This window comes from Myotis nattereri, assembly GCF_964212035.1.
Source record: "Myotis nattereri genome assembly, chromosome: 10".
In the NCBI taxonomy this organism is placed as follows: Eukaryota; Metazoa; Chordata; class Mammalia; order Chiroptera; family Vespertilionidae; genus Myotis; species Myotis nattereri.
The window spans coordinates 27,806,161-27,869,771 of NC_138085.1; the positions used below are offsets into that span (position 1 = coordinate 27,806,161).

At 45.5% G+C, this 63,611-nt stretch overlaps 2 protein-coding genes and 1 pseudogene across 3 annotated transcripts; all 3 read right to left on the reverse strand.

The window, feature by feature from the left end:
* Nucleotides 1-5,332: 5,332 nt before the first annotated feature.
* Nucleotides 5,333-6,093, reverse strand: LOC308526408 (MYG1 exonuclease-like; annotated as a pseudogene). The gene has a single exon. The product of its transcript is annotated as an MYG1 exonuclease-like (transcript).
* A 3,100-nt stretch (nucleotides 6,094-9,193) lies between these two features.
* Nucleotides 9,194-30,360, reverse strand: CKAP2L (cytoskeleton associated protein 2 like). Its single transcript, XM_081101450.1, has 9 exons — nucleotides 30,255-30,360; nucleotides 28,653-28,719; nucleotides 26,951-27,002; nucleotides 22,820-24,060; nucleotides 19,827-20,034; nucleotides 16,052-16,207; nucleotides 12,126-12,189; nucleotides 10,981-11,173; nucleotides 9,194-10,239 (listed from the first exon to the last, which is right to left on the reverse strand). The coding sequence occupies exons 1-9, from the start codon at nucleotides 30,283-30,285 to the stop codon at nucleotides 10,014-10,016; spliced, it is 2,238 nt and encodes a 745-aa protein (XP_080957576.1). The 5' UTR covers nucleotides 30,286-30,360; the 3' UTR covers nucleotides 9,194-10,013.
* Nucleotides 30,361-39,770: 9,410 nt separating this feature from the next.
* IL1A (interleukin 1 alpha) lies at nucleotides 39,771-48,622 on the reverse strand. The gene is made up of 7 exons (XM_081101451.1): nucleotides 48,561-48,622; nucleotides 47,916-47,970; nucleotides 46,860-46,908; nucleotides 45,821-46,043; nucleotides 44,126-44,299; nucleotides 42,658-42,776; nucleotides 39,771-40,139 (listed from the first exon to the last, which is right to left on the reverse strand). The coding sequence occupies exons 2-7, from the start codon at nucleotides 47,960-47,962 to the stop codon at nucleotides 39,942-39,944; spliced, it is 810 nt and encodes a 269-aa protein (XP_080957577.1). The 5' UTR covers nucleotides 47,963-47,970; nucleotides 48,561-48,622; the 3' UTR covers nucleotides 39,771-39,941.
* Between the last annotated feature and the right edge of the window lie 14,989 nt (nucleotides 48,623-63,611).

The window sequence follows — 63,611 nt, forward strand, 5'->3', positions numbered from 1 at the left end:
GGCTGAGGTGGCTGCGCCTCCTCAGGTCTGGGAGGGCCAGGATGCTGAGGGCCTCTCTCAGGCCCAGCCCCCCTGCCCCTGTCCCCTCAAAGAAGATCCAAGTATGGAGAGGGGTTGCGTCAGGATGGGCGGGAGCAGCGCTCGGCTGAGGACCTGTGGGCCGGGGCAGGTTTTCCTGACTGGGTGTCTGCATGTGCCCCCTGCCCGCCCGGCAGGCCGAGGCCCCAGCCAGGCCCTGAGGCCCTACTTTGACCTGCTTGTGGTGGACACACAGAAGCACTGCTTCCTCGTGGAAGGAGCTGTGCAGAGACGGGTCCACATGGGAACGACAGGAGCTGAGGCCCCTTCCACGTGATCTGTGGACCAGGCTGCGGGGAGGAGCCCACTCTCAGGCTTGGCCTGGGGCAGGAAAGCAGGGGGCTCTCTCAGGGCCCTCTGCCGCCCTTCCTCCCACGCCATGGTCACCCTTGCTGTCCCACTCCAGCCCTCCCAGACCAGGGCGCCCTCTGCCCCCTCTGGGGACACATTGACTGGGAGCCCATGTCCCCAGCCTGCTACCGGGACAGGGAAGGGCTGTGAGGAAGCCTGTCCTCCATGATGGGCAGGCTCGTCTAATGCCATGTGTGCAAGCTGCTTGGGTGCGGAGGAAGGACATCTGTACATTGGGGACCACATCTTTGGGAACATCCTCAAGTTTAAGAAGCGGCTGGGCTGGTGGACTTGCCTGGTGGTTCCTGAGCTGTCCCAGGAGCTGGGCATCTGGGCTGGAGAGAAGGGTGGGCCTTGGGGTTGGGAACAGGCAGGGGCGCTGGCCACCAGCCCAGAGGTTGCCGCATTGTCATCTTCCCCTTTCCTGTGCAGGCTTAGCTGTGACCGTGATAACACTGTCCTCTGGTTTACGAGAGCAAATCGACTTTATACAGGAGGGAACAGAGACCCAGAGAGGTTAAGCATCCTGCCCAAAGCCACACAGCCAGAAGGGGCAGAACTGAGACTCAGAAATGACTTCAAAGCCGATGATGTTTCTGTGGCCTGGGGCTTCCTTCCTCACCTGACCCCACCTCCCTACCTGGTCTGAAGATGGGTAGTGAGTGGAAGGCACACTCCCCACTGGGAATGACCTGAAGTGTCCTGGGGGTCAGGAGCTGCTGTGAGCCCAGACAGCTGGGCTTTGAGTCACTGTGTGTGACCTGACCGCCCTTGTCCACAGGACTTATGCTGCCCCTGGGCAGTGTCACTGATGTGAGAACATGATGCACACAGTAGGTGCCTGGGCCCCTGGTGACCTCTCCACTCTCACCACATGGCTCAGCTGGGCCCCAGGCAGGCGAAGAGGGCCAGGGCTGTCACTCATTCCTCTGTCCCACATCCATTTTCAGAGCGGATGGAGGAGCTGAAGAGGCTGGACCTGGAAGAGCTGTACCAGGGGGAGCCTGTGGGCCCCAGGGAGCAGAGAGGATGAGGGTGGTGGTCCAGTGCAGGCCTGACAGCAAGGTCCTGCCAAGATTGTCAAGGAGCCGAGATCTGTTTCATGCTGGGCTTCCCTACTGAACTGGACCTTGGAACCCCTCTGATCCCCTTAGGGCCACCCACACTGTGCCCTCTGAGCCCTTCCTCCAAGCCACCTAGCACAGGCTCAGGGCACCTACATCTCACACACGTGCACAGGTCCAGCCCAGTGTCCCCACTGGGTGCCCTTCACCCCCTGCGGGGCCAGAGAAGTTTGCTGGGAGCCTGGAAGTCTGCCTCCTCCCCTCCTCCTGGGTCACATGGCCACTTGTGCACCAGCCACAAGGATGGGTGCATCATGGGCTGCAAGTCATCACCTCCACCAAGAGGGAGATTCGGGTGCCCAGGGAGGAGGGCACAGCCCAGTGGGCGGAGGTGGGGGCATGGGCCTCACAGATTCCTGTCCCAGGTCCCTGAGCCCAGTCATCTGACACTCCCAGCCTCTGGGCATTTCCTTGTCCTTGTCAGGCAGCGTCCTCTGCTGGCCCAGCTTCCCAGCGACAGCGGTGTGCTCTGCTGTGGGGTGATTTGTGGAGCACAGCCCTGTCCTCCAGTTCCACCACTGCCGCTCCTCGAGAAGCACCTGTCTGCTGGGTTGGATCCTTCTGTGAGCGACAGGCAGCTCTGATCAGTCTGGGTCAGGCAGTCAAGGGGCCTGAGGTGATGGGTCCTGGGAAAAGGAGGCAGGAAACCATCCCCGGTGGCTTCCTGACCAGCCACCAAGGGATCCAGGGCACAGGCAGTTCTCCCAGCCGAGTCTCACTGTTCCCATCTTCAAGGTGCGGAGTCTGAGGTCGGGGCCTGGGCATGAAGCCCGATCCCCGGGGCTCCCGCCTGCTTTGCTTGCTTCTCTCCGCTGCCCACGCGGCTGAGGAAGGTGTGTCGGAGCCTCTCCTGTGCTTCCTGCCCTGGGCTCGGTGCTTTATTCTGCTTGGTGCTCAGCACGACCCTGCAAAGTGGTCCCCGGCCCTCGCTTACCACTGGCGCAGAGGACCTACGGCACTCACTGTCACCTGCTGGAGACTAGTGCCAGGAGTGGGCCCCGTGCTCTGTGCCCCATCACACTGCCACATGCTGGGGACGGAGTGGTCACTGAGCAGCTTCGTCCGTCTCTGGGCTTTCAGATGAGCAGGGCTGGAGAATTCCCGAGGGCAAAGCCCAGCGTCGGCATAGTTATCTGTTCTGCCAGACACGGCTGCTGCAGTAAAGACCAGGCAGGTGAAGAAAGGCACCGATGCCTGGCCGGTGTGGCTCAGTGGTTGAGCATCGACCTATGAACCAGGAGGTCATGCACAGTTCGATTCCCAGCCAGGGCACAAGCCTGGGTGCCGGAGACAGCCGATCAATGATTCTCTCTCATCATTGATGTTTTTATCTCTCTCTCCCTCTCCCTTTCTCTCTGAAATCAATAAAAATATTTTAGAAAAAAGAAAGGCACCCGAGGGAGTGGGTGAAACATGTAAAGAAACTGGCTCTTATGACACTCTGCCTCCATCTGCCTCCTTCCCTGGACCACCCCCTCCCCGCCGGTTCCGTCTGCCGCCTGCTGGGCTGGGAGCTGCAGCTGTGGGAAGGGCTGGGTGGGACCTCAGAAGGCCTGGCTGATGGACCTTCTCCATCTTCATCTGTCCCTGCAGATGTCCCACAAGGTGGTCACAGAGCAAGAACTGGCCCATGTGGGCCCCACCTCCTGCCTCCTTCCCTGCCCCCAGAGGGTGAGTGGCTGGGAGCAGCAGGTGGCTTCTTGCAGAGCAGAGCTGGGAGTAGCCCCCTGGCTGTGGCTGAGCTCCACCACCTGGGGCTACAGCGGGCTAGAATGGGCCCTCCCAGGGGAGGACTGCCAGCCCTAGGGGGCGTTTTGGAGAATTGTGGGACCTTTTTTGTCTTCAAGTGGAGTCATTCCTAGGTAGGTATTTACATAGAAACATATCATTTTATTATAAACTAGAGGCCCAGTGCACGAAATTCATGCACGAGGGGGGGGGGTTGTCCCTCAGCCCAGCCTGCACCCTTTCCAATCTGGGACCCCTCGGGGTATGTCTGACTGCCAGTTTAGGGTTCTGGCCTAAACCGGCAGTTGGATATCCCTTTCAAATTCGGGACTGCTGGCTCCCAACCGCTCATCTGCCTGACTGCCTGATCACCCCTAACCACTCCACTGCCAGCCTGATCACCCCTAACCACTCCCTTGCCAGCCTGATTGGCGCCTAACTGCTTCCCTGCAGGCCCGATTGCCCCCAACTGTCCTGCTTGCCCCTAACTGCCTCCCCTACAGGCTTGGTCCTCCCCAACAGGCTTGGTCCCCCCCCAACTGCCCTCCCCTACAGGCTTGGTCCCCTCCCAACTGCCCTCCCCTACAGGCTTGGTCCCCCCCCCCAACTGCCCTCCTCTGCAGGCCTGGCCCCCCTTCCAACTGCCCTCCTCTGCAGGCCTGGCCCCCCTTCCAACTGCCCTCCTCTGCAGGCCTGGTCCCCCCCAACTGCCCTCCCCTGCAGGCCTGGTCCCCCCAACTGCCCTCCCTTGTCAGGCCATCTTGTGTGAGGGCCTGATGGTCAATTTGCATATTACCTCTTTACTATATAGGATTGCTTTTCTTTTTATTTCTTCTATGTTATAGTGAGGCTATTATATTTATTTTTTAAATTATAGAGGCAATAATTATATTATCTATGACTTTCAATTTAGGATAGAAATTCATAGATCCATGCATCCACCTCCTCCACAATTTCAATGTAGGAAATTAAAATACTCTTAATTGGGCATTGGGCCCGATAGGGCCCAGAACCAAGGCTCTAATCCCAGAGCAGAACCCAGTTCTGCTCAGCTGGGCCCAGCTGACTGTTGGTGCCTGGCCCCCCTCCAGCCTCCTTTTGGATGATCATCTGACAAACCCACCCCTGCTCTGGGAGAGGGCTCCTGCTTTCACCCCCTCGTCCCTTGTGCTGCCTGAGCCCCTAAGCTGAGATCCCCGCTGTCATGACTGCAGGCTGGCTCAGTGGCTACCCTGGCATTCCTGGGGCTGCTTAAAGTGTCCCTCTCATAGGTTCCCTTTAGCTGGTGGTTCCAGGTGGTTTGTGGAGCTACTTCCCCATCCCAACCAGCAGAGGGCCGCACACACTACGAGTGGCAGCTGTGGCTTCTCTGGGGATGTGTGGCTTGGCCTCTCTGCCCCTCATCTCCATCCCAGCCCAGAGAAGGGCATTGGGCACCTTTCCTAGCCCTAGCTGGAGTCACTGGGTGAGCTTGGGCGGAAAGGTTCCAGGACCACTTTTCTTGGCTCCTGAGGACCAGCAGAGCTGCACCAAGGCTGCCCAAGTGCTGGACCTGGGCCGGTACCAGGGGCTGTCTTCCACTTGAGGTATTTTTCAGGTAACAGGACAAGTGTGGACGGGAGAAGCACCGTGTTGACCTCTCTTAAATGGGACGGATTTGCAGCCAAGAACACTTCTTTCCGGGAGGAAGCACTGCTTATCCGAGGCATCCCCCCAGCCTCTTAGCCAGGGAAATGTGTGTAACAAGTTCCCTGAGCTGCACATGCAATTTTATTTCTGCACATTTCTTTCTTTCTTTTTTTAAATGGAAGAAATTTTATTGGATGAGGGGATTTGTGGGGGGCATAGGCGCTGGGCCAAGGTGGCACCCTGTTGGGTGTGGTGACCACCAGTGAAGCCACTGGCATGGACATAGATGCAGCCAGGAGCAGCACTGACCTGGCCTTGGGCCTCGCCCGGAAGACCTCAGCATGGCTTTGGCAGGGGTCTTCTGGACGGAGACCAGACGTGGACCGGATGGAGCTCCTTGGGCACACTGTACCCTACTGTGTCTACTGTCCAGCCTGGTCACTGTAGATAACAAAGGCGATGGTCACCAGGGGTGACAGCACAGATTCCAGGTGATAGAGAGGCTCCTATCAGGGAAGGGCCGCCTTTTTCCAGTTCTATTGGGTCCACCTGGAATCTCTGGGCCAGGGCCTCTTCCACCCAGATCTGTGCTGGCCGCCAGCTGTGCTGGTAGAAGACTAGTCTCTGCAGAAACTCCTCTGAACCAGATGCCCTGCCCCCCTGAGCCCGGCCTCGGCGTGCTGGTTGGGCTGGCTCCAGGTGGGATTAAGCCGGGCAACCCTGGTACAACACAGTGGTCAGTGCACATCGAGGCTGTCCCACTGCATCCACCTCCTCCCCAAAGTTCTCCTTCATCTTGCCATAGACGGGGCCCACCCTACTGTGCTCTTCACTAATACTCAGCATCTGGCCACAGCTTGTGCTGATGCAGGTAGATGAGTCCGCACTGCTCAGCTGGGTCAGCCACGGCTTCCCAGGGGCTGGGGAGCTCATGGTCTCTGTGAATGACCTCTGGTGAATTGGCATCTGGGGGTCATACTCGCCAACCATGTCTACCAGGATATCACAAGAAGCCAGGGTTTTGGGTCCTGGGTTGGCACAATCTTTGCATCCTGGTATTTCGGCAGGAGATATAGCAAGGGGGTGCCAGGGCCTCATCACAGTGGAAAGGGTGCTGTGTGTTTGGATTCCAGGGATGCCATGAGGTGCTTCGGGTCACTTGGAGGGCAGATGGATGGATCATGGAGGGGTGGCAATGGCAACAGTAGAGGAAAGAGATCGCACAAGAAGTGGTGGCCCAATGCAGCAGGGGACAATTTCTTTTAAAAAACAGTATTTCTAAATTTAAGTCATGAACCCATAAATATCCTAGAAGAAATCATAGGCAGCAAAATCTCAGACATCTCTCGTAGCAGTATGTTTATGGGATACATCTCCTAGGGCCATGGTTGGCAAGCTGAGGCTCGCGAGCCACATGCGGCTCTTTGGCCCCTTGAGTGTGGCTCTTCCACAAAATACCACGTGCAGGCACACACGTACAGTGCAATTGAAACTTTGTGGCCCATGCGCAGAAGTCGGTATTTTGTGGAAGAGCCGGTATTTTGTGGAAGAGCCACACTCAAGGGGCCAAAGAGCCGCCTGTGGCTCACGAGCCACAGTTTGCCGAGCTGCAGTTTGCCGACCACTGTGGACCTAGGGCAAAGGAAACTAAGGAGAAAAAAAGCAAATGAGTCTATATAAAAATAAAAAGCTTCTGCACAGCAAAAGAAACCAACAACAAAACGAAAAGGGAGCCCACTGTATGGGAGAACATACTTGGCAATTTTACATCTGATAAAGGGCTAATATCCAAATATATAAAGAACTCATTCAACTTAACAGAAGGAAGACAAATAATCCAATTAAAATATGGGCAAAGGACCTAAATAGACACTTCTCCAAAGTGGACATACAGATGGCCAAGAGACATGTGAAAAAATGCTCAAAGTCACTGATCATCAGAGATGCAAATTAAAATGACAATGAGGTACCACCTCACACCTGTTAGAATGGCTATCATCAATAAATCAATAAATGACATGTGCTGGTGAGGTTGCTGGTGGGCATGCAGACTGGTGCAGCCATTATGGAAAACAGTATGGAGTTTCCTCAAAAAATTAAATATGGAACTGCCACTTGACCCAGTGATCCCACTTCTAGGAATATATCCTAAGAAACCCGAAACACCAATCAGAAAGAATATATGCACCCCTATGTTTATAGAAGTACAATTTACAATAGCTAAGATCTGGAAACAGCCCAAGTGCCCATCAAGAGATGAGTGAATAAAAAAGCTGTGGCACATGGAATACTATGCAGCAGTAAAAAATAATCTCTTACCCTTTAAGACAGCATGGAGGGACCTGGAGAGTATCATGGTAAGTGAAATAAGTGAGGCAGAAAAAGACAAGTATCACATGATCTCACTCATATGTGGAATCTAAAGAACAAAATAAACTGATGAACGGAGTGGAACCAGAGACAAGGAAGCATGGAACAGATGCATAATCTCAGAGGGAAGGCGGGGGAAGGTGAGTGGGTGGGAGGTTATCAATCAAGGACCTTGTGCATATATGCATGGCCCATGGACACAGACGAGGCCATGCATATATGAGGCAGTGAGGGCCTGGGGCCGGGGGAGAGGGGCAGGCTAGAGGGGGTCAACGGGGGAATAAAGGGGGGCATATGTAATACTTTCAACAGTAAAGAATTATTAAAAAAACAAAACAAAAAAAGAAGTATTTCTGTGCACATAATACATGATTGGCTGTAGAGGACCTCATTCCAGGTCATTAGGAAGACAGTAAATGTGATAGCCCAGATGTCCTTGAACTTGGTGCATTAATACATATGAGAAGTTATACTTGTGCTTTAAAAATGTGATCGTGCCCTAGTTGGTTTGGCTCAGTAGATAGAACATTGGCCTTCGGACTGAGGGGTCCTGGGTTTGATTCCGGTCAAGAGCACATGCCTGGGTTGGGGGCTCAATCCTCAGTAGGAGGCAACTGATCAATGATTCTCTCATCATTGATGTTGCTATCTGTCCCTCTCCCTATCTCTCTGAAATTAAAAAAAAAAGTGATTGTACTCTGGCTGGTTTCTCAGTGGTTAGAGCATTGGCCCTCGGACTGAAGGATTGCAGGTTTGCTTCCAGTCAAGGGCACATACCTCGGTTGCAGGCTCCATCCCTGGCCTGGTCTGGGCGAATGCAGGAGGCAACCAATTGATGTGTCTCTCTCACATCGATGTTTCTCTCTCTCTCTCTCCTCCTCTCTCCACTCACTCTAAAAAATCAATGGGAAAAATATCCTCAGGTGAGGATTAACAACCAAAAAGAACATTAAAACACACACACACAAACCCACGATCATTACTTTGGTAGGAACTGCTGTGTGTGGTACTCAGCCCTGGCCTGCCCTTGTTCTAATGCCACTGTCCCTTGTTGGCGGTGCCAGCTGGGATATATGGAGACTGAGAATGAGTCTCTGCATTTGAAACGACAGACGAACTTTAGACACAGCCCACTGGTGGCATTTTCTGTGGATAAAAAGGGACACACCTGGAACATCTGAAGACAAATAAGGGGCAACAGGCCATGTGCTCCGAGCGCTCAGTCATTTTTCACATCTGCATTTCAGGTTTGGAGCCCAAGGCCTCTCCTTCATCCTGGGTTGACTTTGGGCCAGCCCAGGCAAGGACCAGGTATTCCTGGTCCTTTAAACAGTAGATTCTTATCATGGGTAGAGGGTAGCATTTCATCAGGAAAGACCCTAGGTCCCGCTTTTTGGAAAGGTGCTGTAATATGTTCAGTATCTGAATCTACAAAAATCAACTCTTAGAATTTCCTCCTGGGGTAGGGAATGCACAAAGGGCCCGAGGACAAAGAACCTGGAAAAATAACTCCCATTTTCAGATTTTGTGATCCCTAGGAACCCCCGTGGGCATTTGGTGGTATCACAAGTAAAAGTGAGTCTGTCTAAAGGGAGGAAAGGGCTGGCTGTACACATTCCTGATTGTGGTTGTGGTAACAATCTACTTCTTAATCTATCCGCATTGCAGTCGTTATAGCTGTTTCATGAACCTTGTTATTATACATCTGACCTAGAGATGGATCTGCTTCTCTCACAATGAATAAGCCTGGTTCCTGGGTGTGGCTGATGGTCAGACCCTGATCAAGGTCAGCTCTCCAGGGTAATCAATGTCCCATAGGCCTCTGGAGTAGCCTATTGGTGGTTCCCCAGACAAAGCACTAATTCTCACGCCATCATCACTGTTTCTTTTGTAATAAATAAGATAAAATGAAGCAGGAATAAACAAAATTTAATGTTCTTTTTTGGTTAATACTTAAATATTAAGAAAGCTGTTGAACCGGGTTCTCTACATTATATTTACAGTGATTCAGATTTTACCTTCCCAAGAGCAGTTGCTCAGAAGGAAGAAAGGCAACCCGTAGAGTCTCTGAGGCTCACTCCGCCTTTTCAGGCGGGGGTTCCCTGGCAGAGCAAAGAACCGAAGTGCAAAAGCAAGCATCCTTCCCCACCTGCTCCCATTTTTGCCTTTACTTAAAGCATTTTGAACAACAAATGCAAAAATTAGGTCTGGATATAACAAACTCGACGACCATCCCAATCCAGGACTGTTTCACTAGGAGATCTGGCAGAGCAAGGACGTGCCCTTGTCACAAGGACACGGTGACAGAGGCAAAGGCCATATGTAAGCCATGTGTGATTGCTGAGCAAAGGCACGGTGAGCATAACTTCATCTGTAGAATGAGGGGAACTGACCAGCTGGCCTGTCATGTCCCACATGACCTGAGCTCAGACCGTCCACGCTGGGAGGACTAAGGTGGACGCAGGAAGGAAGGTCTGTCTTACTGTGGCACCAACCTTCCATGCCCTTACCATACTTGTGGGATAAATTCATGTTCAATAGTGTGAAATTTCTGGATGCCGTGAAATTGGCAAACGACAACCTTAAACAAACAAGCCAAGGTTATCCTGTGTGAGATAGACAATTTGAGAGCGAGTCTTGCAAGCTACTTTCCAAGTCCTGGTTTGCGTCCACGACAGTTTCCCCCAGGTCAGCTGGACGAGGGCATTTCTTGTCTCATGGAGGCTCAAGAAGTTATGATTCAAGGGTTTGAAACCCTAATGTTACAGGCAAAGCCTCATTTTTACGGAATACAAAACACTCTGTTTCTTCCACTTCTAACAGCTCGCTGAGAGAAGCCACCACTAAATCATGGTCCTGCAGCATCTCCGGGTAGCGGGACACGGCTCGCTCGATCCTCGCTGAGCGCCGTACGGGAGTGATCAGCTTCATGTCCTGCACTTCCGGCATCCCACTTATTCTGAGAGACAAGAGAGGTATTCACAACTTTATCGCTTCTTTTAAAATTCCACTTTGTCTTTATTTTTTTCTCATTCTATTAATAAGACACAATAGATATTTCAATGTCGGTTGATAGTTCTGTCTAGAGCAGCTCTCGTCCTAACATGGCCCTTTTCTGATTGTCAGAACGAACTGGGTGGACTCCATCCGCTCTCAGATCATGAACAGAGACTGATGTTACATTAATGTTTCAAAAAATGACCCTGATAACCTGACACAATTCCTTAAATTACTATGGATTCTGCCTTAAACTTACACTTGTTAAAAAGCCAACTGGTACTCTGAGCAGTCTGTAACCAGTACACACCCAGCCGCCCCCCCTGCTTTTATGGGGCTGCTCGCTGCCCCTCCTCCGCACAGCTGCAGAGGCTGCCCCTGTTGGCACTTTGTGCCCCCCCCCCCCCAATCCGTGCCAGGCTGGCAGGAAAGGAAGGTGGGGTCTACAAGTGCAAGGCTAGTGAGGGTGAAGAGGAAGGAGAAATCCACCCCAAACCCTTGTGACTCCAGCAGCACCCGTAGGCCAGTTCTCTCGGTCCGTTCCAACCCTCCCCTCACCCTCAGCTCCTTCCCTCAATGCCAAGAATGAATTACACCACCTCATCTATCTCTGAGGCAGAAGATGTGCAAACACTGACAGTACTTGGATCTGTGGAGTAGAACTGGGCCTGTGAGCACGAAGCCTGCTTCAGAGAGTGCTTACCTGGGGATGGGGGCGACCTGTAATTTGATACCAGGGTGCCGATCCTGTTCTGCCACGGTTATTTGGGGTGTTGCTGGAACCTGTTCTCTCTCTTTTGGAGAAAGACAAGACTTTCTTCCAGATTCCATGTCCCTGGCCAGCTCTTCTATGGGTGGTATAGTAGTTTCAGCAACCAAAGATTCAGAGGTAATTCCTGTGTACACAAGGTCAAGAAGGAAAGCAAGATTTAGCAATTTAGTACTTAGCTAAAATCAATACAATGAAATCATTGTAACCTATATGATGACTTCCTTATGGACCCAGATACGAAAAAAGAGAAACTGCTCTGAAGTGGGACTTACAGCCAGTTTTGCTGCTAAGCTCTGCAGCAGTGCCCAGCTACCTCAGGCTGCCTCTTGATCCCTCTTCTGCCCCCCACTCGAGGATGGGTAACTCTGAACAGAGCCCCACCCCAGTCTCTTATTCACTCTCCAGAGAGCTCTCCCAGGGACTAATCACTGGCCTTTTACCCTACCCTATACCACGCCTTGGGTCAATTTTCTTGACTCACTAGGGTTAACTCCCCTCCTTACTCAGGATGACCATATGGCTCTTGCCTTGGAAAGTGGGTGAAAAATGTCTGTGTTAACTCAATTTGCACAGTAGCCCAACCTTAACAACCAAAATGAAAAGAAGGAAAATTAGACTGAGATAGCAGAAATTGTGACTGGAGGCTGAGACCCTAAGAAAGGTCAATAAGGGTGAACAAGTAATAAGACATGAATTCCTGTCTCCTCTTTTCATCTCTTGGAAGAATACTGTCATATATTATAAACAAACATTTGAATTTTAGCCTCATTTCCAGTAAGAGTGCCACTGAGTATATCTACTCTGTAGCCTCATTCTCCAAAGTGATGCGTTAGTAGCTGTAATTTCATGTGACTTGTTCCCCAAAGTTAAATCTATTCTTAAGGAAAAAGATTGGTCACCTTCTAATTTCATAAAAATAATCCATTTTATCTCCTGAAGGATACTGGTTGAGAGGGCCAGACCACAGAAACCAAGGGCGAGAGGCATTTCAGAGGACTTCTTTTTCTCCTAGGTGACCCTCAATGACTTGTACTTATAGGGCTAAAGGGAGTGAATTTAAATACAAAACACAGTACCGTCTCTGGCTCTGTTTTGGTCTTGCAAAATATTAAGAACAACTTCCCGCAACTCTTGTATTGGCTGGAAGGAAGGATGAAAAGACATGAGCAATATTAAAACATTCATGAAAAAATGATCTAAGAAACTCTGTGTAACATCAAATGAACTTCTTTTTTTTTTTTTTTTTAATATATTTTATTGATTTTTTACAGAGAGGAAGAGAGAGAGATAGAGAGTTAGAAACATCGATGAGAGAGAAACACCGATCAGCTGCCTCCTGCACATCTCCTACTGGGGATGTGCCCGCAACCCAGGTACATGCCCTTGACCGGAATCGAACCTGGGACCTTTCAGTCTGCAGGCCGACGCTCTATCCACTGAGCCAAACCGGTTTCGGCAAATGAACTTCTTTTTATAATAAAAATATTTCTTTTATCTCTTGTTCTAAATATAAATAACATTTAAAAAATTTCAGACTTATAGCTTCATGGAAAAAATAAACAAAGAAAATGTCGGTTAAATGGTGGCATGCTTGACTTTAATGGAGAGATGGGTTGATGGAAAGTTGTCTATAAGAAAATTTATCTAAAACAAATTAATTTTTTTATTGACTTATATGATCCCATTGAAGATGTGTTCCCATATACAGATTCTGGCCCAAAGATATAAAGATAGCCATACAAAAAATGTGGCATACATTCTTAGAATTGTCTTAGTTAATTTTGGTTTTTATTATAAAAGTCATATACCTCATTACAAAAAAATGTTAACAATAGGTCAAACCTGAAAAAGGAAATCACCCATAGTCTCATCACCCAATTACAAGCTTTAGTTATCAGCACTTTGGACAATTTTCTCTCAGCCTTTCTATTCTTTCATCTTTTACTTGGTAATATAACCTAAAAGCACTACAAAAAGGTAGTTTTTTAAAAAATTAGCTGAGAGAGCCTTTCTTTTCCAAAGTAGGCAAGCCATGACCTAAGGCAGAACATCACAAATGAACTGCACATTCTCATAGGAGGCTGGTCTTCTGACCTGGACTCTGTATCAAATAAATAACAGGTATGACCTGGTACTGAGCATAAAAGCAAAGCTATCCATACATTTTTATAAAATCTAAAATGTTTTAGGCTTAAAAATATGTAAATAAATGTACAGATTACATTGCAAAGAGCCTGAATTACATAAAACATTCATCAGGTGTCTTCCATGTTTTTACAGGCTTCTAGTTAAAGGTGATGAATTGGCAATATATTTATTTTTAAACCCCCTTGAAACTGATAAAAGGAAAGGGATTAAAAGGAGGCAATAACCATAAAAAATAGGAAAGGAGAAACAGCAACAAGATTTTGGAAGCTGGAATGTAGAAGGAAGAAACGACCAACTGGAGCAACTAGAAAGAGCCGACTCTGAAGCTGGCAGCTTGGCCAAGAAACAAACTGACCCAGCCTCAGGGCCTCGGGAAGGCACCGGAACGGGTGGGCAGGATCAGCAAGACTATTGAACATCTGCCTCCCAGCCTACTTTGCACTCTGAGTTCCATGCAGCCTGGTGACTGTGCCCCACTCCCTACAGAACACAGCGGGGGCCTTCTCCAGGTCCACGGGCAACATCCTACAGGACTGAAAGTGGGGTGCCTACTGAGAGGAAGGGATAAAGGAAAGTTTCCTGCTGAAGCTTGAGAATCCCACTCTTCTCCCCACTGTTCCTGGCTCCCAGAAGGAAACTGGAAAAGTCTTCTCTAGAGAAGATGATTTGTCTAAGAGGAAGGACCCAAAACTACTGATAATGAGGGTCTTCAGCCAACTGATTCAGCTAGATCACCTAAGGTAAAGCCCCACCCCTGTGCCCATGTCTTTCAATAAGCCTTTTCAAACCCACCTCTTATATGCCAACAGCCCAGTTTCACTAGCATCTGAGTAGAGCTTTTAATGAGCAATAGAAAACAAAACAAAATGAATGAGAGAGAGAGAGAGAGAGAGAGAGAGAGAGAGAGAGAGAGAGAGAGAGAGAGAGGAGAGGAGAGAAAGCACTGGAGAAGAAACAGACAATGCAGGAAGAAGTAAACTTGACATGGTTTCTAGGAACGGAGGTGTAAGGACACAAAGGGAATCTGACGGTGAAGGTGAGAGGAGCTCCCACTGTAGTCCATGAGGACTGGGGTGAAGCTACCTGCCGAGACTGGGACAGATCAGAAGAGTCTGGGAGAAAGGGCTCAAAGAAAAAGAAATAAATAGTGTCCATTAGTGACCATTAGTTTATACAGCATAAATATTTTTAAAAATATATTTTTATTGACTTAAGAGAGGAAGGGAAAGGAGAGATAGAAACATCAATGATGAGAATCACTGATCCCTCCTCCACCTGGGCATAGAACCATGATCATTTGGTTTATAGGTTGACACTCAAACACTGAGCCTTGTCATATTTTAATAAAATGTTCATAAAGGACATATTGAACTTCGTATTCTATGTATAACTTTATGAAGTGAATTAGAAGTTACATTACATATATAATCTATACTAAGAATAGCCTAGGTGGTCGTCACACCCTCACGCATCACGCCCTAACATTGTCACAAGATGGCCGTCACAAGATGGCTGTGCGAACAGCAGAGGCAGGGCCCAGTGGAGGAGGTGGGTCGCAGCAGGGGAGGGTAGTTGTGGACGATCAGGTTGGCAGGGGAGGGCAGTTGGGAGTGATCAGGCCGGCAGGAAAAGGCAGTTGGGGGCGATCAGGCTGGCAGGGGAGCAGTTAGGCATCAATCAGGCAAGCAGGAGAGCCGTTAGGGGGCAATCAGGCAGGCAGGCAGGCGAGTGGTTAGGAGCCAGCGGTCCCGTATTGCAAGAGGGATGTCCGGTTGCCGGCTTAGGCCCGATCCCGGTGAGATTGGGGATTGGGCCTAAACCGGCAGTCAGACATCCCCCGAGGGGTCCCAGATTAGAGAGGGTGCAGGCTGGGCTGAGGGACACTCCCCTCCATGCATGAATTTCATGCACTGGGCCTCTAGTCTACATATTTAAAAAGCCTGCGTAATGCTGAAACAACCTGAGTGACTGGTCGCTGTGATGCCCATGGTGGCCAGGGAACCAGCCCGACCAGGGAGTGGGGTCAGTTGGCTAACCTCCTGCGGCCCCTCCCCTTGGCCAGCCAACCCCTGATCGGACTCTCCCACCCTGATCAAGGGCAGGGCCGGCTGCCCAAACACACCCCCTGCCCCCTGGCCAGCCTCACCCCCAGCCCGCCCCACCATGATAGTCCTGCAGCCCCTCCCCCCAGCCTGCCCCGCCCCTGATCACAACCCTCACCCCAATAGGGGGCGGGGCCAGCTGGCCAATCTCCTGCAGCCCCTCCCCGTGGCCAGCCCTGCCCCCTATGGGTCCCCACCACCCTGTTTGACCTGCAGCCCCTCTCGCTGATCGCCCTCCCTACCCCAATAGGGGGCGGGGCCAGCCGGCCAATCTCCTGCAGCCCTTCCCCTGCCCAGCCCCACTCCAGATCTGCCCCCCCCACTCCGATCAGGGGCAGGGCTGGTGGACCTACCACCCATGGCCCCTTCCCCAGGCTGCAGGCCCCTGATGAGCACCCCCCACCCATTTGGGGGTGGGGCCGCCTGAACCACTGCCCACAGCCCCTCCCCATGGCTGGCCCTGGCCCCAATCAGCCCCCCAACCCCAATAGGGGGTGGGGCCCAGTGGCCAATCAACCGCAGCCCCTCCCCCCAGCCGGCCTTGCCCCGATTGGGCCCGATCGGGGAGGGCTGGCTGGCCAACCTCCCGCCATCTTCTCATCCTGGCAGGCCCAGCCCTGATTGGGGCTGGGCTGGCTGGACCCCATCTGTGCACGAATTTGTGCAATATAAACTGCCATATTGCAAATGACAGAACTCATACTAGTATGAGAGAATTTTCAGGAAATCACCCACTCAAGACAGATACTCACTGTTGCCCCATTTCTAATGGCCTCTTCGTATAGTCCAATAACATCAAAGGTGCCTTTACTTGCCAAGAACTTTGCTTTGCAGATCCAGAATTTAGCAAATTTTTCAGCCTCAGGAATACTAGACAATATGGTAAATACCTCATTAGAAAGTACACCCTAGGAAAAAAAATACCCAGAGGAAATTATTACCATCTCACTGTTACTCATGTGTCCTATTATTAACATAGCAGTTATGCAGAAATCAGTCTGATCAATAATGATTTTTAACTTTAAAAACATTTCAATTTTACCAAGGTACAGTTTACACGTAATGAAATACACTCATTTAAATAGTACATTTCATTGAGTTTTGACATTGATTATTAAATTTTAAGAGTTACATGAGACCAAACAGGAAAATGTTTATCATAGCTGAAGTAAGGAATATGTTCTACATTTTTATGTGGTGTAAAACCAAACCAAACCAAAACAAACCGACAATCAACATCCACAACAATGTGAACACTGAATAGTGACCATAATTTCCATATGACTCTAACGGAGGCATAAAGGATGATGGCATAGGTGTGTCAGGGTATAGGGGTGTGTATGTGTGTGTTTTGGGGGATCTGTACAGGTGTATATGAAAGAGGGTGAAGTTCCACAAAAAGGAACTTTAAAGTGGCCTCACTGGTTTGGTGCCCCCCTGGCTTGTACCCAGAGCAGGGCACGGAAATGGACCAGGAGGAACATGCACCCAGTACCAGTGTACTCAGCCAGGCAGCACCTCCTACTCCTTGTGAGATGGGGGAGGGGAGGTGGGAGACACAGAGGTCAGCTCATAGTCAAGAATTACCAACACTACATGAGGAGACATAAAATTCTGGAGAATATGTCTATTATGCAGTAATTTCAATATTGCGCAAGAGAACTTCTAGAAGAAAAAAACAGAGAGAACAAAGCTGAACACACACTCAAAGCAGTTGTAGACGAAAATCTCCAAGAACTGACCAAGGAAAAAAGTGTTCAGACTGAAAGGTCCTTACTTAGAAAACTATACCTAGAAAACAAACGATAAAAAGAAAACCCTAAGCACCTCTAGAGAGGAAAACCAGGATTATCTACAGAGGAGCGCGGATTAGATTGACACAAACTTTAATAAATCAACAACCCCAGATGCAAGAAACAAAATAAAACAGTAACTTCAAATTTTCCAGGGAAAACAATTTGAATTTAGAAATTTCCCCCAGCCAAACTATGATTTCAGCATGTGAGTGAAATAATCTTTTGTGATTTTTCACTTACATGACTTCTTTATGGAAAAAGGTAAATTAAATCAAACACAGAAATGAGGGGGGGAAAAAAAAGAATTCATATAAATTGAATTATAAAATAAAATGACAGATGTAAATTTAAGCAGATGAGTAATTACAATAAATGTGTGTGGGCTAAATGTGCTTTTTAAAAGCAGAGAATTCCAGATTAATTAAAAAAATTCAACTGTAAGTATTCACATGAGATATACTTCTAGAAATTCAGGGATGGAAAAAGATTTACCCTATAACATCTAACATAAACAAAAAGCAGGTGTGGCAAGAATAACATAAGACAGAAGGGAAATGAAAGCAAGTCATGAGTCTTTATGTACCTAACAAGAGAACTGGAAAATACGGCGAAGGGAGGAGACTAGACTTCGGGTGGCGACACAATGGAGTGCACAGATGTCCTGTTATAAAGTTGTACACCTGAAGTTTATATAATGTTATTAACCAATGTTATCCCAATAAATCTAATTTAAAAATTAGGCAGTAAAAGTTTGACAGAAATATGAAGAGAAATCATCAATCAAAGTACCAGGGAGAGCCTTTGGCATATTTCTTTTGGAAAGCAACAAATGAACTAACAAATACAAATAACTGTGCTATTAATATTTTCTAAGTTTGTTCTAATGAATACCCATGTAGAATTTTCCATTCTACAGAGAATACATTTTCTTTTCAAACACTTTTGGAACACTTACCAAGACTGATCAGACATTAAGGCCAGAAAGAAAATGTCAACAAATTCTATGCAGTATATTAACAATTAAAATAGCCAAGAAAAAAATGGACACATCTAGAAGTTAAAGGATACTTTTGAAGATAACTCTGGAGTTAAAGACCTGTTAAAAATGGAAGCCTCAAACTTTTTAGAAATGAGCAACAAGAACACAAGGTTACTACATGATGGTGTCAGAGCTCCAAATCCTTCCTTTCTCCTCTGCTTTGTGACCCTGGGGCTAGAATTCTGTAAATACCTTCTGCTGACAATAGCTCCTTGCTGGGCTCTGCCTATATGGGGCATGAGGGAAACTGCAGGGCGGGAGAGGAGAGGGGACCCCTTCTTCCTCTTTTTATTTTCATTTTAATTCTTTATTGTTTAAAGTATTACATGAGTCTCCTTTTTCCCCCTATTGACCTGTCCCCCGCAGCCCCCACCCCCAAGCACAAGCCCTCACTCCTGTCTGTGTCCATTGGTTTTGCATGCATACAAGTCCTTTGGTTGCTCTCTAACCCTCTCCCCGCTCCTTCTCCCCTCCCCCCTCCCCCTCCCCCTCCTAGGTTGTACAGTCTGTTCGATGCTTCTATATCTCTGGTTGTATTTTTGTTTGCCTTCATCACACAACAATGGTCCTTTACCCTGGCAGCAGCAACTGGTTCTACCTCCCCTTTTCCTGGTATTCACAAACCCTGCCCACACCAATGGGGAAGCAGCCTTTTCTCAAGGTCTGAGCCCAGCCTTGCAGGGCCTCGTCCAGGTCGGTGGCACCAACCTCTGCTGGGCAGCTAGAGTCCCAGTCCCACCAGGGTTGGTCTCTCCTAGCTTTTAGGTCTGTACCCCCAACATGATGTTCTCCTGGACCCAGCGATATGGCTGCAGCACCCATATCCCTCTGATGATCCCTTCACCATTTTGGTGCACACATGCTCACAAAGTGCTGTCATGCCCAACAGCCAGCACCTGCACCTCCTTAGTATGTGTCAGTCACAAGTGCCTGGAACTTTTTGTCCCCCAGGGGCAGCCATTTTTCAGTGCAGTGCCCTGATCAGGACTGACTCTGAGATGCACGGCTCACACTGTCCCTAGAGCTTCCTGTGGGACTGTGCCGGTCACCCTCCGTGGACTTCGCTTGGCCTCCTGCCCTTTCTGGTCCCACATCCCACTCCCTTTTATTCTCCTGGGAGCCTCTTCCTAATAAAGTACTTTCACACAAATTCTTAGTGTTTGCTTCTCGGGAACTCACGTAAGACACTGTGAAACCAATCCTAACACCACGCTCTATCTATTACAATACCTGGTGTGGTTTCCGTTTTTCTGACTCGACTCTGACTGATGAAGGACATTACCTATCAAACCTGAAGGACATGACCAAAGCTAAATTCAGAGACAAATGTAGCATTAAATGGTCTGAGCTTTCAATTAAAAGACTAGAAAAAGAACAATAAACATAAAAATAGATGTAGATATTGATATGAGAAAAATAATCAATACAACTCAAAAGATGGCCTTTTAAAAAGATTAACAGAGAACTCTTTAACAAGTTTGATTTAAATAAAAGGCACGAAATTAGTAAAATTGGCCCAAGAAATACAAGCCCTAAGTAGACTAACAACCACAGACAAAACTAAAAAAAAACCCCACACAAAACTATCCCCCACAGCAAGAAACTAAATTTCTGTTTAGACAGGTTACCTCCCCAACACTTTAAGAAAAACGTCTCTGGGTCAAAGTTTTGGGGATTACCCTCCTCACGCACCCCTTCGATGAGCTGCAGACACTCGGTCAGAGTGCTGTTAATTTTATTGGACAGTTCAAGCTGTGCGTTCCTTTCTTCCTCTTCTTTTTCCATGCTCTTCCAGAACGAAACATTCATTTCCTCTATTATTTTTCTTTTTGTTTTAAGTTCCATTGGAGGCCGCTTATACATTTTCCCCTTAGATTTCTGCCATTCTTCCAGCTGTTTCCTGTTATGCAATTAGAGGGGAGGAATGGTTTCAGGGTTTTGGATACATGGTCAAGCTTCAAAGTATATGCTATGCATGGATTTGAGTACTATCCCTGAACACCTTCAAGTACAAAGTCAGGAGACTGGAATTAAAAGCAAGTTACAAATGGGTAATGGCAGCAGTGGGCAATTGCCCCTCCTCGGAAGGCGGCGGCATTACTAGGATTAGAGGTGGCTAGCATCTCAGTCTTCAAATCCCTTGATGTCAAGATTATACATGATTTTTCTCTGAAAACTTTCATTTTACTTGTGCACTAACTCTGAGATTTGACTTTCATCTCTGAGCTCACTAACTCAGCACCATTTCTCTTACCACAAGCTTGATATTTGCCACTGATCAGACTCAGCATACCCGCACTGTGGCCTCAACAGGGTGTTGGCCACTCCAAGTGACCCACATCGCCCGGTTCCTTAGTCTGCTCCTGACCACACGTGGCCCCCTTTACTCTAAAAAAGACCGATAATTTCAGGACTCTTTTTCAAAAGATGGCGACAAGTCCTAATCCTTGCTCTCCCACACTTTTCACAATCTCCACTCCTGCTTCTGAGCAGCCGATAGACTGCTGCTGGGGGAGGAGCCAAGACAGGTGGGCCTTGTGTGGATGTAGACTTGCTAGCTTCTGTAAATGACAACTAGTTCATGACTCACAAATGTACATTTCAGTCCAGATCTCTCCCTACAGCACCAGCCTTTGTAAAACCCACATCCTGGCTGGTATCTTTTGTTTGATGTCTGGCAGGCATTTCAAATTTAATATTGTCCAAAACAATGCTCGATTTTCATCTCTAGATCTGTCCCTGCATCTGTAACAGTGTCCCTATCCACCCAGTTGGGAGGGCCGAAAACTAGGAGTTGTCTTTGAGTAGTATTTTCTTTTCCCACATCCGCACACCATCGTATGGACGGTACTGCTCCCACCTCCACCAGCACCCTCCTAGACCACTTCACTGCCACTTTCCGCCTGAAATGCTGCAGCTGCCTCCTAACTCATCTCCTTCCTTGATTCCATTTTAACCCTTAACAAATTTATCCTGTGGACACATATCTAGATTGATCTTTAAAATGTAAGCCAGACTGAGTCATCACCAGGAATAAAATTCAAAATTTTTCCTATGGCAAATGGCAGTGTAACTTGAGTTCTGCCAGCCTCTCCAATATTATGGCGCACCACTCTCCCTCCCATCCCTACCCTCTAGAACAGTGGTTCCCGACGTGGGGTACATGCCCCACAAGGGGGCAATTTGATTTTTTAAGGGGGGGGGCAATTTGAGAGTGAGTTGTTAACAGTAAATTGTTTGCATTTCTTATGGTTCTAGGGGCCTCATATATAGTATATAAATATATATTGTGACATATTTATGCATTTCAGTTCTCTACTATGTTTTGAAACTTTATTTGCTATTTTTCATATCACTTCATATTATTTTTTTTTAACAATTTCTTAGTGATTTCTTCCTCATTACTTCAAATTCCTTTCGTTCTTTTATTTTTCTCTTTCATGGATGCCATGTTCTTTGGAAGCTTGTTTAGACCAAGTTAATGGTCTTTTAGGCTTCCTCCATGTGAATAAGAGTTCACTTTTTGAATAACAATTATATGTCACAGTGAGGGGCACCAGGTTTTAGAGATGCTTAGGTGAGGTATGGACAAAAAAAGGTTGGGAACCACTGCTGTAGAAGCTCTGGTGTCCTTTTAAGTCTTTTGACTCAAGCTCATCCCTGCCTCAGGGGTCTGGCATAATCAGCCTTCAGTCCTTCCTGACTAGGAAATTATCTGTAATTATCCTGTCGTATTTAACCAACTAGAGGCCTAGTGCACAAAATTTGTGCACTCGGGGGTTCCCTCAGCCTAGCCTGCGTCCTCTTGCATTCTGGGAGCCCTCGGGGAATATCAGACTGCTGGCGTAGGCCCGCTCCCCCCGGCAGACAGACGGACATCCTTAGCGCTGCTGCAGAGGTGGGAAAGGCTCCTGCCACTGCTGCTGTGCTCACCAGCTGCGAGCCCAGCTCAGCGCTTCTGGCTGAGGGGCGCTCTCCCTGTGGGAGCGCACTGACCACCAGGGAGCAGCTCCTGCATCGAGCATCTGCACCCTGGTGGTCAGTGTGCATCATAGCAACTGGTCATTCCGCTGTTCAGTCAATTTGCATATTAGCCTTTTATTATATAGGATGTGTTCACTTCCTGTCTTCTCCACTAGACTGCAAGCTCTAGGAAGGCAAAAATCCTGACTGTCCTAGCACAGTACCTAAAACACACAAGTGTTCAATAACATGCAGTAAAATCCACCTTTTTAAGAGTTCAGTTCTGTGTTTTAACAAATGCAGTCATGTAACTGTAACTATGAAAGCCTTACTGATTTTCCAAAACTTTGCCTGCTCAGACTCATAGTTTTCTATTCCTTCTTCCTTGATAGCTTTTCTGGACTTAACCCCTGGTCTGCTTGACAAAAGACTAGCATTTCCCCACCTCCTCCCAGCCCTCGTCCCTTGCTACTTAACCTAAAGGGACTTCCTGAGTGAGGCATGTATACCTGCAACCACAATTCTTTACTCAACCATCCTGCTTCAAGCACACAGAAAGTTAGAGAATATTTACTATATTTGCTTCAAATATTCTTTTTTCAGAGTTGAAACTAAGAATAACCCAGGAGCCACTATTTATGGCCTATTTTCTGACCAAGTACTCCTGATGGTCAATTTGCCTAATCATCTTACATTGCAATTTTGGAATTAAAGCAACATACCTTCGATCCTCTGCTGTGATCTTCTTCTTAACATCCGGGTTAGTCTGGGTCCCATTTGGGACTCCTCTTCCATTTATGGCTGTGCCACCAGCTTGAGTTTTGGGAGCTGTCTTGTTTAGGAAGGGATTCTGGGGAAGAGGCCCTTTCAACTTGGAGTCCAGGGTCTGTGCTTTCTGTTGACAGCTGCTGCTGTGTTTATTCCCCTTGGCTGTACTTGCTCTTACGCTTGGGGTATTGGGAATGACTGAAGGGAAGCTGCCAACAGCCAGGGTAGGCTTTTGGCTCACAGCCTTGGATTTCTGCTGCACACATGACGTCTGAGGTCTAGAGCAAGGGTGCGTGGGTTTCTGGTCTTGCTTAAGGCAGTCGGGTCCTCCTTGAAGCAGACTGGGGCGTGTCCCGGGCCGGGTGTGCACTGCTTTTTGCTCAGTAGCAGCATGTGACTGTAACTTGGCTGCACCTGGTCTTCCATATTTACTCCTATTAATATTTATATCCTTCAGGTCCTTGGTCCCTGGTGTCTTTGCTGCTCGAGTCCTACTAAGGGTCTGAACAGAGTGAGAGGGAGCTGTCTTTGGGGTTTTTACTCCTAGTTTTGCAAGAGCTGTTCCTCTAGGGAGCTGTTGTGACTTTCCTGGTGGAATCCTGGTTTGTGCTTCTCCAACAAACTGTTTATTAGCTCTGTCTTTCAGAATAGCACAATTCAATGAACTTTTACCCAAGGCTTGTTTAGGGGCCAAACTGCTCTTGGTTTGATTATAAGAGCTAGTCTTTGGCTCACTTTTGGTCCATAATTGAGGATGTGGTGTCTTCTCAGAGTCCAGTACAGTTTGGGACAAGTTCTCTTTGTTCACCTCTTTTAGAAAGTTGTGTGAGGACTCACCCTCACCACGGTCACTGTCCACAGAGTCTGTAAGTGCAGTATTTCCTCGATCTGTCACCTGCTGCTTTGCAGCTTTCAGTTCCTGTAGATGAAGTGACCCCACAGTTTTCCTCGACAGCTTTCCAGAGGATGATCCAGCTTCGTGCTGTTGCTGACAGTTGCTGGAAGGCTGACAGTTTGGGAGAGAAGAAACACATCCTGAAGTCAGCCTTTTGCCCAGAAGTTTTGGTGGCTCCAACTTTGGCTTCTGGGAACCTGGGATAATGGCAGGTCTGGGCTGATGTTTAATGCTGATGGGTCTTGTAGCTTTGACAGGCAAAGCAACATGGTTGGCAACATCCTTTTTGGGTCTAATAGTCTAAAAAGACAAAGAAAAATATCAAAAGAGAAAATTTATAACAATAACTAACTTTAAAAAAAATTAGTTATTTTATTTAGAATTTCACTAAGGAAGTTGAAACCTGCAAAAATAAAGGCTCACTAATAGAGGATTTTAATAACCCTACCTAATAAAGAGGGTATATGCTAATTGATCCTCACGCCATCACAAAGATGGTGGCGCCCACAGCCAATAAGGAGGGAATATGCTAATTGACTGCCACGCCCTCAAAGATGGCGGGCACCCACAGCCAATAAGGAGGGAATATGCTAATTGACTGACACGCCCTCAAAGATGGCGGCGCCCAGTCCCCTCAGCCCTGCCGGAGTGGCAGGTGCAGCAAGGCTGGGCCCGCTCTTAGGCGGGCCTGGCTGCTCCATGTGCCTGCCTCCAGAGACCCCCCAGTACCCTCAGCCCCCCAGCTGCCCAGGGCTGGGCCAGGGCACAGGCAAGCCTTGGATGGCAGCTGCCCAGACGCCCAGGGCTGCCTGAGGCTCAGGTAACCAGGACTGGCCGAGGCTTGTGCTGCTGGCAGCGGCAGCAGCAGAGGTATAATGGGGCATTGCCTTTCCCTGATCGCCGGGTTGCCTCCCGCCCCTGAGGGCTCCCGGACTGTGACAGGGGGCAGGCCAGGCTGAGAACCGCCCCCTCCCCACCCCCCCACCCCCGCCCTCACCTCCAGTGTATGAATTTTCATGCACCGGGCCTCTAGTGAGTTCCTATAAAAATGTATCAGCATCGCCGAAACCGGTTTGGCTCAGTGGATAGAGCGTCAGCCTGCGGACTGAAAGGTCCCAGGTTCGATTCCGGTCAAGGGCATGTACCTGGGTTGCGGGCACATCCCCGGTGGGGGATGTGCAGGAGGCGGCTGGTCGATGTTTCTCTCTCATCGATGTTTCTGACTCTCTATCTCTCTCTCTTCCTCTCTGTAAAAAATCAATAAAATATATTTAAAAAAAAAAAAGTGTATCAGCATCTTTTAGCTTGATAGAATTAAGCAGAGATGCAGTGAACATACAAAACTTGCTGTTTTAAAAAAAATGCCTCAAACAAACAAGTACTTGCTCAATGCCCATTAGGTCCCAGTGAAGTGTTCATTTGAGGGACCCTGGAAAGGTATACACACAGTATACTTATGTTATGGTACCACCCAAGTTCTTCCTAGTCCTTTGTACGGCCACACTAATATTTTAAAGACAACACTGCCTTTGTAAAGGCCACAATGTCACTCAAGAACCTTTGTCTCATCACTCCCAAGGACAGATAGTAGATGCAGGGAGGCCTGAGGAACTTTGAACAGCTCTCCATAAGCATCTAACATCACAGAAGTTAGTCATATTTGTGAACTCAGGATGGATTTTAAGGTTAGATTCTATGTTATTAACAAGTAAATGTTTTAGTCATGTGACTTAATTTTGGATAAGAAAGGTAGGACTAGATTACAGAGAACTTTGAAAAATAGGGAGGGAAGTTAGAATTGAGATAGTAAAGAACAGGAACATCAGTTCTTAGCAATTACACAGGAAGGTTAATTTGGCAGACATTTGTAAAGTACAGGTTTCCAGGGGAAAATATGCGAGAGCTACCACTCTCTCTGTTTCATTCAATAATATTGTCAAGAGTTCCTGTGTAAACTTTGTGCGTATGTAAGAAGTCTGAAACCAGAGCCACTTGGCATTAAGGGCGAGGCACTGTCCACTCATAGCATTGTATGGGTATGTGCGGTGTTGCTGAGGTGGGGGCAGAGATAGATGGTGCACCCACATGTCTATAGCTGGGTTACTCCTTGAGACGCAACATTCCTAGCCACCTTTGATCTTTCCATTATCACTAACTGCTGAGGCATGGAGGTTGGTATCAAAGTGTGCTGTTCTTTTTTTGTACATTAAAAAAAACTTAGTTGTTCTTTTTGTACATTAAAAAAACCTGAGATATAATTTTCATCCCTGTAAAATTTAAAGTGTACAATTCAGTGGGTTTTAGGTATTCAGAAGACTATACAACCATCGCCACTAATTCCAGAACATTTTCAACACTCCATAAAGAAGTCCATACTTGCTAGAAGTTACTCCCTATTTCCCTCTCTCCTCAGACCCTGGCAACCACTAATCTACTTTGTTTCTATAGCGTTGCCTATACTGGACATTTCGTATAAATGGAATCACACAGTATGATGTGAAGTGGCCTTTTGTGTCTGGCTTCTTTCACTTAGCATTATGCTTTCAAGATTCACCCATGTTGTAGCATGTATCAGTATTTTATTTTTTAATTAATAAACTTTAATTTTTAGAGTAGTTTTAGATTCAAATCCAAATCGACTGAAAAGTACAGAGAGTATTATAGACTCCTTATACCCATACATGCACTACATAACTTTTTATAGTTTTATTCTGTTAAACCTGAAGTATGTTGGGGTCCTTTTCCATTATATCCACAATCTAGATGAATAGAACTGATGAGGGAGCATATTCTTGTTAAACAGCATTCCAAAGTGGTTGAAACCAATAGCTCTCAGCTCCGTCATTTAACAGCTGTCCTGTGACTCAGTTCCCTCATTTGTAAAATGGGGCTACTAAGAGTACCTATCTCATACGGCTATAAGGACCTACAAGTGAGACACATAGTAGGTGTTCAAAAATGTTAGCTATGAAGAGACCAAAGTGCACTTAAAGACTTTTTTTTGTTAACAAACTGAATTACAATATGTTGTACTTTTCAAAAAACAATTCTGTCTTGTCCCTTATACACTGTTCCCATACTTATGAGAAATATTTGTGTAAAACATTTTCTTTAGGTTGCTAACATCTTTATTATTTTTTATTACTAATCACTCAAAATGGATTTTTTTAAAAGACTAATTTCTACTTACAGATTTAGAAGATGGAGGATTTGGGCAATTATTCTTGGCTTTAAGATAAGGTCTATAAAAGAAAAAAATAAGATTAATTCTTAGTACAGAAGGATCAACAAGGCTTGGAAAATAGAGTGATTAAAAATGAAATTTTAAATCAGTAAAATGTCTGTATATGGTAAAAGAATTAAAAATTATATTCAATGAAGTCTCCTTATCCTCCCTTCCTTAATCCCATTATTCTACTCTTCAGAAAACACAATTGCTCTTACTCACTACCTGTGATCTTCAGAGATGTCCTTCCTACATATACACATAATATTCCAACAGTTTTAATGCACTGTGCCAGGTATGGAGATATAATGCCTAACAAGTTTAAAAAACTTGTTTTAACTATCTCCAAATAGTGAGTTACCAGGGGAAAAAGCGATACAATTAAAGAAAGAAACAGGCACATATGAAATCTAGCTAGCGAGACAGAAAATGCGAAAAAGGATAGGAAAGTAGAGGAGAATTTAGGACTTAATCTCCATGGATCAAAAGCAATTGCCAAGCTAACAGGGATTTCAATCATGACTTGATTTTGTTTCTCCCATCGTGAATATAAGCCTGGGAGGGCCGGACTGCTCTGTTTTGTTTAGTACCATGTCTTCAGAACCAAGAGAGATACATTACACAGGTATTAAATAAATATCTGTCGAATAAATGCAGTAAGTTTATTTAAACAAAGAAATAAAGTTGAATAAAGACCCAAAGTGAAAATAAAATAAAATGTGAAAGCTAAATTTGCAAAAATTTGTTTTGTAAAAAAAAAAAAAAAAAAAAAAGGTTTAGCAACCCAAGTGAACAGAAAATTGATCAATGCTCAGAAGAGCTAAGATGTTGACAAAAGATAAAAGTAAATTGGTCATATCATGTCCATTTCAAGAGTAAGTGCTGCCAGCCGACGTGGCTCAGTGATTAAGCATCAACTTATGAACCAGGAGGTCATAGTTCGATTCCTGGTCAGAGCACATGCCCGGGTTGTGGGCTCGATCCCCAGTGTGGAGTGTGCAGGAGGCAGCCCATCAATGATTCTCTCTCATCTATGATGTTTCTCTCTCTCCCCCTCTCCCTTCCTCTCTGAAAGCAATAAAAATATATTAAAAACAAAAGAGTAAGTGCTAAGGCAGCGATTTTCAATCAGTGTGCCACAGCCAACACAATAGCTGTCTGGTGTGAATGAATCAAAATTACCCCTTTTTTTGGTCAGATCAGCAAAAATATGTATTTCTTGGTGCGGCAGAATTTTGGGAATTAGTCTCTGTATGCCATGAGATGAAAACGGTTAAAGTCGCTGAGCTAAGAGAATGACCAAAGAGCAGGGTGTTCATGTGCAGCTATGGAGGATGGGACCAGGATCATTCAGCTCCTTGACCAAACAATGCCTCCGCAAGAATTACTTTCCCAGGAAAGAGCAGGGATGGAGGGAGCTCCCAGCAAGGGAGGTGATACTGTAGATCCTCCCTCCTTCCTTTGGAGACTCTCACAGTAATAACGCCCAAGTCTTCGCCAATGTACCGGACACTGCCCAGAGGTTTCTGTCATGCTCGCACTGAAAGGCCCTCTTTGAGCTACCGTAGGGCGCCCATGCAGTCAGAGCAGAGCACAAGCACAAGGGCTTTGCACTGCTGCTGGCAACCAGGGAACGCGAGTCCCTCACTGTGGGAGACACACTCACTTGCTGTTCTGGCACCGCAGTTTTCCCTTGGCTGCCAGGTACTCCTGGAGCTGTCTCTGCCGCTCTTCTGCAAAACAGGCAAGCAAACAACAGAATTTCAGCGCGGGAGTTTAACCAGTTCATTTCATATTCTTCTCCCTTTTTTTGGTTGTTAATCCTCACCCAAGGATATTTTTTCCTTTGTTTTTCAGAGTGGAAGGGAAGGAGGGAGGAAGGGGGAAAGGGGGGGGGGCGACCAAGAAAGAGAGAAAGTGAGAAATATCCATGTGTGAGAGAGACATCAAATGGTTGCCTCCCACACACACCCCCAACCAGGAATCAAACCCGCAACCCAGGCACATGCCCTTGGCTGGGAACTGAACCGGAGACCTAAGGTGCCCTGGCAGATGCTCTAACCACAGAGTCACCCGGGCCACAGACCACGCCTCCAAGTGAATACCAACGTTAACCATGTCATTTATACGTCAGGCCCTACGGTCTGAAATTTAAAGAGGGTAAACGATATGCCCAGCTGCCCAGCTCATGAGTGGCAAAGCCAGGGTCCGAGCCGGTGTCATCCACCCCAGAGCCGTGCTCACCGGCACTGTCCTAGGCTACCACACAGGCCTGGCGGGAGGACATTCCCCTACTGGCCCACTGAGCTGCGAGCCAGGCCTGCTCTTACTGTATTTTTCCCAACAGGGATGATGATTTTTGCCTACAAACCCTTCCTGGTTTCCTTTGGGACTAAGGACAAAACAGGCCAGGTTAGGGGGTTCATGGCAAACATGCCTACGGTGATTTTCTAAGCAAGGCATCTGCGAGGGGTGAAAGTCAACGTTTCTGTTTTTAAATTTCCATGTAGTAGTGGAGATAAAAAAACAACAACAATAATTACAACACAAGGCAAAACCTGGGTGCCACGAGAGAGGGTTAGAAGAAAGAATCAAGGGAGCTCAGAGGCAGGGACTGAGGGAAATAGGTGGTTGGGAAAGGCTAATATTCAATGATGGCAAACAAAACAAAACAAAACAAAACAAAACAAAACAAAACAAAACAAAACACAACACGTGGCCCTCTGGCTCGGAGGCGGCCGTGCAGAGCAGGGGCGGTGGGGCCTGACAGGCCGGCGGGCCCAGGTCTGGGACGTCCAGCAGGCGAGCAAACCCGCCGCTGCTGAGCCACAACACGGGGACAGAGGCACTCAATTCGGGCTCCGGGTCGTTTCGCAAAGCGCCCCGGACACGTCAGGCCGGCAGCTGTCATCGCCGACACCGGCCGACACCGGGCCAACGCCGGCCCTCCCGGGAGGTGGGGCCCGGGCCCGCGCCCTCGAGGCGCTGCGGCCGCACGCGTGCAGGCTCGGGCCGGCGGAGGCCACTCTGGGCCGGGGGTGGGGGTCGGGGCGCCTGGCTCCTCTGGGACGCGCCACCCCGGCCAACCAGCCAGGTTCGGGGACGTCCCCACTTTGCTGCTGCAGGACCTGCTGGGATAGTGCCTGCGGGGTCTCCGGACTCCCCGCGCGCGGACGTCCCCCAGGTCCCCAAACGCCAGGTGGGGACATCGAGGCAGGCGAGGGGGCTGGCAGCCTCCGCGGGACCGCCCGCCGCCCTGAGCACTCACCCGCAGCGGCGGAGACCCCCGATCGCACCATAATGGTCCCTCCGCGACAGTTGCTCTTCAAGGGCCGCGCCCGCAGTCGAGGACCCGCTCGGCGCCCGCGCCCGCTCTCATTGGCTCCCCAGGGTTTGAAACCCGCCAATAGGAAGCGGGGGAGGGCGGGACAAAAGGAAATAGTAGCTTTGCAAGGCGCTCGGCACAGTGCTTTTTGATTGGAGGAGCGGGTGATGATGAGAGAGCTTCTGGCCTCTGCAGCGCAGGCGAACTTCCCTGAACTTCCCTCCTCCTGTCAGACCCCGAAGAATAGGATAAACCCCAAAATAGATGCAGAACAAGCATCTGACAAAATTCAATAGCTATTCACGATAAAAACTCCCAACAAACCGAGTATAGAAGGAATGTACCTCAATATAATAAGCTCTAAAATGACAAGCCTACAGCTAACATCTACTCAATGATGAAAAGTTAAAAGCTTTTCCTCTAAGATCAGGAACAAGTCAAAGATGTCTGTTCTCATCGTTTTTATTCAACATAGTACTGGAAGTCCTCCAGAGCATTTAGGCATAAGAAAAAGGAAACCAAATAGTAAAGGGGAAAGTAAAATAGTCTCTATTTGCAGATGACATGATATATATAGGAAACTAAAGACACCAAAAACAAACAAAAATACAAAACCCAAGAAACTATTAGTTTCAGTAAATTCGCAGGATAGAAAATCAATATACGAAAATCTGTTGCATTTCTATAAACCATCAGAAAGAGAAATTAAGAAAACAACATCATTTACAATTCCATAAAAAAAATAATAAAATAGTTCAGAATGAATTTAACTAAGGAAGTGAAACATCTGTACATAGAAACCTATAAATAAATGGAAAGATAATCTGTGTTCATAGATTGGAAGAATTAGTATTATTAAAATGTCCATACTACCCTAAGCAATCCACAGATTCAATGCAACCCCTACCAAAATTCCAATGCCATTTTTCACGGAAATAGAACAATCAATCCTAAAATTTGTATGTAATCACAAGACTCCAAATTTCCAAAGAACCCTTGATAAAGAGCAAAGCTGGAGCCATTATACTTCCTGATTTCAGATTATATTACAAAATGATTGCAATCAAAACACTGTGGTATTGGTATAAAAGACACATAGATCAATGTAACAAGACAGAAAATGCAGATACTAGTAAACCCATGCATATATGGCTAATTAATTTTTGACACAGGAGTCAAGACTATACAATGGAGAAAGGATAGTCTCTTCAATCAGTGGCGTTGGGAATACTGAACAGCCCCATGCGAAAGAATGAAACTGTATCCCATCTCAAACCACACATAAAAATCAACTCAAATGGATTCAAGACTAAAATTTAAGACTGGAAGCTGTAAACCTCCTCGAAGAAAACGGAGGGTAAACTCCTTGACATTGGTCTTGGCAATGATTTTTTTTTTTTTTTTGGATTTAACACTAAGACAGCTTCAACAAGCAAATATAAACAAGCGAGACCACATCAAACGAAAAAGTTTCTTCACAGCTAAAGAAATCATTAACAAAATAAACAGGCAGTCAGTGGAACGGGAGAAAATCTTTTCAAGCCATCTATTCGATAAAGGGTTGATAGCCAAAATATATAGAGAACTCACACATTTCAATAGCAAAACAACAAACAAAAAAGAAAACAATCCAATTAAAAAAATGGGCAGAGAAGCTGAATAGACATTTTTCAAAAAAAGCCATTCATATGACCAACAGGTACATGAAAAGGTACCCAACATCACTAACCATCAGGGAAATGCAAATCAAAACTACAATGAGATATCACCTTATACCTGTTAGAATGGCTGTCAGAAAAAAGACAAGAGAAAACAAGTGCTGGTGACGATTTGGAGAAAAGGGAACCCTTCTGTACTATTAGCGGAAATGTAAATTGGTATAGCTACTACAGAAAACAGTATGGAGGCTCCTAAAAAAGTTAATAATACAACTACTATATAGCTTAGGATTTACATTTCCAGGTATTACATCCAAAGGAAATGAAAACAGGATGTTGAAGAGATACCTGCATGGTGATGTTTATTGCAGCATTATTTACAATAGTCAAGCTATGGAAACAACTGAAGCATTCATCAGTGGATAAATGGATAAGTAAATTAAAAATATATAATAGCCCTAACCGGTTTGGATCAATGGATAGAGCGTCGGCCTGTGGACCCAAGGGTCCCAGGTTCGATTCCGGCCAAGGGCATGTACCTTGGTTGAGGGCACATGCCCAGTAGGGAGTGTGCAGGAGGCAGCTGATCGATGTTTCTCTCTCACTGATGTTTCTGACTCTCTATCTCTCTCCCTTCCTCTCTGTAAAAAATCAATAAAATATATTAAAAATATATTGCCAAAACCGGTTTGGCTGAGTGGGTGGAGCGTCGGCCTGCGGACTGAAGGGTCCCGGGTTCGATTCCGGTCAAGGGCATGTACCTGGGTTGTGGGCACATCCCCAGTGGGAGATGTGCAGGAGGCAGCTGATCGATGTTTCTCTCTCATTGATGTTTCTGACTCTCTATCTCTCTCCCTTCCTCTCTGTAAAAAATCAATAAGAAATATATTTAAAAAAAATAAAAAAATAAAAATATATAATAAAATATGTATATACATGGAATATTATTCAGACATGAGAAAGAAAGAAATCTTGATGTTTGATACAATATGGATGGACCTTTAGGACATTATGCTAAGTGAAATAAGTCAGACAGAGAAAGATAAATACTGCATGGTGTCACTTATATGTGAAATCTAAATAAAAGTCAAACTCATAAAAGTCTTTGTATAAATTGGTATTTTTTTTATGCAATCATGCATTCCTTTAAAAATTCAGAAAAATATATAACCAAAAACTCTTATAAACCATTCAATCACTCAGAGAGGCAAGATTGTTAACATTTTGATGTATACCTTTCTATAATCATTTAAATATAAATTGTAAATATTTTAAATAAAGACAGGGTTATACTGTAAAATCTTTGTAATCCATTCTTTATACTCAACAATATAGTATGAACAAAATAAAAATATGCTCATGAAATTACAAATGCTATAAAACTGAGGAGAGGAAAGTCAGTGTTTATAAAAAATCAGAATTCGGAACAATCTAAAAAGATCTGGGATCAAATTAACAAGATTAAGTTTAACAGAGAATACATTAAAGTTTGAACTTAGGTTGAGAATTGGTCTAGGTCTTAACTGCCTACAAATGTTATATGTCACCACACATAAAAATCACCTCAAATGGATTAAATACTTAAATTTAAGACTTTCAAAAAGATAATGTTGCTTCCTAAACAAAACCATGGTGTCTAAATAGGAAGGACAAAATTCTATTCTGGTTTCTACTGGTCTGACCAAATCTTGAATACTGTATTTAATTCTAGCCTACAAATTGTATAAAATATATTGACAACATTGGTCAAGACTCAAGAGGACAATTTTGACAAGTGATTTTAGTCATAAAATCAGCATACAATCAAGGAATAGATATAGATACACAAGCATATTTATATATACTACAATAATTATTACTATCCCAACTATTTTCATCACCCCCAAAAGTTTGAGTGTAGGTATTTTTAAATGTCTGGGGATGACTTAGTGGGAAGAGGGCTAGGGAAATGTCCTTTGGCTTTTTGTTTCTATACCTTGGATTTAAAGGTGAAGATTTGTCTTTTCTCTCATCAACTTGAAAATTGACTTATATAAACAATCCAATCAAAAAATGGGCAAAGGACCTAAATAGACACCTTTCAAAAGAGGACATTCAGAAAGCCAAGAGACATATGAAAACATGCTCAAAGTCACTAATCATCTGAGAAATGCAAATCAAAACAACAATGAGGTATCATCTCACACTTGTCAGAATGGCTATTATCAACAAATCAACAAACGACAAGTGCTGGTGAGGATGCGAAGAAAAGGGAACACTCCTGCACTGCTGGTGGGAATGCAGACTGGTGCAGCCACTATGGAAGACAGTATGGAGTTTCCTCAAAAAGTTAAAAATCGAACTCCCATTTGACCCTGTGATCCCACTTCTAGGAATATATCCCAAGAAACCAGAAACGACAATCAGAAAGGATATATGTATTCCTATGTTCATAGCAGCACAATTTACCATAGTGAAGATCTGGAAACAGCCTAAGTGCCCATCAGTAGATGAATGGATTAGAAAACTGTGGTACATCTACACAATGGAATACTATGCTGCTGTAAAAAAATGGAATTCTTACCATTTGCAACAGCATGGATGGAACTGGAGAGCATTATGCCAAGTGAAATAAGCCAGTCAATAAAAGAAAAATACCACATGATCTCACTCATTTATGGATAATAAAGACCATTATAAACTGATGAACAAAAATAGATACAGAGGCAGAGAAGCATCGAACAGACTGTCAACTATAGCAGGAAGGCCGGCGAGGGTTGGGGGGCGGGAACGGGGGGTAAGAGATCAACCAAAGGACTTGTATGCATGCATATAAGCATAACCAATGGACATAAGACTCGGGGGTAGGGGTGGCCAGGGGAATGTCAAGGGCAGGGGGAAAGGAGACATATGTAATACTCTTTGTAATATTTTAAGCAATAAAACAAAATTTAAAAAAGAAAATTGACTTATAAAGACCATCATAAAATAAATAGGGTCTAACAAATTTAGTGCCAAGACTGTTGAACCCCATCATGGTGACCTTCTTATTTAGGCAGGGGAGATGGCAATAGCATGAACAAACAACAGTGTTCACCATATGCTTCTCTTTTCTTCTTTCTCTGATGTCACTTTTAAGATTTTACCTACTGTACACCTTCTGTCTTCCAAATCTATATCTAGTTCTAACTTCTCCTGGGTTCCAGACATATTATCATTTGTCCATTCCACATGTACATTTGGGCATACCGCCAGTAGCTCAAATTGCATGCCTAAAATCGTACTCATCATGCTGCATCCTGGTAGTGAGCAGAACTCCATATTTCTACCAAAAGTACTGATTGATAGAGTCACTCACCTACTTCCCAGTAATAGGAAACTGAGAGTCATCTAGAACTACTCCTTTCCCATTATTTCCCACATCTAATTCCAAGTTCCCTTGATTTTAAGTTTTTTTCAACTCAATATATATTTTATATCCACGCTTTCTAAATGCATTGGTTAGTTATTAATGTGGCTCTGTATGTGTGTTTGTGTGGATAGATGAACACATGTGTTATAAATTTGTAATGTGAACTTTAAATAAACCTGAGAATATCATTCTTAATGCCAGTTATGCTGCTGGCTAGCTAATAAAGGGGGGAGAAAAAAAACAAACTCATGGTTTGGTTTGTAATGTAGCACTATAGTTATTTACGTGAACTTCTATCTTTTGTTCCTAATGACCATCTATATGTATGAAATCCTAAATGACCATTATGACGGAACGACCGGAAAGACTGGAACAACTGGTCAAACAGTCACTATGATGCGCACTGACCACCAGGGGGAAGACACTCAAGGCAGGAGCTGCCCCCTGGTGGTCAGTGTGCTCCCACAGGGGAAGTGCTGCTCAGTCAGAAGCTGCGCTCACGTCTGGCGAGTGCAGCTGCGGCGGGATCCTCTCCTGGAACCAGGCAGCACTACAAAGCAGTCGGACATCTCCCACAGGGTCCCGGATTGCGAGAGGGTGCCGGCTGGGCTGAGGGACATTCCTCCCCCCTCCAGTGCATGAATTTTATGCACCGGGCCTCTAGTGCAGTAAAATAATGAGTAAGACAATAATTACATGTCAGATTTACTTTTTTGTAATTTTTATTCAATTGTGATTGATAATGTATCAGTCCTTGTTGTTGTTAGTAATGTGAAACTGTGGTTTTAGCCCAACTTTTAGAACCTAGAAGTAACATTACTTATGTTCCAGAAAGTTTAGATAACAGTTGTCCCATGGTTGCCAAAGTTAAGTTCATTCCATTTTAGCTATCAGGAATTGATAGCAGGTGAAATATAATGGCACATGAATGACAAAGCAAGTTTGAAGGTAGAGGAGCGAAAGATTTTGGCGAATTATCAGCTCAAACAAAGAAAATAATTAAAACACAAATTTATTATCATAATTGCAAGGATCCCAGAATACAGAGCCTCATGGCAATGGAAAGAGCACAACTTGGACCAAAGTGCATTAGTGTAACTACATCAAACTCACTTCGCCTGGAGAACACTGTCTGTTGTTGAGGATACCTGGTCACCCTCACAAATCAAAAAGAATTTGCATAAATATAATAATATAATAATATGTTATAATTATCTTAAATAACATTTATAAATATTTATGTATCCTATTTAATAATAGACAAACATGAGAATTGACCATACCTTCACTACACCCCCCATTAGCTAATCAGCGCAATATGCTAAATTAATCACCAACAAAGATGGTGGCTAATTTGCATACTGCAGGCAGATCCTGCTGCGCTGCCCCTCCTGGCGGCAACGTGATCCTTTTTTTTTTTTTTTTTTTTTTTTATTGCTTAAAGTATTACAAAGGGTATTACATATGTCTCCTTTTTTTTCCCCCCCGCCCTTGACAATCCCCTGGCCTCCCCTACCCCCCAGTGTCTTATGTCCATTGGTTATGCTTATATGCATGCCAGCCTGCCCCAGCGTAGGATCCAGGCCTGCCGAGTGCAGCCTGGGGCACAGGGGGTGGGAGGCGGCACTGGCCAGGCGGGCAGCAGCATGATCCCACCTGCCCCAGTACAGGATCCAGGCCTGCAGTGTGCAGGGTGGGGTGGGCAGCGCAACTTCTGACTCCAAGAAGTGGCCTGGGGGCTGGGAGGCAGCTCCTCTGACCACAGTGCTGGAGTCCAGCTGCTCCACCAGGAGAGGAGCAGAGAAAGGCCGGAGCCTCCCTCAAGGTGACCCGAAACCCCCACCCACACCAGGCAGGCCGCTGGGCCTGTGCGCAGAGGACTAACCTCCAAGCCCAGGCAGTGGCCCTGCCGCAGCCATGGCACTCCTGGGTGCAGGCCCCAGCGGGACGCGGGATGGCGGCGGGGTACCATGAGTCCTGGGCTCCTCGCCTGCCTTCTGTGGCCTCCTCCTGCTTCAGGGCCTTGCCCTCCGCGGCCTCCTCCTCCCTAGCACCCAGAGCAGTGGACCCACAGAGGGCGCTCCCCACTGGCCGAGGGGATGAGTGGAGCGGCAGGGACTCCCGGGTGAAGGGTCGCCTTGGGGAGGATTCCCGACACCTCCACGCCCCGCTCCTGGAGCACTGCCCAGGCCCTGAGCACAGCGTGGAGCCGCGCATGCCTGGAGGGCGTGGGCGTGGGCGTGGGTGGGCACACGTGTGCCTGGTGCAGAGGGACTTGCTGGGGAGCCGACTGCCTTCCCAGGTGGGCCTCAGGCCCAGCGCCCAATGCGGAAGGGCCGCAGTGTGGCCACCAGGCCCTGAAGGCTGCCCTGAAAGCCACACAAAGACAACCTGCTGCTGGAGGGCAGGCATGCGGTGCTCCGGGAAGATGCCGGAGGTAGGGAAGGAAGGTCATGGAAGGGAACAATTGCAAGCGGAGATCCCGAAGGTTCTGAAAGCAGAGGACCAGCTCCCTGCAGACCTGAACTCCATGTGGGTATCTTTCTCGGCCTGTGGAAGCAGTGCGAGGCACAGGAGGAGGTGATGGACCCGGGCTGCGCCCAAGGAAGACTCGGAGGAAGCAACGTGTGGCCAGGGCCAGGCGGAGCAGGCAGGCCCGTGCGAAGCCCGCTGGAGCACAGCCAGACCCCAAGGCGACCACCAAGCCAGGCCCCGGGGAGAAGCGAGCAGATGCCACTCCACTCGCTGGAGAAGACCATTGAGCAGAAAACTAAAGAAACCGATTTTACATCATTTCCCAGGTGGAGAACAGTTGGCATGTAAGCCCCTGACCAGTGCCCAGTCTCTCCTCTGTCTGTCTATCTCACTCTTAGGTACCATGTTCTTTGTTCTCTCTTTTTTTTCCTCTTTTTTTTAAAAAAATATATTTCTTTATTGATTTCAGAGAGAAAGGGAGAAGGGGAGAGAGAGAAAAACATCAATGATGAGAATCATTGATTGGCTGCCTCCAGCAGGTCTCCTACTGGGGATTGAGCCCGCAACCCAGGCATGTACCCTTGGCCAGAATTGAACCTGGGACCCTTCAGTCCACAGGCCAACACTCTATCCACTGAGCCAAACCAGCTAGGGCTCTTTGTTCTCTCTTAACTGCAACTCATTTTTAAACTAGATTGCTTTTAAAAGAAGACTAAATAAAGTTTCCCTTAAGCTGTTTAGGCGGTACTGGGGTTGCTGGGGCTGCTGGGGGCCGGATTAGAGACACAAAAACGCAGGGGAGCCTGGCACCCAGCAGCCCCAAGCCCCGCTGAGGCGGTGTTGGGGCTGCTGGGGGCTTGATTGGAGACACAAACCAGCAGACCCGGCACCCAGCAACCCCAAGGCCCACTACCTTGGTGCTGGGGCTGCTGGGGGCAGGATCAGAGACACAAACCCTGCGAGCCCTGCATAGGACGGGTGCTCCCCTCCAGGCGAAGTGCTTTCCCTCTGACCCTGCTCTCCCTGGGGTCTGGCGCAGAGGGCGTTCTCCTTGGGAACCCGGAAATTCACCTCTGGGGTGACTGCGCAGCAGCCATGCCTGGCGAGCCAAGGAGAGGGTGACCTACCCATGCGGATGTGTACATTGGCGGAGGCCATGCAGCTGCCATAGTTGAAGTCGTCCTTGACGTAGGAGTGGGGATAGTGGGGATCAGAGTCGGCCAGGTTGGCAATGGAACCCCAGCTCCCCACCGAATGACTAGAGCACATGGTCCTCAGTCACTTCCTGAGCAGCAGTCAGCCCCAACTGGATATCAAACCCAAAACCTAAGTAAGTGCCCTGGCAGAATGGAACCCAAACCTTTGCTGTAGCAGAGGAGCTCTGACCCACAGCAGGGGCCAGGGCAGCTGGCGAGTGCAGCGGTGGTGGCGGGACTAAGGAGCAGCAAGCAGAGCGGTAGGAAGCAGCAAGCAGGTGGGCAGTAAGGAGGGAGGGGTCCCGTATTGCGAGAGGGCACAGGCCAGGCTAAGGCACCCCCCCATCCCCAGTGCACGAATTTCATGCACCAGGCCTCTAGTATATAAATAATAACATTCCATCCTTTGCTTTAGTCTTAAGGCTCAGCTTCAAGAAGCATTTTACTGAAATGATCTCATTGATTGTCATAAAATACTGTTGAGGCAGAAAGGACATTCCCTCCATTTTGAAGATGATCAAAATGAAGTCCCAGAAACTTTTGGTATTTGATTAAGTATCCATCAGCAACTTAATAGCAGAAGGCAAGCAGATGGAATGAAATCCTGGGTCTACGGCTTCTCATTCCAAGTGCCATTGTGGGCCTTTCTTAGTTTTCTTGTGCCGTAGTTAACCTGTATGTAATACAGGATGCTCCTTAAATAGGGTGTTCCTTAAATAACAAGCAATATCATATGTTAGTGTTGGTTCACTACACCTTATTCCCTCTCTTGCAAAGAGAGTAAACATTCATTTAAAATTACAAAGGCTCAGCACATGCTCAGCAAGTGACTAAGAGTAAAGGATTTGACTTCTTCATGTACACGGTACATATGGGCTGTCAGCATTTCACAAGGAAGTAGACTTCAGAGTTAAGGGTAGTTTTCCAGTATCTGCAAGTCAATGATAGAGGGATGCCCACTTGCCATGTGCACCTGGTATTCTTGCTTTGTGGCAATAAACAGCTTTGGATGGGCAACTGACTCGAAGTAGTCCTTATTGCCCTGAGTTTCCCAGAAGAAGAGGAGGTTGGTCTCATCTGTGATGGTTTTGGGTGTCTCAGGCAACTCCTAGGATAAGGAGGACAGAGTTGTTAGAGAATAAGATGCTAGAACAAGAATCAAAGTTCACTCCCTTTGGCATGTAGCCTTAGTGAGAAACATAGCACTTTAGGATTCTGACTCTGTAATATTATGTAGGTTCTTCATTCATTTGTTCATTCAGCAAGCATTTATTACATGCCTATTAGATGTATGGCCTCATCTATTCATAATAGTTGATCTCCTTAGTTAACTGGAGAGAAATCCAAATTAGTCATGAAGATTGCCAATGACACCAGTGTCTCCCTATATCCTGGCAGGTGGGGTCAAACGTCATTCTTGTCCTGCCTCCAACACAAGCATAAGACATTTTGCATCAAATCTAAGCACTAGCAATTCTAAGACCTCTAAAAATTTTGTCCTCTAAGCATGTAAATCATACTTTTGGGAAAACAATGTATAATGTAAAAATGTTTATGTCTGTATTTGAATAAATAATTGAAGGTTGAAAAAATAATACACACACACACACACACACACACACCACTACACAGGTATATTAGCAGCTGAATCCTTTCTATAAAATTGTTGATGATTGTGATCTCTTTAAACTGTATCTTTCTTGTGGTTATGAATAGAATTTAACAATACTTTCATGAAAAATTAAAATTCCAATTCTAACTTGAGATACTTCTCTACTCTTTTTAATCTAAAGCAGTGGTTCTCAACCTTCTTAATGCCACGACCCTTTAATACAGTTCCTCATGTTGTGGTGACCCCCAACCATAAAATTATTTTGGTTGCTACTTCATAACTGTAATTTTGCTACTGTTATGAATCGTAATGTAAATATCTGATATGCAGGATGTATTTTCATTGTTACAAATTGAACATAATTAAAGCATAGTGATTAATCACAAAAACAATATGTAATTATAGATGTGTTTTCTGATGGTCTTAGGCGACCCCTGTGAAGGGGTTGTTCGACCCCCAGAGGGGCCGCGACCCACAGGTTGAGAACTGCTGATCTAAAGGAACTAAATATTCTTTTTGAGGTTTTCTTGGGGTTTTTAATGTCAATAAAGATTTTATTTCCCAAACCTATTCCTTTCCTAATTTTTCTCATCTCAATAAGTGGAGTTTCTCCTCTTGCTCTTTTTGATCCTGTCTTCAAAATGTAATGAGATTCTGTCTACTGCTTTCCACCTGTCTCAGCACTTCCCACCCCATGACTATTGTTATTGCCTCCTATTTGGGCTGTCTGCTTCCTCTGTTGCCTTCCTTCTGATCTATTCTCCATTTTAGATAATATAAATGAATTCCCTTTAATGGCTTTTTATTGTACCTCAGATGAAATCCAAATGCAAGGCTCCACCAATACCAGCCTCTGCCTTTCTTCCCTCTTCCTCTTGGTGCCCAGCTCCTAGAGTGTCCTGATCTTTGAAGCTAGCCTTTAAGCTTTTAAAGATCTAGGGCCTGGGATCAGTCAGACCCCTCTGTTTACAATGCCCTTCTCCCCACCTTATATGATGGCATGCTCCCCCCCTCCCATCAGCAGCCCTCATCTTACAGGGAGCTCTATTCTTGCCTCTCTATCTAAAGAGAACTCCCACTTTTCTTTATCTCGGTACCTTGTCCATTTGCTTTACAGCATCTTGCACGTTGTGCTGGTTGCTTGGTTTGTTTATTGACTGTGTCCCCCAGGAGACTAAGTTCTACAAGGTTAGGGACTTTGGTGTACCACTGTCTACACCGCTATTGGCACTATGCTTGACAGACAGAAGGCTGTCAGCAAATAATGCTTACTGAATGACTTCATGAATGAAGCTACTGACACCACTTTCCTTTAACTTGATCCAGGTAGAGAAACACATGCACCACATAAATTCGTGTGTGTGCGTGTGTGTGTGTGTGTGGGGGGGGGGGGCGGGTTTGGATTATACATTTACTGAATAAGAGTCACCTACTTATCAGTGGAGAAAACACTAAGACTAAAGTAGGCATCTGTGTATTTGTCGGGGAAGGTGGTAGTGGATGGGATGATGGATAATGTGGACACCAATGAAGAGAGAGAGGCACTAGAGTCAGAAGGCCAGGGTTTGCCTGTTGGCTCCAGCTTTCTGCCTTGTGCCTGCTGGCACATGATAATCCTCTCTGATCTCAGTTGACTTGTTTGAGTTTCTTGGAGGCAGGCCCATCATCTTAATATCTAAATAATGTAAGCCAGATAGTAGATGTCAGTAAGGATCAAAGGTGGCATGAATAAATGGATGTCCTGGGATGGGAGGTGAACAGGATCAGGCAGAGAAAGAAAAAAGAAGGAAGAAGGCAATTTATCTCTTATACACTCTTGCATCTTCATTTTACTCTCCCACAGATTCTGCCTAGAATTGCCTCTGGGAATGGGTGAGAAGCAGGATGGGGTCAGATGAGCAGGTGGGGACTGTGGTAGGAAGAGAAGAGGACTGTGCACCCTGCTAGGGGTGTCTGCCTTTTGGAGTCATTGACAAATGTATGAGAAGGTAAGTAGAGACAGAGGACAACTGACCTTTAACAATACGGACTCGCCTTCACTTTGCGCACTCAGAAACAGTCGCGTGTCTGAGATTCTCAGAGTCACAGGACGTTTAAGGTCATCTGATTTATAAGCACCCATGTCAAATTTCACTGTGGAGAGAAAAACCAAAAAGAAAGTAAATCTATGGTATTTGTATAGAATCAAGTGTTTATGTAGATACTCTGTATGTGCTTGTGTGTGCCTGTGTGTGTGTATTAGGTCCCTGACTATGGTGTAAGTGCCAGAAATGGAATCTGGCACACTGTTGTGTCCTTTACAATGTCTGCCATATTTACTAGGCAGATTGGTACTTGGTTAATATCCTTAGAATCTTCCAAGTTTAATGAATGCTTGGGGGCTGAGTATTTATTAAATCTCTTGTAATTACATTAGTGGGATAAGACACTGTAATGTGAGCTTATGAGTTCATAATGAACTAAGATGGAGGGGTTTAAGGAGGCTGATACCCATGTTGCTAGTGTTAATGACAAGCAGTTAAATTTTTCTTAAGAACAAAGCCTAATAAGAGTTGTAAAATTATATATGCCTAGGAACCCAGGAGTCCCACTTTTGGGATATGCTCTTCTAAAGAAATAACCTCATAGGAAAAAATGTACATAAACAAAGATATTTGCAACAGAATTACTTAGAGCAAACCCGACTCTCTCTCTCTCTCTCTCTCTCTCTCTCTCTCTCTCTCTATATATATATATATATATATATATATATATATATATGCACACACACACACATATGGTCAATATATAGGAAAATTGGTGAAAATAGAACACAAATGATTTGTAAGTGTCGTAGAGTGGGAAGCATGCTTGCTGAAGTCCAATCAGAGAGAGCCCTGCTGGTTACTGCAGAGGATCTTCTGTGGATCTTGGGAAATAATTTTGTATATGATGACATATCCTGAAGCTAACCATGTACACCATGGAAATGGTGTGATAAAACTTCTTAGACACTAAGTTTCATCCTTCAGAACATATTTGCATCTTATTGGATGTTTTGCCTCCAATTAGGTTATATGATTGAGATAATGGTTCTTTCTAATTTGGTGTTATTGGTAAGTTTGCTTGGCAGGCTTTCTAATGAGGCGTGATGGCTCCTCATTGGTTCTGGGTAAATGGGGGTGAGTCATTTAACATTGTTGAGACTCAGTCTCCTCATCCTTAAGAGGAGGATAAGACTGAGAGAACCACAGGAGAGACTCCATCAGAAAGCTGCACACTGCCCCTAGTGCTCTCAAGGACAGCACACCTGCGTGGGAGGCTCCCAGGTTTGGTTGAGGCTCTTGTCTTTGCCAGGGGTTTTAACTGGGGTGATATGCATCCTTCTGTTCTAGAAAAATTGAGCAAAGCCAGGAGTCTAGAGAGGTGTATTCTTTGAAAGTAGAAAGCTTGAAAGAAATACAGAAATAAGAGGAGGGAGGATGACCGAGTTGTCTGTTTACCTGCTTGGTCCATATTATTTAACGCGGCAGCCATGAGGAAGCGACCCGATGTGTCTCGAATGATACTTTGATGAAGGTCGTCATTCAGGATGAAATGCCTTTTGATGACCCTCATGAAGGGGTACTTCACGTTGCCCTGGAAGCTGTACGGTACTGACTTGGGCTGGAGGATTTCTACAATCATTAGCACAAGCTGAGATTAGTGTCCGGGTGCAAACACATGACATGCCTGCTCTAATACAAGCACAGAAATGAGGCAACAGAGAAGTAGAATCACCCAGCAGTAGCAGAGTGGACTCTAGGATCATTTCTTTTTAAACTTTGATGCCTCAATATTTTTTTTAAAAAGAGATTATTGCTGCAATGTCCTCGTTTTTGGTTGTTTTGGAGATTTCTAAGTAACCAGGAAAATTCTAGCATCCCCATCTATATTTTCAATCGAATGCACTCTGCGTAAATAAATAAATACGTTAAGAATTTTGTATGTTACTGAGGGAGCAGGTCTAAATGTCTGTCCCCCTCTGAGCTGTGATGTAAATCAGAAGCTTCACAAATTTTCATGGCTCTGCATAATTCTACTTCTTGGAGTCTCTTCTAAGGGTGTAAATGGTAATAGAAATGATGGATTATTGATATGGATGTTTGTTGTTGCGTTATTTATATTGGTGAAACATTGCACTCTAAAATGTCCTTGATATATTGCTACATGAAAAAAACCCCTACATATAAAATTGTGTACAGTGTGATCCTAACATGGTCATGTGTATGTAAGTATATAGAAACGACTTATCGTAATACTGGCAGTGGTAAACTCTTAGTGGTAGTATGAGTAATTTTTATTTCTTTCTTACATTTTCTTCTACTTCTTTATTTTCTAGGTGAACATGTACTAGTGTTTAGCTGTTACCTTAAACATATTTGGTTTTTGTTTTGCATAGAGGGTTGTAGAATAGAGGCATGGGAGAAAAATCATGGTTTTTATGATTAGAACCAAATTTGGTTTAAGGCTTTCCCATTTACACATTGTGTGACTTTGGGCAGGTGACTATCTCACTGAGCCTAGTTTCCTCATCTGTAAAAGGAGAGTGTAGAGTTATTGCGAAGTGTAGAGATAATGCAGCCATTAATAAAGTGGTATTGTTGGTAGCATTAATAAAGGCAGTAGCAGCAGTAGTAATAGTAAGAATAACAACAACAGCAATAGCTGATATTTACGGGATATTTTCTACGTGCCAAGCATTCTTCTAGTCAAGAAGCTTGCAAGTATTGATGCATTTAATCCTCACAATGAGTAGCGGCTCTGATGATCTCCATTTACAGCAGAGGAAACTGGAGCACAGAGGGGTTAAGTTATTTGGCCAAGGAGGCATAGTTAGCATGTGGAGGAACACAGCTTATAAGCTGATACCCACTACCAGTGAATAAATGCTTTCTGCCAAAGGCCTGAAAGTCACATGACCTTTATAATATGGCCATGAAATGAGCATGTGAGCAAATATTTTAGACACAGGCCACTGCTGCTTCCTGCCTGCTGGAGAAGGATATCATTTAATCTTCCTTCCTTATAGTTTCCAGACTAGTGCCTGGTTGCCTTCTTGTTACTCTGACTTTAGGTTTTATTTGCCCCCATACTCTAGTGTCCCTACATTTGCTTAAAAATGGAAAACAAGGATATTATTGAACTTGATTGCCTACCTTCTTCTGGATCATTGGCAATGGTTTCTAGGTCATCATCGGTAATGAATTGATTGAAACTCAACCGTCTCTTCTTCAGAATCTTCCCATTGGCCGCCACCACCACCACACTCTCCTTGTAGGTAAGCTGGGATGTCTTAGAGGTCTCAGAGGTACTCAGAGACAGGAATTGGCCCATGCAGTTCTTGGGAAGTGGGTCGTAGCTTGCATCATAGAAGGATTTCTGTGAGAAAGGGAAGTAGAACCTGAGAGGCTGCCCACGGCCATAGAATGAGAGTCCTTTCAGCAGGAGTTTTATTCCACAGACTCAGTGAGAAGGAGCTGCATTTTGGCGTTGGCTAACCCATGTCTCATCAGTCTTCCCCTCTCCCTCCCGCCTCCCTTCCTCTCAGGATTTCCCTGAAAGGATGTGACCTCTTGGCCGGTTATTGTCATCCATCGCCCAACTAAAAAAATGAGATGTAATGAAACAGGTTTACAAATGTGACCTTTGTGAGTGGTGGCCCTCCATTTAGGTCTCTCTCAGGAAGTTAGACTTTTACTGGTAGGGCGCAAAGAGTCTAGAAATAGTCCTCTGAGAACAGCTTTTAGAGCCCGTACCTAATACACACAGACGGTCTCCTAGCAAAATCACGCAGGTGGTGTGTGGCCTGCTTTCTCCACCTCAGCTTCATGGGCTGTTACATTGTAGGGCTCTCGCTAATTTCTGGAGCTGGAGTCAGAGAGGATGACCCCAACATATCTCTTTAGGAGACAGATCCCAAAGGAGCTGTCTCAGGATAGCTTAGCATTCTGACGAAACCTGGCCAAGAGTCTCCAGCTCTTGGGGTTCTAGATATAGTTCTGCTCTGTTCTGGTAAATTCTAGTGACCATGAAGAAGGCCATCAACTCTCAGTGCACAGAGGCAGATACAAGTCTCTGGACCTCTTGCGAGGGTACGACAGAAGCATCTACGATTTGAGCCATTGCGGCTCTCTTCTGGTGGAGAAAACACTAGTGTCAGAATAGCAATCCCGTAAGAATCAGTCATTGGCTTACCTGATTCAGAGAGAGTTGGTCAATTTCAGAACTGTATTCTTCATTTTCACTGTCAAACAAGATGATAAGAATGTAATTGTTTGTTATATCATTACAGTCACTGGGCAACGTATGTTAATGACTACATTATCTTTGGGTAACACACACATGCGCACACGCTCACAAACACACACACACACACACACACACACACACAGCCACTACTGTCATCTTAGAAAATGAAAGACTTCTATAACAGACATCCATACAGTGATTCATCCCTCACTAATTTGCAATTACTGTAGTAATCATCAGGGCAGGCTTTGAACTTTACCTGGGTTTTATCCGCAAAAACAGAGCTTGACTAACAAATTGAAGAGTTGTAATTAAATTTTAGAGAAAAATATTAAGCTCCTCAAGAGAAAAGAAATACTTTGGAAGCACCTCACTTTAATTTTAGCCAAATAGGTGTTACACGCTGCTTTAATGTATTCACTAAAGTGGATCTAGTCATTTATACTTGGCAACACATCCAAACAGCATCTGGATGGCCTAGTGTGTGTTAGTGCATATTAACAGGTAATGGGAGCACCATGCTAGCTGAAGGCTCTATAATTTTACCTTTTTACTCATTTATGTTTCTCCTATGTCTGGATGAGGTTGGACTGTGTGTAAGCACTCATGTGCTCAGACTGCTGTGGAGCTATTTCCCCTTCCAGATTGAGATCAAGAAGTTTCCTGAGAATGGTTTCCCTCTCTGACAGTCCATTAAAGCCTATCACTGTCAGACATGTGACCCCAGCTGAGACTGTGTCTGAGTCGATGTTGAAATTCACTAGGACTCAGCAGGCCTTAAAAATAATTTTTCTATCATAGCTGTCTCCCTGTCAATGTCTCAGCTTAACATGCTGGATGCTTAGTTGCCCTGGGTCTTTGCTGAAGCTGCCGTGACTTTGGAGCTAGGACACATCTCGTCAGTGTCTGCCAGTCCGGCCCCATGCTAGTCACTGTAACCCCTCGCTGAATTCTAACGTGCCTTGATCCCCTCATCGAATCACAAGAGAAACTATTTCCTACCTGTAGCAGCTCTTCAGGTCTTCAAAGAGGTCAGGGACCTGAGCCATCTTGACTTCTGAAAAAGAGAACACCAGGAGCTGTCAGCCCAGCCAGCTCCTGAGCCAGATGCCTTCATAGGGAACCACCTCCGCTGTGTGCTTCTTGAGAAATGTAATGCATGACTTAGCCCACACTCAGCATTTCCCCCATTCTTCTTTTGACTCCCTTAAATGATTTGCATTGCATCTGCCTCCTCTACTAGATTGTAAATTTCTTTTAGAATCTTAGTATTCCTTATGTGTCCAACTCAATGCATGTACATAGGCATTCAGTGAACTTTGGATAAGTTAAAAACACACATACACCACAAGAATGAGGCATTTATCTTACACAGATGCAGGAGAGAGACAGAGTTTGTGGGAGCAGAGTTCCCTAGAGGGAAGGCTTGCCCTTAAATGAAACCAGTTCCTCTGTCTTTCAGTTCTCCACTGGGAGACAGAATCATTTTCTAAAATCTGACTGTGATTCTAACTCACACTTCAAATCAGGAAAGGACAAGAAAGGAAGGAAAAAGCGTTAGCATCACAGAAGGCAGTTTGAGAGATGACAGTCAAGGATACAAAGAAAAAAATATTTTAAAAGCCAAAGATGTGATAAGGACAATACCTTAGCTACTCAGGCGCCAGTGCAGTGACTCCCTCTCGGGCTGGAGACTTAGTCTGAGTCCCGTGCCTTTGCCTTTGTCTTCTGTGGAGTAGGCGTGGCCATGGGTACGTCACAGGGAATTCACACGGAAGAATTTTGCCTTGTATGCTTTTATGTTCGTTCACCCTCACAATGGCAGACTATAAACTTGATAATGCTGTTTGCAGAGATTGCCAGAGTTTATGACTTGCTTTGTGTATTTATTGCTCTGTTCTCAACAAGTATAAACACATAGTCTTAGAAAAAAAAGGAAGAAAACATAGGATACTTAAGAAGTTTCTAAAAATCAATGATGGGAGGGGAAAGAGAACTCCTAAAATCAGAATTATAGGTGTCTAGAGTTGGAGGGGAGCTTCGAAGCTGTGGTTTGTGTTTTGGCTTCATTTGTTTATTGCTCCCTGTGGCTGAGTATGAATGGATGGGGTAGTTGACAGCCCCTGGCAGCTGAGGGATGGTCCGTAAGGGAAGAAGACCCACTTTTTTCTGAAGGTTGAATAGGCATAAATCACTCAGAGTATGGGGTGACAACCTGTTGCTTAGGGCAGGTCAGAGGAGACAAAAGTGACATTCAACCACCAAAGTCTTCATCCTCTTACTCCTCTGAATACCATCAACCCATTTCCTACAGAAGTGACAGCTTCAGGAGAAGCTGGGCTCTGTCATGTTACAGCCTCCACCAGAGCCCAAAGAGTGGTCTGGTCTTTTTCCAGGACAAACCCCAGGAGTGTGAGGACAGCTGCAGACTCAGGGAGGTGTGGGCAAATCCCCGGCCAGAGCCCGGCGGCGAGATTCAAGAATAGAGGTTGGGGAAAGGAAGGGACTCATGTCTGACACTGATCAGACTTTCTCAGTATTCTGAGACTAGCCCAGTTCTGGTGGTGCAACACCACAGCCTTAGCAGATACATGTTTTAGGTTTCCTGGTTGGAATTGAAGACACATACAATTTTAAATAAAGGAAATGGATGGAAGAAGAAGGAAGAGGAAGAAAAACAAGGTAAAGAGAGAAAGGTGAGGCATGGCAACATGGTATAAAAACACATTCAAGCAGAGAACTGGGAGGAAGTGGCTTGTGTGAGTTGGGGAAAGCATTCTCTCTGGTTCTGTGCATTATGGAGCTGGTTAGGTGATCATGGTCTATCCTAGGTGCAAAATGTCTGGTTCTGATTCCTTTGCCCAGTCCAGTTCCTCCTGATGATAGACTTGGTGTTTCAATAGCCATAAACAAGAGTTACAGAAATAGCTGGCATCTTGAATGTAGGCAGTATAAGTGTAGGACCAGATTGGGGCAGAGGTTGGGTGTCTCAGTATGATCATTATAAAAATGGTGTTGGTAGCCAGTTATCTATGTCTGTGGTTCCCTTTTAGGCAAATCAGAAATGTTAACCCTAGTCACCCTTTTGCCTCCCGGAGATCTTGTGAGGACTATTACTAAGAAGCAATTGCAGAGCACATTGTGACTGTGGGCTGTTATGGAGATGCAGCGAAACAAAAATAATAACAATGCTAATGATGGCTCTGTCACTGGGAATCTGTATAGTCATCATTGTAACTAACGCCTTGGTTGACCAAAGGAAAAATAGTTCTCATGAAAATATTGGTTTAAAATCTTCAACCAGGAGGACATTTTTAGATGAAGACCTCCATTGAAACCGTGAAGATATTTAGTTTCTGGGAGGTATATGCAACACCTCTTTGGTAATCCAGGAAAATACGGTTGGTTCCATCATCAGTGGCAACGCCCATCCTGGCCAATGGCATTCTCTGTTGAAGAGAATTCCTCAATGTGGTTGTTGAATTTCTCAAGGAGAGTTTGAATATTTTTTTTCTGGAGAGACTTGGGGTCTCATCTAACTTTTTCCTTCATGTGACCTTGGAAACCAGTTTTCAAACGAAAAGCTATGCGGTGAGGTCCCTGCGTGGTTTCGGGGAGCTAATGTTCTGTGAGTGTGAACAAAGGCTGACTTGTAAGGAAGCCTCTGCACCAGGCCATCTCTTTCCAGGGGACAGAGAGAGCTCCACTGGAGCCATAGTATGTTTGGGGCTGTCCTGTGACAGGAACTTTGAGTAGCTTCATGCATCTACCTCCTGCCTCTGAGGAGACCTCAAAAACCCTTCTTTAGTCATTGTCACCTAAATTTTTCAGAAAAAATTTCTATGCACTTATTCTGTGCCAGGGGTTTTGCTAAGGTCAGTATTTTTCTTTCTTGATTCACAAAATTTGATATTCAAGATGAGATGATATATTTGGTAGGTGAGTGGATATGCTTCATAAGCTTGAAGGCCGTGTGTCCAAAGAGTATGGCAATGCTTTTTCTTTGAAAACTGCTTTACCATTCACAAAGAGCTCTCAGCTGCATGCTCTCACTGGTTCCTTACTTCATCTATGAGAAGTATGATTATTGTCCTCTTTTATAGCTGGGGACCCCTGAAGGGGTGAAGTGACCAACCTATGGCCATAACATTGGCAGAGCTAGCAATGGAACCCAAGTTTTTAAATTCCAAGTCAAATCTTCTCTTTCCAATGAATATAGATGTCCAAGTCTCTTATCACCACCAATGCCAAGTGACAGGACTGAAATAGATAATCTCTAAAGGTATTTCCTGCCTCAAAACCCTATCGCTCAGTGATTCTAGGATACTTTGTAAAAAAAAAAAAAAAAAAAAAGAGAGCGAGAGATAAAAAAGAAATGGTTTAAAATATCCCCCCTTTCATTCCTCCTTCAAAGAAATCTCATGTTTTTCTTTAAAATAATATTTTTATTAATTTCAGAGAAGAAGGGAGAGGGAAAGAGAGATGGAAACATCAATGATGAGAGAGGATCATTCATTGATTGGCTGCATGCTCCTCATTGAAGACCAAGCCCACAACCCAGCCATGTGTCCTTGACTGGAATTGAACTTGGGACTCTTCAGTCCACAGGCTAATGCTCTATCCATTGAGCAAAAGCAGCTAGGCCGCAGCCGTGGGCAAACTACGGCCTGCGGGCCGGATCCGGCCAGTTTGAAATGAATAAAACTATTGAAAAAAAAATACCGTACCCTTTTATGTAATGATGTTTACTTTGAATTTATATTAGTTCACACAAACACTCCATCCATGCTTTTGTTCCGGCCCTCCGGTCCAGTTTAAGAACCCATTGTGGTCCTCGAGTCAAAAAGTTTGCCCACCCCTGAGCTAGGGTCTCATGTTTCTCTGTGACATACAGGAAAGGGTGAATGTGACCAGTATAATTGAGTACATGGTCAGTGGTAGCTGAATGGGGACTTTAGTCATGCTCTTGCCATTGTATCATGAAGACAGAAAACATCTGTAAACATCTTTGGAACCAACTTTAAAATCATTGCATGTAGTTAAACCTCATAGGAGTGCTTGAATGAGGAGAGAAATGCAGCTCTGTGACTCTTCAGGAATGCAAAGTTTGTTTGTTTGTTTGTTTGTTTGTTTGTTTGTTTTAAGTGGTAGAAAGCCTCTGTAGAGCAATCAAGTGTGCAGGAACTAAAACATGCAGAGACAACTGAGCCTTTGTCTCAACTCATGCCCTACTTAATTATAATCCACTTTAAAATTCCATGACAGCCAGTGGGAAGACGGAAAGGACCTAATATGTACTATAGACTTCCATGTTCCCTGTAGTAGAATACATCATCTCATTTAATCCTCTAGTCAGACCTGTGAGGGAAGTATGCTTATTACATTGTATATAAGAGGAAGTCAAGGCTCAGGGACATTAAGCAACCTGCCCAAGGTTACAAGGTGACCAACTACTGAAATGGGATTCAGACCCAGAGCCCAGGCTCAATGAACCCCAGGCTCAATGAAACATGCGGCCTTCTCCCTTTCTTAGTGTGACTTCTTCCTTTCCTTAACTTTTTAAAAGTTCTTTCTATTTTTTTGCTTTGTCTTTTTAGTCTATTGAAGGACCTAAAATGCTAAGTTGGAGAAGGAGGCACCTCAGATACTGTCTGGATTAAACTCTTACTTTATAGAGGAGGAACCAGGCTCCGAGAGAGAAGTATCAAGGTCCCAAGGTCACATTGAGAAGTCCATATAAGAGTGGGAGCAAATATGGAAACTCACTCCTTATTGATTTCTAGTTTGAAATATCCTACTACTACTTACTGATTCTAGCTCTTCATTAAAGAGGGGTAAGGTGAAGAAATCATCTCACCCATAAGTAAAAAGAGTTAAAAAGAGTGAAACTCCATTCAGTGGGCAAAACTAGCCATGATAGTTGCTGTCCTGGAAGATGACAGTGAAGACATCCCTGAATGAGCAGATAAGCACACACTGAAATCAATGGAATGAGGGCATCTAAGAGAGGAGCTCCTAGGCTGGGAGTGGGTGGTTCATTGGGGAGGGAAGAGGGAACATTTGAGGCTGAGCAAAGGCCATAGGGTCAATTTCATAAGCATAGGGTACAAGACTGGAGTCCAGAAAGGTGAGGGCTATAGGGGTGATGGAATGAGGCTGGAGAGGAAGGGTCATATGGGCAGGACCCGGTGCAGACCCACTAAGGTCTTTACCTATTTAACATTGGGTGGACTTTGGGTAAGTGTTCTGGGAACTCAAAGAGTAGAGGGATGCTATGGCTTGGAGTTGGTAGAGGACTCAAGTTGGCAGAACTCGTGCTGTGCCAGCAAATCCCTGTGTGGCTGTGATCCCCTCTCTTTGCCTTAGTTCATTTGTTCCCTAATTTTTGTGGTCTCTTCAAATTTTTTATTATTCCACATTCCCCCTTCTCTCTTCTCTCTCTTTAAAAAAAATATATTTTATTGACTTTTTTACAGAGAGGAAGGGAGAGGGATAGAGAGTTAGAAACATGGATGAGAGAGAAACATTGATCAGCTGCTTCCTGCACACCCTCTACTGGAGATGTGCCCGCAACCAAGGTACATGCCCTTGACCAGAATCGAACCCGGGACCCTTCAGTCTGCAGGCCGACGCTCTATCCACTGAGCCAAACCAGTCAGGCTCTCTTCTCTTGAGATGGTGGTTAAGAAGGGTGTGCCCCTCTTTGCCTGGCCCCTTGGCTCTGTGGCCTCCATTTCGTCTTTCCCAGGTGCTTTGTGAAAATCATGAAGGGATTAGCTAAAGAACATATATGCATAACCCATGGACACAGACAATAGTGTGGTGAAAACCAAGGGAGCAGGAGGCAGGGGCTGGGAGGAGGTGGGCAAATGGAGGGGAAAATGGGGACAATTGCAATAGTGTCAACAACTAACACTTAAATAAATAAAAAAAGAAAGAAACACACACATACAGAATATCACAGTTCACTTGGGAGCCTCCTGTGTGTCAGCAGGCATGTCTGTGCCCGTCTCTCACTTTTATTTTTGCTGGCTAGTTGTGACTGTCTAATCAGAAGTTCATGTTAAAGAAAGTCCCTTTTCCTTTTGAGTCATTTTCCTCATTGGAGTCATAGTTATCCCTGGTCTGAACTTGTTTCTCAATTAAAAAAAATAACTTGTATTACTTTTTTGCATTCTAAAACATGTTTATTAAATATTGCTAGGGAAATATAAAAATAAAACATAAAGAAGAGAAGAAAATCCACAACCAATGGAATAACTATAGGTATGCCCTATTACTATTTTAGTGTTATTTCCATTCATTTTTCTTTTTTCACAGCATCTATAGATTTGTTTTTATGCAAATGGCATACTCAGAGCAATAAATATTTGCTTCCCTGAAATCTAGGGTACATACGTGGTAGATTGAACTCATGGAATATCCATCTGCTCACTTGTGGTGTTACTTAATAAATGTCGGTTTTCATTTCCTGTCTCTCTGGCCATCAATTAGGGACATGTGGTTTGTTCTGACCAGTGCACTGTGAGCAGGAAGTAGTACGTTCTGGGTTGTACTTCCAGGCTGATGCAATCAAGGCCCAGCGCGTGCCCCTGTCATCTTCAATTTCCTCCGATGCGGCAACTTTGGAAGTCACCTATTCGAGATGGTGTGGCTGCAAGTGGTTGAGGTGTGGCTCCAATTGGGTGAGACTTGAACAACCTGCCTTAGACTTGGCATCAGTGGGAAACAAAACTGTGCTAAGTCGCTGAGATTGCTGGGTTTATTTGTTTCTGCGGGATACCTTGACCTATTCTGCTACTATGAATGACTTCCCTTCTCTATCACAGATTGCAAGGTGACATGCACTGTACGTCAAATCCCTTTTTCACATAATTGATTGGATGAATTTTCCAATAAAGCAAATCAAGAACTTAATCAGTTGCTTTCATTTTGGCCAAATTCCAATTCCAGATAAAAAGATATATTAGCTATGAAGATAAACTGTCCAATAGTTAAGTTGGTACTATTGAGATAACATCCCAGATACAAATCACATGGTAATTACATTGAAAGCCTAACATATGGTACTTTGCAGTTTTCAAAGCATTTTTCATAACCGTCAATATAAGAATTCAATGTGATATGAGGCTGACTTATTATGTCAGTAGCAAAGGTCCTATGCCCAGAACACAGTTCTCCCCTTTTCCAGACTCCTGGTTGTTGGGAAGGATGAGCTTCAGTTAGAGCAATGGTGCCACAGGGCGGGGAGTGGCAGATCTGGCAGGTGTGGCATACAGTGTGGTTGGAGAGGCAAGAGGCTTGGATCTGACTCTGACCCTAACCAGTCGAGTGACCTACAACAATTCCTACATATCTTCAGGATTTCCTCATATATAAAGGGAGGGGCTTAGACTGAATTTAGTTGTGACGACTAGGGTTCCTCCAACCCTGGATGTCCATTCCATATTTCATGACTACTTCGAACATGGCCATGGTCTGCTTCATGGCACCTCTGTGCTCTTGAACTGTTATGCTTGGCTACGTAGGGCCACCCTGGACTCATTCCTTACTGTCTTTTTGTAGAATCTTTCTCTGTCACATGTATAGCTGAGTTATTTAGATACACGCTTTTTTCATTACTTCAAGGGCAAATTTGATTGTCCTGCTGAGTATTAAATAGAAATAAGTCCTTTTTCTAGTACAGACATGGAGGACAGTTGCTGATAAGTTGGAAGGAAATGGGGTCATTTACCCCTCTGTTAAGTGGTGATGACTCAGGCTTGTTTTCTAGAAAGCTTTGTTTAAACAAAGAATCATCTGGGCCCTTGATTACCCTCAGGGAAGTTTAAGTTTTTGAGTCTGAAAGGCTGGACAAGTTTTGGAGCATTTGGTTTTAAAAAACAACTTCCAAGGAAAAAGTATGATCTTTCTTTTTTCTGCATTCTGCCCTTTGGGGTCTTCGTGCGGTTCCCAGTTGGTCACTATACTCCCTGCAGGGTTTTTCAAAGGCACCGTGGCTCCCCTGGGAGAGAAAGAGCAGCCTGAGAGAGCCTGGACAGGCGAGTAGAACCGGGGGCGAGTGGGGGGGGTGGGGTGGGGTGGGAGAGGAGACAGCAGAGGTTCCCACAGCGCGCAGTCCCACGAAACCTGATTCCCAGCAAGGCTTCGTAGCAGAAGCCAGGGCGAAAGAGGTGGGAAAGAGCTGTGCTGCCCTTAATCGGCTTCTACCCTGCGGGCAGACCTGTGCAGATGCCTACCCTACTCACAGAGTGAGAGAAGTGCTGTAACAGAGGCAGAAGCACAGAGGGGAAGAGGGTGCCTGGGGCTGACAGCGAGAATTAAGGAGCCTTCATGGAGGCTGTGTTAGCTGCATCTTGAGGAGTTAGATTTGGAGAGTGGACATGGATATTCCAGGTGAGGACAGAGGGTGGATGAAGACATAACATTCCACGTCTCTGTTTCCTACTCTGTGGGGTTGTGGGCAAGTTACGTAACTTTTAGAGCTCCGGTTGCCTCAGCTGTAAAACTGGACTAGTAATTCTTACTTCATGGGGTTTGGGGAGGATGAAATGAGACTGTGCTTGTGAACTTTTTCAGGTTAGAGTCAGTCTCCTTTCTCTTCTCCCCTGATGTCCAACATTCTCCATCTCTACCCTTTGTTGGGGCTGTTCCCCCTTTGGGACTTATTCCTCCTCCTTCATCCATGGAATTTAGACCTTTCTTTACTACCCAGGCCCCTCCTTGGTGTGGAGTGGAAAGCACAGACTTGCTGCAGATAATGCCAGGTGTGACTAGCCAGAAATCAGGTTGTAATCAAAGGAATTCTAAGTAGAATGTGAGCTTGTCTATAATGAATACGGTAGGCTGGAATATTATCAAGCGTTCTCAGTTCCTTCGTTCATTCATTCATTCATTCATTTGTTCGTTCACAGAAGATGGGGATGTTTGATCCAGAAACATGTTTGGAGCTGAGGACTGAGTGGTGATGAAGATGAACATAGTTTCCAATTGCACAGAGCATTTCAGCATGAGCATTTCAGGGCATGAGCCATGTCTTGCACATGTAATCACTGTGGTGGTGTCTATTAAGAAAGGGGTGGGGTGAGATGCTGTGGAGATGCATGGGGGCGGTGAAGAGGAATCTAATCTAGCCTGAAGGTCATAGAAAATCTCTCTGACAGAGCAGCATAATGGACAGGAAGGAGAGGGTTTAGCCAGATGAAGGCGCAGACCGACATAGGGAAAGAGATTCATGCCGCAGGCCATAGGAACAGCGAGTGCCCGGCAGAGAAACTGGGAAAGGGCCAGTGTGGCAGAAGCCGAGTGAAGGGCAAAGTGGCACAAGATGAGGCTGAGGGGGTAGGCAGGACCAGGGCTCAGGCAGCCTTGTAAATGTGTTAAGGACTCTGAATTGATCCTGGAGGCAGTTTTGAGATGTTTTAAACAGGAGAGGGGAAACATCAGATTTGTGATTTTAAAGGATCTGTATGGTTTCCTAAGGGGAGAAGGCTATTGAATCATCCAGAGCTGAGGCTGGTGGGGATGTGGTGGCGGCAGTGGAGAGGGGAGGAGAGGAGGGGTGTACCTGAGCTGTCAGAAGGTGGAATCAGCATGACATGTGACTAGTCAGACGTAGGTGTGAGGACCATAGATGGCTCAAAGCCAAGTCCCGCTTATGGTTGATATAGTTGAGTTACACTGTTCTGGAAGGAGCAGTGAGGGATACCAAAGCTCCATTTCTGAGAAGTGGTGTAGACGTGGAGAAAATGAGGCAAGTGATAAGAGCTGCATGCCTGGGTTTACAGCTCAGAGAGACAGTGGCCAAGCTAGAGATGTGGAGTCCTTAGCAGCAGAAGTCAGGGGTGTGTGAGCGGTGAGGCAGCCCTAGTCAGAGGGGAGCACACAGAGGGACAGGTCAGGGCGAGGGGGAAGCAGAGCTGGGAGGGAGGGGAACGTGGAGTGTGGTAGCCTGAGAGTGAAGGGAGCTGAGGCTCTGGCCCACCCACCTGGAGATACAGTCAATTGACCACACTCACTGCTCCTTCTACTTCCTCTCACCTTGTTCTGTACTTTCTTCTCAATCACCAGTGCCCTATTCTGCTCCAACTCTTTCCTAATTTACCCGAAACTAGTCTGATAAAGTATTTGATGCAAAATTTCTAGGGCCGAATTGGTGCAACTTTCAGGCTTTTATGTCTTTAATTTTTTTGTTAATCCTCACCGGAGGACATTTTCCCATTGATTTTTACAGAGTGTGGAAGGGATAGGGAGAGACACAGAAAGAAACATCTATGTGAGAGAGACACATAGATTGGTTGCCTCCCACACATGCCCTGACCTGGGCTGGGGATTGAGCCTGCAACAGAGGTACGTGCCCTTGACCAGAATCAAACCCATGACTTTTCAGTCTGACGGCCGATGCTCTATCCACTGGAGCCAAACTGGCTAGGACTTTTATGTCTTTTAAAACAAGAGCTTGGGAAAAGTCAGGCCTGACCTTAGACCTGGGAACTTTGCTTTTGTAAGTGTCACTGACCCACTGAGAAAAGTCACTACATGGGCATGAAGGTGTAAAGTAACTCAAATTTAAAAAAAATTAAGATCAGGCATCATAATACTTTACTCAATACTTGAATAAATATCCCTAAACCCAGTTCAGACTAGATGTAAAGAAGGGGAGAGATGACAATATTGGGAGATAGTCAGAGTAAGGAGGAAAGATTGGAGAGGCAGGTCGGGTGGACTGATGGCGATGGGCCCTCACGTCCCTTCGGGAGCAATGAGGGGGCCCGATGTGTCCTGCAGAGACCTGATGTGGAAGGTGCTGACAGTGATGAGCTCAGTAGGTTAGCACAGGGAGTGTGTGGGGCTGGGAGGTCACTGTTCCTCCCAGTGAACCTGGTGAGGAGAGCCTGGGCTGAGGGAGGAAGTGACATGCCAGGTGGTGGTGGGACAATGCATCTGCGAGGTGCATAGGGAAGGGGAAGCTGACACTAGGGGTCCTGGCTGTGCCTGGCAGCAGAGAGAGGGCTAGAGGATGACATCAAGACTTGGAGTCCGGACACCAGAAATAGAGAAGCCTAAAGGAGGAAATGGTTTGGGGATGAAAGTGATGATTTAGGCTCTAGACAGTTTGAGTCATCACAGAGGGTAGGCTTAACTGAGTAGATAAGCATTTCCCAGGTTTCCCCACATGAGTTAGTTCCTCTATCTGCGGGCCCTGGGAATTCCTACAGAAGGGAACCAGTGGACGTGCAGAGTTTGGAAAGAGGAGTTCGTAGAAATAAAGTGAAAAGAAGGGAAGTGATGTTCACTGTCTCATAGGTTTAGGGAGGAAACAGCATCTTCTGACTGTCAACCAGATTTCCTCAGAGGTAGGCCCAAAGGTCATGGGTTGCACTTCAGACACACTTCCGATGTCTAAAACCAGATGGGGAAAGAGTGGATTAATTTATAAATTGTTGTTTGGGAACCAAGAAACCATTTGGAAAAATAAAAAATGAAAAGGTTACATTCTCTTCTTTGTACCAAATTAAATTCCAAATAAATTAAGGCTTAACATAAAAAAGTGAAATGATAAAATTTTCAGAAGGCTGGCTGGCGGCTGGTGTGGCCATGGAGACTGTATCGTGTCCTTTCACTTCAGGGAGAGTGCCCGGAAGTGGGGGCCCAGAGTGCTTAAGACAGAAGTGCTAATGAATGGGGAGAAGTTATTTTGTTGAGGAAAACTACAGCAAATTTCATACCTTGTATAAAAAGCTTAAGAAATATATTAAAACTCTAGAAATTCTGTCTAAACATGTTAGGAACTGGACCCAAAAGTCTTGAATAACTACAACAAGGTTTGGAAATGTACTTACAGGCAGTCATTTTATAAAATGCAGAACTTCCCAAACTGTCTCTTGATTCCTAAGTGTGCGGCAACTTACTTCTGTGCCAGAGGCAGACGGATAAGAACAAATCTGAAGAGTCAAGAAAATCGTCCCGACAGACGGCACTGCTGCCCACAGCCAGGTTTCCCAAACATGGCTACGGAAGGACTTCTCTGTGCGATCTTCTACCTTTATCTACGGCTCAGGTAGAAATCCTACATCGCCTGGTTTCAAGGATGGAAGGAGACTTGACTTGGGGTGGTGAACACACAATACAATATACAGGTGATGCATTATAGCATTGTACACCTGAAACCTATATAATTTTATTAACTAATGTCACCCCAACAAATTCAATAAAATAAAACATAAAAATAAATAAATAAAACCTGAGCCGGGGCGGTGCTGAGGTTCAAGCCAAGCGTCTGAGAAGTAGAATGCAGCAGCCAGAGAGAAGAAGGCTGTAATAGACCCTCATGAGCACCCACCGCGACAAAACAAAGTGACTCTCCGCTCCAGCCACACTATTTGCTAATTGAAAATCTTATCTTGAATCACACTGAGACTGATCCACTCTGGTAGCTTTTTTGTTCAGGTTTTGTGACATGAGAATCTTTTCATGAGCGTTTCTTGGCCAGTGACACATTCTGAGGTGCTAGCCGCAGGAGAGTATCCCAGGAACACACTGCTTAACGTGCGGAAGGGTTAAACTGGAGATTAAATTATACTGACAATCTTAGGGCACTTTTTTTTTGGTTAATCCTCACCCAAGGATATTTTTTCCATTGATTTTTAGAGAGACAGGAAGGGAGGGGGAAGAGCGAGAGGAAAAAGTGAGAGAGATATGAGAGAGACACATCGATTGGTTGCCTCCCGCACTCACCCCAACCAGGACTGGGGATTGAACCTGCAATCCAGGTACATGTCCTTGATCAAGAATCAAACCTGTGACCCTTTGGTGCAAGGGCCGATGCTCTAACCACTGATCATACCAGCCAGCGCATAGGGCACTTTTTAAGTCATGGAATTTTAATTTGCACTACAGTGGAGTTGTGTCATAACCAGGGGTAGCTTCTAATGTCAGTACGTAAAATGAAATGGGATATTGAAGTTATCCTCGAGAGACCTTTAGAAAGGTGCCATCTGCCATAGCCAGTTTCCCCCCAGTGTTGAGAGAATGACTGTTTCTTTGGTTGAAGACCAATTAAAGTTGTTGGTGTTTGTTCAGGGCTATTTTGTATTAAAAGACACCACTAAGCCTTAGCTTGATCGCCCCCCGGACTGAAGGGTCTTGGGTTCTAAATAATCAAGTGTCATCAACCAAAAATAATAGATAGCAAAGCATTAGAGATATTTCTTAAATATTTTTGTTACCAGCTATTTTGAGCTAAATAGAAACAAAGAACAAGAATAAAAAGAAAATAAAGGCAAAGATTTAATAATCCTTGGAATAGAGTTCCTTAGGGATGAATTCCTAAAAATGGAATTGATGGTCCAAAGGTTTGTGGTGCTTCATTGCCAAGCTGCCCTCTAGGACGGCTGTGTCCCTGGCACTGCCACCAGCATTCCCACACTTTCTCCAGTGCTGGCTAGTTTTGCTTTTTAAAATGTTTATTAATTTCTTGTTAATAACTTTTACCTTTTTAAAATTGAAGGTATTCAACTTTTTACTGTTAGCTTTTAAGAGCTCTTCATAAAATAATGTAAGCCCCTAGCCAGTTTGGCTCGGTGGCTAGAGCATCAGCCTGAGGACTGAAGGGTCCCAGGTTCGATTCCAGTCAAGGGCACATGTCCGGGTTGCTGACTCGATCTTCAGTGAGGGGCGTGCAGGAGGCAGCCAATCAATGATTCTCTCTCATCATTGATGTTTCTATCTCTCTCTCTCCCTCTCCTTTCCTCTCTGAAATCATTAAAAGAAATATATTTAAAAAATGTAAAATCATTGACACAGATGAAGTAATAAATGTGATTTTTCCATCTTGGTCTGCATTTCAGCACCTGATCAGCGTATGTATTATGATTCTATTTTATAAAACACAAAAACCTGGCTAGGTATACCAATATATCAACAACAGAAATAGTTTGGTAGTGGGATCACAGATGTTTTTAATTTTCCCTTCATGCTTTTTTCGATGAAAACATTTCTATAACAAGCATGTTTTACTTTTGTTATAATAAGAAAAACATTCAAAAGTATTTCAAAGCATTTCTGTTCTTGGGAATATTCTGTTCTGGGCTCCTGAGGGGAGTACTCCTCTTCAATGGACAACAGGTAGTTCACCCCTATACCAGCCCTTCGTGCCTGTCCCTCTCCATGCCCAGCATTACCTAACATTCTGGGAAATTGCCCTGCCCAGCCCTCACCCCTGTAATTAAGCCAAGCCCTAGAACCCTTGGCTTTATTGCCATCTACTTGCATTGTCATAATGCAATCTCCGGTAAAGGTCTAATTTGGCATTTCCTGTCCTAGCTGTTCAGTTTCATCAAACAGAAACTTGAGAAAATTCCTAGTAGGTGCCTGTGCCTCCTACCTGGCAGCACTTTGGAGCTGTCTTCCTAGTCCAACCTCACCTTCAGGGTAGGACGGAGTGCCACATTCTTGCAAAGATGGGAACGTCCGCTTTGTTTAATTGTTTGTTACCCCACATCCCGCGTGGTTCAGGGTTCAGGATCTGGAAGAGGAGCTGCACACAAATGAAAGAGAAGAGACAAGAGATAATTTGGAAATATTGGGGGACCAGGCGGGCAAGTCCAACTCAAGAGGAAGGACTTCCACTGGTGCTCAGGCCTCGCCAACCTTTTATTGGTTTGGGATCCACCATAGCCCTTAGGCAGGCAATTCCCAGTAATAATAGGCAGACTAGCCCATCAGCATGGATTTACATAATAGTAAATGGGGAAGTTGCTTCAGCTACCATTGTCTGGACTAACAGTGGGTGCACAGCCCTGACCTTTGCAAGGGCTTCAAGGATCACCAGCCTTCTGGGTTCCTTGTCCACACCTCTCTGCTAGTGAAGACATTAGGCAGCTTCCCACACACTTTGTGAAGCTGTGCAGTTCTGTTACTAACAGGTTCTCCCTTCTACTGAACCAAAATCCATGAGCTCGTCTGTGAGTCCCATCTGCTTGCACATGACGTGCCCTTGAAGGTGACAGAAGTTCTGACCCCACAGGAGAGCCCTGTGAACGGGATGCCATCTCTCATGTGCCTCCTGAGTCTTCCCTAAGTGCTGGTCTCACAGCTTCTCTCTTAGAGCCTCCTGAGCTGGTTACTGTCTCAGTGCAGGTCCCGAGCGCCAGGCCCTCCTGAACAGGGCTGCACCCTGAGCACCCCACGGGGAGGAGAGGTGCACTGTCCTTTCTGTTCCTCGCGGAGCTGGTCTTAGCCACTCTCCAGTGGAAAAGAGGTGAACCAAATTTTTATTCTTTTAAATCCTCAGCTACTCTGTCTCCAGAGGTGAGGCCTGGACCAACCATGTGGTTAAGGATCGGTTGAGGATCACTGGGGAAGACTATGATGAAGCTGCAGCTCTGGTCAGTTTGTGAGACAGAGTTTTCATCTGCGGGGCCCCGAGTGGTTAATGCATTTGTAGGGCGCCAGTTGTGTCATTTCTCATCAGAGTAAGAAAAACCTGGTCTTCGGAGTGAGAAGGATTGAAGTTTCCTTCTTAAATGGCGGCGGGGCGGGGGGGGTGGGGTGGGGGGGGGGGAGGGCAGCTATAGTTTCCTATAAAAAAATCAAACAAATGTAAATTTCCTTGTAAACATAAGACTCAAAAATATTAAAGTTCCCTTTCTTTGTGTCTGATGTAGTCCTTAAAATATTTGGCATTTGCACCCCTCA

What these genes read in the sequence shown, in the direction of transcription:
- CKAP2L (XM_081101450.1), bottom strand. Translation starts at nt 30,285, where the DNA reads ATGGTGCGATCGGGGGTCTCCGCCGCTGCGG. An exon ending in CCAAAACAGAGCCAGAGACG is followed by an intron (nt 11,174 to 12,125) that starts GTACTGTGTTTT and finishes TTGTGTACACAG; the next exon opens with GAATTACCTCTGAATCTTTG. An exon ending in CAGGTCGCCCCCATCCCCAG is followed by an intron (nt 10,240 to 10,980) that starts GTAAGCACTCTC and finishes CTTGTCTCTCAG; the next exon opens with AATAAGTGGGATGCCGGAAG.
- IL1A (XM_081101451.1), bottom strand. Translation starts at nt 47,962, where the DNA reads ATGGCTCAGGTCCCTGACCTCTTTGAAGACCTGAAGAGCTGCTACAG. An exon ending in ACCAACTCTCTCTGAATCAG is followed by an intron (nt 46,044 to 46,859) that starts GTAAGCCAATGA and finishes CCTTTCTCACAG; the next exon opens with AAATCCTTCTATGATGCAAG. An exon ending in GCGAGTCCGTATTGTTAAAG is followed by an intron (nt 40,140 to 42,657) that starts GTCAGTTGTCCT and finishes TCCTTATCCTAG; the next exon opens with GAGTTGCCTGAGACACCCAA.